Source organism: Halichoerus grypus, chromosome 1, assembly GCF_964656455.1.
Source record: "Halichoerus grypus chromosome 1, mHalGry1.hap1.1, whole genome shotgun sequence".
In the NCBI taxonomy this organism is placed as follows: domain Eukaryota; kingdom Metazoa; phylum Chordata; class Mammalia; order Carnivora; family Phocidae; genus Halichoerus; species Halichoerus grypus.
In genome coordinates this window covers 110,488,468-110,560,556 of record NC_135712.1, presented here as the reverse complement: position 1 = coordinate 110,560,556, position 72,089 = coordinate 110,488,468, and the positions used below count along the sequence as shown (strand labels likewise).

Genomic DNA, 72,089 nt, shown 5'->3' with positions numbered 1-72,089 from the left:
GGGATGGTGAGCAGCTGCTGCCTATTTGATCTGAGACAGGAACTAGAAGGGGTGAGCTGGAATTCCATGGACAGCTTTGGGGTGAATGTGTGCAAGAAACTTCTGTCTCCAGAATTAACCAGTGAAGGGTTCTGGAGGGAGGTGGTGGAATTCTCTGGAACAGAGATTTTCTGCAGTGTTCGTGCAATCCTCTGCCAGGTCAAAAGGGAAAAGTTCTCATCAAGTCTCAAATTTTCACTCCGTAATTCTTCTGTGAACTAAGATGATTCTCATCCTCAGGGACTTAAGCTGAGGGCAGCAGGAGCCACCGTGGTTACCAATCCGCCTGAGACCAGGGAAGAAGAGTTGAAATCAGGGTCATGGAACACAACTGCAGTGTGTATGTGTGTGACGCACAGGAGTGGAGCCAGGCCTGAGATGAGGCTGGAGTAAAGGTGAGTGTAATTTCCCCATTTTGACTTAGGTTTTAGGTACATCCATGATTCCAAATGATCACTCTGCTCAGGAAAAAAGACCTCCTTCCTGATCTGCAGCAATGCTCTCTTATAATTAATAAGCGAGCAGAGAGTCATCTGGCCCCTGTCAAAGGTGATGAAAAGTCATGGACTGTTGTGGATTCTTTCCATTGTCAAAGTTTTGACACCAGATTAAAGAAACATAAAACTAAATCTCTACTTCACACCATGCATGAAAATAAATTTCAGTTACATTATAGAGCAGATGTTTAAAAACACAGGTAAAGAACACTGAGAAAAATACTGTAATATTTGTGTAACTTTGGATGAGAAAGGTCTTTTTTAACATGGCACCAATGTCAAAAGTCCTAAGGAAATGACTGACACATCTATTCTCGTAAAAATGAAAAGCTACCAAGATAGACAGTGATTCTGGAAAAATATTTAAAAATAGATAATGGGACAATGTCTTTATGAAAAAAGAGGGCTTAAAACGAATTTAAAAACCAAATTTTTGTTTGAAAAAAATTAAAAAGTAAAAGGAATTGAACAGAAAAATCACACAATACAAATGACAAAACTATGAAAATTTGTCTTAACATTAGTACTAGTAAAAACCAGAAAATTATGATAACATTTTTCACACCTTGTGTTGGCAGATATTAAATCCTTTTCTTCCATCCTATGAATTGAATTCCCACTGAAGCCGACATGGGAGTGGTGAATCAGGGCAATTCCTGCACTTGTCACTGGTTACCATTGCCCACCGCCATTGCCCCTGGATGGGCATGCAGGGAGACCAGGAAGGAGCGGGTTTTGATGGCAAAAGTGAAGAAGTGTTTCTCTCAGCCAGTGGTTTAATGAAGCACCATCCCACAGAGCAGTTGGAATCCTCATATAATGTTGGTGGGAGTGTTTATTAATAGAAGCAATTTCAAAAACTGTTTGACAGTATCTATGAAAGCTAAACCTATGCATACCCTATGACTCAGCATTTCCACTTCTTGGTATGTACACCACAGAAGTGAGCGCTTAATCTGTACCAGATTCAGCACAAGTAATGTGCAAGAATGTTCATAATTTCAACAGCCCTTCATGATAGAAACACTCACACCATGAGTGAATGGAAGGCAACTTCCTCTACCTGATTAAGGACATCTACAAAAAATTCACAGCTGTATTCTTAAGGTGAAAAACTGAATGCTTTTCTCCTAAGACCAAGAAGAGGACAGAGATGTCCACTCACAACACTTCCATTCAGCGCTTTATTGACTGGACCGCTCTAGCCAGAGCAGTTAAGCAAGAAAATGAAATAAAAGGGATACAGGTTGGAAAGAAGTAGAATTATCTCTATTTGCAGATGACATGATCTTGTATGTGGAAAATCCTAGGGACTCTACTAAACTGTAAGAATTAATAAATGAGTTCAATAAGGTGCAGGATACAAAAATCAATATACAAAAAGTAATTATATTTCCATACAGCTACAATGAGCCAACAGAAAATGAGCAATTTTATTTACAATAACATCAAAAAGAATAAAATGCTTATGAATAAATTTAACAAAAATGCAAGATTATACTCTGAAAGCTGCAAAACACTATAGAAAGAAATGAAAGAAAACCTCATTAAACCTATCTAAAGACGTCATGTTTTCATGGATCAGAAGACTTAATATTGTTAAAATGGCAGTGTTCTCCAAATTGATCTACAGATTCAATGCAAAAAATTCAAAATACTAAGTGACTTCTTTTCAAATATTTAAAAATTCATATGGAATTGCAAGGGACCAACAATAGCCAAAGCAATCTTAAAAAAGAACAAAGTTGGACAACTCAAACTTCTAGATTTCAAACCTTACAACAAAGTGACAGTAATCAAGACAGCGGGGGCCTGGCGTAAATGAGACATGTTGGATCAATGGAACAGAACTGGAGTCCAGAAATAAACCCTCACGATTATAGTCAATTGGCGTTGGACAAGGTTGCCAAAAAGACTAAGTAGGAAAAGGATAATATTCAGTAAATGATGCCAGGGCATGTTGGTACCCACATACAAAAGAGTGAAGTCTCACCCCCTACCTCACAACATCAACAAAACTTAACTCAAAAATGGATCAAAGATCTAAATGTAAGAGCTGAAACTGTAAAACTCTTCAGATGAAACATAGGCATAAATCTTTCTGGCTGGTTTCTTAGACATGACCCCAAAAGCATAAGTAGCAAAGGGAAAAAATAAACAAGGTGGACACCATTAAAATGAAAAACTTTTGTGCTGCAAAGGACATTATCAAGAAAGTGAAAAGAAAAACCACAGAGTGGGACAAAATTTTGGCAAATCACCTATCTGATAAGAGACTTCTATGCAGAACATACAAGAAACTATTACAGCTCTGTGATAAAAAGGCAAACCACTAATTTTTTTAAATAGGCAAAGGCTCTGAATAGACACTTCTCCAAGGAAGATACAGTAATGACAAACCAGCACATGAAAGGATGCTCAATATTATTAGCCATCAGGGAAATGTCAGTTAAAACCACTGCTGTACTCAGTTACCTCTTTGTGCAGGCAAGGCCTTTATAGGTGATCCAACATTTCAAACATCTGGTTTCAGCTCGAAAACACTGGACACAGACTCTCGACTGTCACTTGCAGTGGGCCTGGGGCAGGGAGGGGGGGGCAGTCTCAGCCTCCACCCCTTGCAAGGCGTTGGGCAATCTCCTCCAGAGGGTCCCTTCCAGCCCCAGGGAACCCAGAGAGCTGTGCCTCTGGCCTCTTCCATCCTCCTTAACCCCTGGCTCTATTGCTTCGCTAGGCTTTTACAAAAGATCAGAAGAACGTTTGTTTGACTTCTGGTTGCTTCTGCGTTATCCTGCAAGAGTCCCTGAAGCCTCAAAGCCCTAAAGACCCAAAATTTAGAGAGAACAAACACAACTTTAAAATTCCGTAAGTTATCTTGCCATAGGTATTTCTCATTCTCCCTTAAATAACCTGATATGTATTATTCACTAGACTTCAAGGTTATATATAAGGGCAAAATGTGAAAGATTGCACTCTAAGTCATAATTACAATAACAATAAGCAAATGCATATTTTTTTCTCATGCTTTACTTTTGCTTTTTAAAATTATCCAATTATTATTATGGTCACATTGATCAAACTATAAACAATTTTTTAAAATACACAAATGACCCTATTCTGATTAAAACAAAAACAAACAAACAAAAAAAAACAAGGGGGTGCATGGGTGGCTCAGTCAGTTAAGCATCTGCTTTCGGCCCAGGTCTCCTGGGATGGAGCCCCACATCAGGTTCCCTGTTCCTCAGGGAGCCTGCTTCTCCCTCTGCCCCTCCCCCATCACTCATGCGCGCACGCTCTCTCTCTCTCTCTCAAATGAATAAATATAAGATCTTTTTTAAAAACCCAGTTAATAGTATCCATATTTCTTTCCCATTTTAGTATAGATAGATCAGTCCACGTGTTATTTTACATCCTGCTGTTCACACTTATGATTTCCATGTTACCATATAAATGTTGTTACATTGATTTACAGGGTCTGCGTGAAACTGATGAAATTCTACACAGATCCTTCAACCTCTTAATTCCGTTCCTCGGAATTCTACTTCACACAAGTGTTCAAAGCAAACGTAACAGTCTTTCCTTCCTTGTAAATTTTCCACCGCTCCCCACATTTAAGAAAACAGGATGCTTCCTCCTTTTCCCCCATCCCCTTAATCTCTTCTACTTGAAACCCCAACTGCCTCTGTCAAGCGCCTCTCTGTGCAGGACACGGCTGTTGCCTCATGGACAAAGGCATAAAATCAGAGCAAAGCAGTACCAGTTGCCTGCCATTGCTGGAGGAAGAGGTCATCTTTCCCGACTTTTACCCCAGCCCACAAGGACTTTTCATCCCTCCAACTTCTTTAGCGTTCCCAGCACTGGGCAGGAAGGGTTGCCCCCAAAGTGCTCTCAGCCCTCTGGTAATCATCCATGAGCCAAATCTGCTTAATCTTCCTTCCTAGAAACAGAAACCAGAAACCAGAAGCCAACCCTGGAATCTAAAGGAAAATCCTGAATGTGATTTCATCTCTCAAACTCCTGTTGTGGTTTTCAAAATATGCTCCACGAGGAATGTTTTAGAGTAGTAGGTAGATGGAGAATGGCTTGTAATCCGAAAGTATTTGTACCCTGTGCATATTCTATAAATCAACAACTGCCCCCCTGCTACCTATCGCCCATTCTTCTACAAATAAAGAACTCAATACATTAAGGTCCCAAGGTTGACTACAATCCAGTGTTTGTTTATGGCCCCTTGTATCTGCTCCGAAACCTCAGGAGAGAACATGGAGGAAATATTAAAGTAATTTCTTTTCTTTCTTTCTTCCTGACTCCCACCCCCAAGTTAGGCGCCATCAACTGAGCAAAAGATTGAAGAGAAAATGCTGGGTTTTTTATTATGAAGATAAAGAAATCATTGTGAAGGTAGGGTCTTCTCTGCAAAATTACTTTAAAATCCAGGGTTGTGTTTACAAAATGTATTCATGACACTCGTTAAAGAACAATAAGGCACACTTCATTCAGGACCATTTCTATAGGTGTAGGGACCACTGAAATGGGGTTTTGCAGTGGGAGAGAGAGATCAGGCTCAACTCCAAATACAGTAAGGAAAAGTGGGAATTTATAGCCATGGATGGGGCCGGGAGTCAGTGAATGGAAAATTACTAAGAGGAAACATCAGCGGTCAGGGGGACTCTGGCTAAGCTGACTTGACAGGATTCTTGCTGAAGGCCGGCAGGGGAATCAGACATCACCTAGGGGATGGTGGAAGCTGAGGAACCCAACCCCACATCAAGGACAGGGGACTCTGACCAAACTAACTCAGCAGGATTCTTGCTAAAATTGAACAATGAAAAGGCAAACAGAAGCCCAAAACTCAGGTCTTAGTTGAAAAGAGATGCCTTAGTCTGAGCTGCTACAACAAAAATACTGTTACAGGATGTTTTCTCTGTTGGTGCCTGAGGTTCTTGGTCAGGCATCTTAGAAGAATGAAGAGGTAGACCAGCAGAGTGGTCGGCAGCAAAGCAAGGTTTATTGAGCAACAGCAAAGTGATAGTACAAAGCCCCCGAGGGAGGGGACTGAGAGGCTTGCCCCCGGAGTTTCTAAATCTAGGGGGTTTTATGGGCTTGTTGACAGGCTGTTTTAATCTGATTAACCCTTCCTGTGCCTGTCATCCAATCAGGTTCTTGTCATCTATCTACTGCAGGGGAAAGGGTGGAGGACTCCTCCCAGGGCGATGTAAAATCCTTTTAAGGGTGGTTTCCTCTTAGGGCGGGGGCCCCTTGTCCCTGCCTACTTGCCTTCCAATTATCCTTCATCAATATCACAGACTAGGTTCTGGAGTCTGGAAAGTCCAAGATAAAAGTGCCAACATATTTGGTGTCTGATGAGAGCTCATTTTCTGGTTCATAGATGGCCATCTGGTTCATAGATGGCCTCACGTGGTGGAAGAGGTGAGGGGACTCTCTGGGGCCTCTTTTATAAGGGCACTAATCCCATTCACAAGAGCTCTACCCTCCTTTCCCTAATCACCTCCCAAAGGACCCATCTCCTAATATCATCACCCTGGGGGATGGAATTTCAACATATGAATTGCAGAGGACGCAACATTTAGCCCACAACAAGAGACTTGAGAGGAGACCGATTAAAGCTTGGTCAAAGAGAGACTGGCAGTTGTAAGACTATTTGGAAATAGCAGAGAAGATTCTTGGGATTCTTCTTGGCAAAACTAAGCCCTATTTAGAGCCCACTTTTGCAGGTACTCTGATTCCAGCCTTTCACTGCCTGTCAGCTATGTTACAACTCTGTACTTCTGGAGGAGTGATAACCAGGCCAAGTGTGTCTTGTCTATAGATGTGCAAATGTATTCTGTCGGTGGATGTTTGGGATTGACTTCCCTCCCATGGAAAAAGCCAGTTTTCCTGGTCATTTGTAAATTCGTTTCAGCATTTCTTTATTCCATATAAATTTGTGCTCCTTTGACTTCTCCTTTGAACTAGTTAACATCCTACCGACTCCTTTATTAACAATGAGTTGAATAAATCTTTAATACACGTTCATATTATATCAGCATGAAAGTTCTGATTTTAACCTTGTTTAAAAAATCACCCTGTAACAAGGTCAAGCCTCCCAATTCCAATGAAGAGGACTAGAAAAATCTACACTTCCATTCAAAGAATTGCTAAATAAAGTATAAAAATAATCCCCTCAAGAGAATAAATTCACAGCCAAAAGGGACCTGGTCCCACACGGGTTAAGGAGGTGGAGGTAAGTAAATTGAGGCCTTTAAAGGTCTACACCCTCAGTGAAAGAGGGGATCAGAATGAAATGTGTCCACCAAGTCAGGAAGATGTCAAGGAAGTTTGTCTCTGTTCTGGACTCAGAAAACGCAGTCCCAGCTAAAGATGAGTTTACTGTAAAAAATTGTTAAAGCATGAGAAATCATTCCACCATAAGTGACAGTCAGTGAACACAAGTACCAGAAGTTGAAATAACTAAAAAGACAAACTGAAGCAGAGGAAAATAATTATCTTTGAAATTATTTAAAATATTATTAAATAATCCAAAACTAAATAAAACAAGACCCTATTTTTAAAAAACAGGGAGATTGAGAAAATTTGAGAAAGAATTAAATAGACATTTTAGAAGTGAAAAAGAGTTATTGAAATTAAAATAATTCACACAACTGATAAGTGAAAAAAACCATTAAACAAAACTAAAGAGATAATTATCAGGCTAAAAGACAGATGTGGAAAAAATGATCCAAAATACTACAGAGAGATAAAGAGAGATAAAGATAAATACAGAGAGATAAAGAGAAGAGATTATGACCAAAAAATGAGGAGACATAGAAGACAGTGTGAGAAGGCTAAACATAGTTGGGATAGGAATTCTAGGAGGAAAGAATGAAGAGAGAGAAATGTGAAGAAATAGATGGCAGAAAAATGTCTAGCCTTGGTAAAAGACATGAATCCAGATTCAAGGATCATTATGATGTGGAAATCGGGAAAAATAAAAATAGACCCACTGTCGCAAACATCTTAGTGAAACTGAAAAACACCAAACACACAAAGAAAGTCTTTTGAGACTTAAGATCCCTGAGAGAAAATACCTGTAACTCACAAAGAAAGAGCAATAAACTGATAGCTGACTTTACAACAGCAATACTAGAATGGCCAGATGACAAAATACTGTCCCTCTGATTCCCACTGTGGACAATCAATACCCAACTCATTCAAGAGAGAAGAAAAAATTAAAAACATTTTCATATAAACAAAAAGAGAATTTATCACTCACCATTAGTTGCTGAAAGAATTACTGAGGGGTTGGGCACCTGGGTGGCTCAGATGGTTAAGCGTCTGCCTTCGGCTCAGGTCATGATCCCAGGGTCCTGGGATCAAGTCCTGCATCGGGCTCCCTGCTCAGCGGGGAGCCTGCTTCTCCCTCTGCCTCTCTCTCTCTCTGTCTCTTATGAATAAATAAAATCTTTAAAAAAAAAAAAAGAATTACTGAGGGATGTACTTCAGGAAGAAGGAAATGGAACTCAGAAGGAATGAGATGCAAGAAAGAACGGTGAACAAAGAAATTGATAAACATGGAGCAATGTAAAAACATGCTCATAAAAAAACAATAATGGCTAATTTGGGCAAAAAAAAAAGAACCCCCACTATACAACATTAGCATACAATATGGAAGAGGGAGATGATTGAAATCAAAGCATTTTAAGGTCTTCCTTCAAGAAGGAAGATTAATTAAAGATGAATTTTAGACTTCATAAAATATACCAGGTTAGGTTTTTAAAGGGTTCGCTTAGACAGTAGAAAAGGAATGTTTAATTCTGAGAAATGTGGAGTGGCGCAAAAGGGAAATAGGAACCCCTAATCAGATGCTCTCCCACACGAGGCACCCCATCCTCCCTAGGCTGGGGTTCCTCATGCACCAGGGAGAGACAGAGATCCAGACCTCCATTGCAACCATGCCCAAGAATAAAGGTGCAAAGAGGTGCAGCAGTAAGAATGAGAATGAACCTGAAATAAGATAACTAGTGTTTAAGGATAGTGGACCAGTAGGCCCACGTGACCTAAATGTTGGGAAATGGGCAAATGGAAGCAATACATTTTGACAGTCAGAAGAAATTGAGAAAGAAAGGTTAGGATAAGAACTTCAGACATGTTATTGGTGAGTTTACAAGGCTCCTAGACAGCAAAGTTACATATGTTACATTGTATTGCTAATAAAGTTGGAGAGATGAACTTCCAGGACAAGCTACAGTCAAAGGCAGGTTACATTTGTTCCTGGAGATGGTGTCAAGATCCGACAGGGATGATGATGAAGACACTGAGCATATGCAAATTGAACTCAACATTTTACATTCTGGTCTTTCTGAGAGTCAGAATTTGGATCATAGCCACAATCCATGAGGAAGCCTAAAACATTGCTGGCGTGAGTGAAGTTTGTTCAACAGATTGATTTTCCATGTTTGTTTTGAAGTATTCTGTGTCTTTAAAAATTGATACTAAATTAACTTCAATCAAATGTGAAACCCACTTGGTTCTTTTACTGTAATGGAATTTACTTGGGCCAAAAACCCACAACATCTGTCATTTAGAAAAAGAAGAAAACATATATTACCAGTTTCCCTGCTGTGGCCACTTCACCTCGAGTATATGGATGTTTTGAAGAAATTCTATGCCATGTAATGATCATGGATTATGTGTAAACCTCTAGTTTTGACTAGTCTGTGCGCTGATCAGAGTCCTTCTGAATATTTACTTTGATGTCTTCTTGAGACTTTGTTAAAATTTAAAGGAGGCAGAAATCTGCATTTGATATCACAATCCATGGCTCTTTCCTTCATAGTTTAGTACTTTGAGCTTTTTCTTTTTTCTAATAATTTTGATATCACAGACATTCTTTGCATAATCTTACGTTGCCATCGTAAAGAAATCAACAAAAGCTATTTCCAAAAACAGTTTTAAGAAATTGGGTTTGAATTTGTTAGTTTTGTAGTTGCAGAAATTGAACACTGGGTGGCACCCAATCATCAAAAGTGTAAATGTATTAGTTTTTGTTTTTTTTTTTTACTTGTTATGAGTGAAAAATTTCACAAAAGGAACTACCTTTTTAACCTTTTATTAAATATGAAGTTTTAAAACTCCTCCTTTAGAAATAATGTCAAAGTTATAAAATATTGCAAAAATAAAAATAGTACCCAAAACATACATACATCCTTTACCCTGATTTACCTATTGTTAGCATTTTATACCATTCACTTTGTTTCTTTTTAAAGTAACACTTTTAAAATTTTTTTAAATTAAAAAAAATTCATTATTATTTTAATTCCAGTATAGTTAACATACAGTGTTATATTAGTTTCAGGTGTACAATATAGTGATTCAACAATTCTATACATTACCCGATGCTCATCATGCTGAGTGTACTCTTTAAACTCCACCCCTGTTTCACCCACCACCACCCCCACCTCCCCTCTGGCAACCATCAGTTTGTTCTGTACAGTTAAGAGTGTGGTTCTTGGTTTGCCTCTCTTTTTTTCCCTTTGCTTGTTTGTTTTGTTTCTTAAATTCTACATATGAATGACATCATATGGTATTTGTCTTTCTCTGACTGACTTATTTTACTTAGCATTATACTTTCTAGCTCTATCCATGTTGTTGCAAATGGGGATATTTCATTCTTTTTTATGACTGAATAATATTTCATTGTATCTATATGCTACATCTTCTTTATCCATTCATCTATCATCCATTCATCTATCAATGGACACTTGGGCTGCTTCCATAATTTGGCTATTGTAGATAATGCTGCTAACAACATCGGGGTGCATGTATCCCTCTGAATTAGTATTTTTGTATTCTTTCGGGAAATATGTAGTAGTGCAAATGCTGGATCGTAAGGTAGTTAGTTCTATTTTTAACTTTTTGAGGAACCTCCATACTGTTTTCCACAGTGGCTGCACAAGTTTTGCATTCCCACCAACAGTGTAAGAAGATTCCTTTTTCCTCCATATCCTTGCCAACACTTGTTGTTTCTTGTGTCTTGATTTTAGCCCCCTTCTGACAGGTATGAGGTGATATCTCATTGTACTTTTGATTTGCATTTCCCTGATGATGGATGATGTCAAGCATCTTTTCATGTGTTGGTTGGCCGTGTCTTCTTTGGAGAAATGTCTTCTTTGGAGAAATGCCTGTTCATGGCTTCTGCCCATTTTTTAATTGGATCATTCATATTTTGGGTGTTGAATTTTATAAGTTCTTTATATATTTTGTGTACTAACCCTTTATTGGATATGTTATTTGCAAATATCTTCTCCCATTCAGTAGGTTGCCTTTAAGTTTTGTTGATTGTTTCCTTCATTGCTCAGAAGCTTTTTATTTTGATGTTTATTTTTGCTTTTATTTCCCTTGCCTCAGGAGACATATCTAGAAAAATGTTGCTATAGCCGATGTCAGAGAAATTACAAAATTAATCCATTTTGAGTTTATTTTTGTGTACGGTGTAAGAAAGTGGTCCACTTTTATTCTTCTGCATGTGGCTGTCCAGTTTCCCAACACCATTTGTTGAAGAGAGTTTTTCCCATCATATATTCTTTCCTCCTTTGTTGAAGATTAATTGACCATATAATTGTGGGTTTATTCCTGGGATTTATTTATTTTTTAAAGATTTTATTTATTTATTTGACACACAGAGAGAGCGCAAGCAGGGGGAGTGGGAGAGGGAGAAGCAGACTCCCCGCTGAGCCGGGAGCCCGATGCGGGGCTTGATCACAGGACCCTGGGATCATGACCTGAGCTGAAGGCAGACACTTAACTGACTGAGCCACCCAGTCACCCCTGTTAGGTGTATTTTAGTTTGGGAATATCTTTTTTGATGGTTGTTTTTCATTATGTAGTATCCATCCTAATAATGCTTCTTGACTTAGTCCATTATATTTTATTTTATGTGTAAATAGATATTCACCTTTCTTTTGGGTGTTGTTTCTGTGGTATCTTTTTCTATCCCTTTAAGTTCAATCTTTCTATGGCATTTATGTTTTGTGTCTAGTTTTAAATAGCATATACTTGGATTTTGATTATGTTTTAACTTTTGTTATCACCACCATCGTTGTCTTATTTTGCTTACTTTTAACTTCCACTCCTACCTTCTGTTGGATTGATTGGGACTTCAGATTTCTGGGGCTTTTTAAGGGTAAAATATACCTTAGCAGCATGATGTTTTCTTTATTATAATTTTTACCTGTGACTCTTTTATTTTTGAAATTGGAGACCATCTTACCATTAAGCTCTAGTTCCTTCTTCCTCCTCCAGCTTAAGGAAATTTGAGAAAAACTTACTTTGTAGAAGTTAATTTGAAATTATTTTCCTTTCCAAGTCATAATTTAAGTGTACATAAAGCACACAAACCTACATCTTACAGTGTATAAGGCTTTTGGAAAAAAATAACATTTTTACTTTAGTCTTTTATACTCTATAAATATTCTATAACTACCATCAAAACAGACTCTTTTGAGTATTCCTGTTACAGGAAATACACACCAAAATACTTATGGGTAAGATTTAGGACGTATGTAACATATCTGCAAATGGTTCAAGAAAATAACTACACATACATTAGATAGATTTATTAGGAAGAAAGGGAGAGACGGAATGATAAAGTGAATGGTATACAAGAAACAACAAATGTTGGCGAGAATGTGGAGAGAAAGGAACCCCCTTGTACTGTTGGTGGGAATGCAAAGCTTGTGCAGCCACTGTGGAAAACAGTATGGAGGTTCCTCAAAAAGTTAAAAATAGAACTAACTACCTTACGATCCAGCATTTGCACTACTACATATTTCCCGAAAGAATACAAAAATACTAATTCAAAGGGATACATGCACCCCGATGTTGTTAGCAGCATTATCTACAATAGCCAAATTATGGAAGCAGCCCAAGTGTCCATTGATAGATGAATGGATAAAGAAGATGTAGCATATAGATACAATGAAATATTATTCAGTCATAAAAAAGAATGAAATATCCCCATTTGCAACAACATGGATAGACCTAGAAAGTATAATGCTAAGCAAAATAAGTCAGTCAGAGAAAGACAAATACCATATGATGTCATTCATATGTAGAATTTAAGAAACAAAACAAACAAGCAAAGGGAAAAAAAGAGAGGCAAACCAAGAACCACACTCTTAACTGTACAGAACAAACTGATGGTTGCCAGAGGGGAGGTGGGGGGGGGGTGATGGGTGAAATAGGGGTGGAGATTAAAGAGTACTCTTATGATGAGCACTGAGTAATGTATAGAATTGTTGTACATCTGAAACTAATATAACACTGTATGTTAACTATACTGGAATTAAAATTAAAAACTGAATAAAAATATATATTTGCAAAAGGCATATACTATAAGGCAATTTATTCCAGTTCAATTTTTAATAGTAAGAGACTATAAAACAAATATCTATGAATAGGTTATTGGTTGAAGTTGAATAAATCATGGCACATCCTGAAGAATATCTCTATGTACTGATATGGCCTGATGTCTAGCATATATATTTTTAATTTTGTTTTCCTGGATATATTTTATTTTTTTAAGACTTTATTTATTTGAGAGAGAGAGAGTGAGTGAGAGAGAAAACACACAAACAGGGGCAGAGGGAGAAGGAGAAGCAGACTCCCCTGATGAGCAGGGAACCAATGTGGAACTCAATCCCAGGACCCTGGAATCATGACCTGAAGGCAGATGCTTAACTGACTGAGCCACCCAGGTGCCACATTCCTGGATATACTTTAAGAAAAAAGGAAAGTGAAGAAAAGTGTATGTCTACAATGCTACCATTTACCTAGGAAAGTGGATGTGATACATATCTAGATAGGTAGATGATAAATAGATAGAAAGATAGGTAGGTAGAATTAATGGAATAAAACAAAAACTCTTTTTTTTTTAATTTATTTTATTTTTTTTTATTTTTATTTTTTTTAAAGATTTTATTTATTTATTTGACAGAGAGAGAGATAGCGAGAGCAGGAACACAAGCAGGGGGAATGGGAGAGGGAGAAGCAGGCTTCTTGCCGAGCAGGGAGCCCGATGTGGGACTCGATCCCAGGACCCTGGGATCATGACCTGAGCCGAAGGCAGACGCTTAACGACTGAGCCACCCAGGCGCCCCAAAAACTCTTTTTAAAAAGTTGTTTTTTGTAAAAAGTTGTAAAAGATGGTTAAGCATCTGCCTGCGGCTCAGGTCATGATCCCAGGGTCCTGGGATCAAGTCCCACATTGGGCTCTGTGCTCAGCAGAGAGCCTGCTTCTCCCTCTCCCTCTGCCTGCCTGTCTGCCTACTTGTGATCTCTCTCTCTCTCTGTCAAATAAATAAATAAAATCTTAAAAAAAAAAAAAGGTTATTTATAATCAGCAATCCCCACTTCCAGACATATACCCAAGAGAAAAGAACACATTTATGTCGACACAGAAACTTGAATATGAATGTTCATAGCAGAATTATTCATAATAGCCAAGAAATGGAAACAACCCAAATGTCCATCAATTTTTGAATGAATAAACAAATTCTGTTATAGCCATACAATGGAATATTATTCAGCCATGAAAAGGGAACTCTGAATACATTATGCTAAGTGAAATAAGTAAGTCACAAAAGGCCACATACTGTATTACTCCATTGATATGAAAGGTCCAGAATAGACAAAATCACAAAGAAACAAAGTAGATTAGTTCTTGCCAGTGGCTGGGGGGAGATGGTGATTTGGGGTGACTGCTAAAAGGGGTTTCTTTTGGGGCAAATGAAGTATTCTGAAATTAGATAGTAACTGCTGCACAACTTTCAAAAATATACTAAAACCCACTGAATTTGTACTCTTTAAAAGGGTGAATGTTAAAATACATTAATTATATCTCAAAAAAATTTGTTTTGCTTTATCAGTAGGCAGAGGCAACAGAGTGGAAAGGGCAGGAATAGGAATGGATTTCTCTGAATATATCTTGTTCAATAGATTTAAGTTTAGAATTGTGTAAATATGTTACATAGTTGTACAATCATATTAAATTTAAAAATTAAAAAGCAACCCTTAAGGGTGTACTTCTGGCATGACAATATTAAGACCTCTGTGGTCCCTCTCCACAGTGAAATTGGTGGAAATCACTTTTGAAAATTCGTTCTCTAGAAATGGTTTTGAGGCCACCTAGCAAATGAAGAAACATTTATTCGAGAAAACCTACTAAAGCTTAGTAAGAACAGTAAGAATCTTGAACTATGACCTTCTCCCTCTCCTTCACAACTCAGAATGGAAACTCCACTCTAGATGGATACAGCCAAAAACACAGGGTTCCCTTCTTCCCCCCAGCCCCCACTCACAAGACAGAGACTCTATGTTGAGTTTGGGTCTGATTCCCCTTGCTCCAGCTCATTTCATAAAGCAGAATTTTCATGCACAGGCAAGCAAGCCAAGAATACCAGTGGCTATAAAGCAGAAATGAAAGAAGTAGAGAATAGAGAAATAATAGAGAAAATTAATAAACCAAAAAGTTGGTTCTTTGAAAAGCTCAACAAAGTTGACAAACCTTTAGCCAGATTGATCAAGAAAAGGAGAGAAAAGGCTCTGATAAAAGAGGGAACATTACAACTCACCTTCCAGAAATAAAAAGGATTATAAAGGAATATTATGAACACTTGTATGCTAATAAATTAGATAACTTAGATAAAATGAACAAATTCCCGAGAAGACAAAAACTGAGTCAAGAAGAAATAAGAATATTTGAATAGAAAATAGATTGAATTTGTCATTTTAAAACTATCCACAAAGAAAGGTCCAGACCAAGATGATTTCATTGGTGAATTCCCTTTTTCTCCCCCAGTTTTATTGAGATATAATTGACATAGAAGATTTCCTTTTGAGGTTATGAAAATCTGACCATGGTGATCATTGCACAGCTTTGAATATGTTAAAAATCATTTAAGTGCATACTTTAAATGGGTGAATTGTATAATATGTGAATTATATCTCAATAAAGCTGTTTAAAAAAAAAACACACAAATCCTGAAAAGCAAAGTCAAATGGAACAAATGACCCTAACTGGATATCAAGTTAGTGGCATAATCACACAGAGAAATTTCAGATGATTTAAAAGCTAATAATTTGACTTTATATCCCTCACGAAATATTGCCTAAGGACAAAAAGAACTTCAAAGACATTTTTTTTTTTTTTTTTAGAAAACTGCTTTCAGTAGTCATATTGTTAATAAAAGTGTTATATTTTGAAACTATTGCATATTTAGTGGGATAAAGCAACTAAGTAATCGCATTGTTGTTGTTAGGAACCAAGAAAAAAAAAACAATTTTTTTCTTAATTTTCAAATTAAGAAAAAAAAGAATAAAATATAAAATTCAAGAAATAAGTCAAAACATGTCATCTTAAATTTGAATTGGAAATACCAATATAAAATCATGATGTACTTTCCCTTAAAAATACCGATTTTTTAGTTTCATTCACTAAAAGTCTTAGTAACAGTGAGAACACAGTTGCAATAAGATTCCCTGGAGTTTAGATTGTAATCTCTAAATACCATATCATGGTAAAAAGAACGATCGCTGATGGTTCCAAGTCTAGGGAAGGAAATATCTCAGGTGAGTTTGGGGCATCTTGTTATGCCAGTCTCTTTTCTATGTGCTTTACCTGTATTTGCTCATTTAATTCATTTGTAATTGAAAAAATAGAATTAAAAAGATTGCCCAAGGTCACAAAGGAACAAAGGGAAAAAGAAAAAAAAAAAAGAAAAACAGATAAAAATCAGGCTTCAGAGCCGGCACTTGAAAAGTTGCTCAACCTTGCTAGTAATTAGAGAAATGCATATTAAAACAATTCTGAGCCAACTTTACCCTCTTATTAGAAAGGCAAAAGTTAATGTCTGTTGAAATAAAATTTTAGTGAGCTCTCAAGGAAATAAAAACTCTTACATATTGCTGATGCAAACTTAATTTTTCGGAATCTTTTTTGGGTAGTTAATTTACCATACCTAATACATTTGAAGATGCACATACCTCGTGCTCAGAAATTCCCCTTCTAGGGGCGCCTAGGTGGCTTGGTCAGTTGAGCATCTGACTCTTGATTTTGGCTCAGGTCATGATCTCAGGGTTGTGGGATAGAACCCTGCATTCAGCTCCACACTCAACGGGGAGTCTGCTTGGGATTCTTTCTCTCCCTCTGCCCCTCCCCCTTCTCTCTCTTTCTCTCTCTCTCTCAAATAAATAAATAACATCTTTTTTAAAAAAAGTTCCACTTCTAGACTAGAGAAATTCTCTATATATTTATACAAGGAAACAATGTATAAACCTTCACATTCATTGCAGCCCAGAGTACAACAGTGAACAAATAGAAACAGCCTCAGCATCTCTCAGGAGTCTGGATACATAAGTGTGGCTTATTCATAATAGGTATACTCTATGTGGCGATTAAAATGAATGAATCAGATCCACTGGAGAAACCTCAAAATTATGTTGAGTAAAAAGTAAAATTGCATATAAAATGTACAGTTTGACACTGCCTATGTGAATCTTTTTTTTTTAAATATTTTATTTATTTATTTGACAGAGACACGGCCAGAGAGGGAACACAAGCAGGGGGAGTGGGAGAGGGAGAAGTAGGCTTCTCGCTGAGCAGGGAGCCCGATGCGGGGCTCGATCCCAGGACCCTGGGATCGTGACCTGAGCCGAAGGCAGACGCTTAACGACTGAGCCACCCAGGCGCCCCTGCCTATGTAAATCTTAAAAGTTCACAAGAGTATGTATTGTTTATGAATTTATATATGTGTAGTAAAAGTACAAAAATGCATATGAATGGCCTACACTGACTTCATAAGGCAAAGAGGGGGTGTTTTTGTCATATCTTTAACATTTTATTTATACTTAAAAAAAGAGATTTAAAGCAAATATGGCAAAATTTTAACAACTGTGGCATTATTGATGGCATGTAGACATCTCATGTTATTTTGTGTATATTCGACATTTTTTATAATTATAATATTTAAAAATCCAAAGCACAATATTCTATATTAGGCACAGTTTGCTCATAAAAAAAAAGGAGTGAAAGCTAAATTGCAATGTGGTAGCTTGGACTGGATTCTAAAACAGAGAAAGGACATTAGTGGAAAAACTGGTGAAATCCAAATAGAGTCCTAATCTAGTTAATAGTATCACTCCAGTGTTAAAGTCTTAATTTTGACAAGTGTACCGTGGTTATGTAAGACGTTTATATTAGGGGAAGCTGAGTGAAGGTACAAAAGCACTCTCTGTACTATCTTTGCAACTTTTCTGTAAATCTAAGTTTATTTTTTTTAGTTTAAATTCAGTTAGCCAACATCTAGTACATCATTAGTTTCAGATGTAGTGTTCAATAATTCATCAGTTTCGTATAACACCTGGTGCTCATCACATCACATGCCGTCCTTAGTGCCCATCACCTGAGTTTATTTTTAAAACAAGTGAAGGTATCAAATCAAATGCCACATATTTTCTCTAAATGCTTTTTCTGTTTTCTTTTAACAGGGATTCGGGTGTTTTCTAAGGACAAATTTCATAAGCCTGTATATTTACCAAGTGCCCTTTTCAGGTCTGAGGTAGCATTACCTATAGCTGTGACCGCTGCCCTTTCCGAGCAATGGCAATTTTGATGTTAGGTGATAAAAGGGATGTCACAAGAGCCTCTAGAGCAGGGATAACTGTGTGGACAAGCAGTCTTTGAGACCAATGTATCCCCTGGTTTCTCTTTAGCTTTCTAAATGCAATACATCTTCTTATTGCAATCCTAATTAGCTGGATAGGATTCACTGTCCTGTAAGTTTTGAAAAGCCATTCAGAAGGCAGAACTTTGGGAAAGTAAAATTATAGTTCAAGATATATGAATAGCAAGTGACCCTAAGAAATATGTGAGCGACTTCCTGCCAAGTCAAATACAGAGGCTACTGTTACTTTCTGTTTTCAATGAGGAAAGCCCCTCACCCTACCAGAGATGTCTTGTTTTTGCAGTTCATAAAGTTAGTGGATCTTATTTATGTAGAGCATTTTAGCTTTTCAAAGTGCTTTTGCTCTCAAGATTTCATAACAGTTGCATGAAACAGGAGGGAAAGTGCTTTCTTTTCTGTAGACAAAGAGAACAAGGCCCAAGGAGATTAGGTATTTGTTTAGGAACCAGAACTCTGAGACCTCTTCAACACTTCTCAAAGCTTAATTTGTATATGAATTACCTAAGGATCCTGTAAAAATGAAAATTCTGATTCAGTGGGCCTTGGGTGAGGCCCAAGATTCTGTATTCCTAACAGGCTTCCAGGTTACTGTGGGTCCCCTGGCCACACTCTGAGTAATGGATAAGACCATTGACATAGGTTGAGTATTAAACTCTGTTGGACCACATTCCCTGGGTGTACTTGTCAGTGAAGGTGGGCTTTCATATAATGTTTAGCAAAGAGGGGGACCTGGCCTTGGAAAGCATTCTTTTTTTTTTTTTTTAAGGTTTTACTTTATTTTGTTTTATTTATTTATTTATTTGACAGAGAGAGAGAGAGAGAGCGAGCAAGCACAAGCAGGGGGAGCAGCAGAGAGGGAGAGGGAGAAGCAGGCTCCCTGCTGAGCAAGGAGCCCGATGCGGGACTTGATTCCAGGACCCTGGGATCATAACCTGAGCCAAAGTCAGACGCTTAACGGACTGAGCCACCCAGGGTCCCTAAAGGTTTTAAGTAATCTCTACACCCAATGTGGGGCTGGAACCCACGACCCTGTGATCAAGTCGCATGCTCTACTGACTGAGCCAGCCAGGCGCCCCTTGAAAAGCATTCTGATGCTGTTCTCAATCAAGCAGAAATGACTGTTAGACCTTCCTTCTTCATGTAATCCATCTGTAATTAACAGGAAGTTGTGCACAAGTAGAGGGCGGAGCTAGGCAGAAACACGCTTGGATATTGCCAGTGTTTATTTATGATTTGGGCTTTGTCAGATCTGTCTCAATCCCAGATGCCTTTGGACCTTGGCATCTACAGTTGTTCATTAATTGGTGCCTCAAGCGTCAGAACACAAACTCATAAACCTTGGTGATTAATCTTAGTCCCATGGCACTCCTGGGTGTCAGGAGTTAAGTGATTTTCCAGAGCTCCACATGGCTGCCTGGATGGCATTTTCCCAGGTGGGCCCTGAGAGTTTCCTTTGCCCAAAGTATGAGATCTGGTTTGGTAACCACATGACATGATAAATGCTAGTCAGTGTGGTGTAGCCTTGCTGTAGGGAATTTCTTTGTGAAGAGAACAAGTTGTCCCTTTCAGGGACTGGATCTGGTTTGGGAGGAACAGAGCAATCTGGGCTTGCGGTCTGGTTTGGACAAAGGTGTACCCCTGTGACATCCTTGTCCCTTCCTATGCTCTAGGATAGGGCCTGGGCCAGAGGGCAGCTAACAGCCCACAGGCACCTGCTCTAACAGTGTGGTTGCTGGACTCTTTCCTTATAACTGGACAGACTGGTGTGGTGAGGTGTCAGCTTTCTTTATAAAGCACTTTTTATAGTTTTCTCAATGACACTTATAATGAACGGTTCTCAAATATGCCTGAAGGACAAATACCACTGTTGATATATTTCAAAATATCAAGCCTATCCCGAGAGAGTTCATTTCAAGGGTAGACTTGGATTATGGTGCTGAGCGCAGCCATCAAGCAGAGGTTGCCAAGATTGGAAGTAGTTGGGATGGCTGTTCTATCAGGGATGGATTATTTTACAAGACATGTTCTTACTTTAAAGATTATTCTGATATGATAGGGCATTTGGTGCTCTCTTTATCACTCATCTAAAATGTTGAGCTCCCCTTATGTGTGTAAAGTTTCATGCTAGCCTCAGGGCCCTTGGATGGCTCAGTTGGTTAAGCGCCTGTCTTCGGCTTGGGTCATGATCTTGGGGTCCTGGGATCAAGCCCCATTATCAGGCTCCCTGCTCAATGGGGAGCCTGCTTCTCCCTCTCCTCCCGCCCTGCTTGTGCTAATACATAAATAAAATCTTTAAAAAAGTTTCATACTAGCCTCAAGGATGGTGAAAGTAGATGGAAAAAGAATGAAAAATATGGCATTTGTTCTTAAGTATTCCATATTCTAGCTGAGAAACTGAGAAACAAAACTAATAAACAGGGCAACATAATAAATGCTAACTGGTCCAGAGTCATCAATCCCAAAGAGTGTTGCTAATTCCCATGACATGGTAAGACTTCACAGAGGTGAAATTTAAGCTAGGCTTTGAAGAATTAGTATTGTAATGTAGGGAAAATGAGCAAAAACACTTAGAGCACAAAGTATTTGAAAAGTTAAAGTAAACTTTTTTGGGCTAACTTGGCTGCGGACAGAAGCAATGGGGGACAAACCTGAAAACGTAGGTTGGGCCATGCTGTGAAGTCCCCTGAAAAATCAAAGCTAAAGAAGTATTTCATCCCCATGGCAGCAGGAAGCCACTGAAGTTTAGTAAATATTGATTTTACCTTCACAGAACTCTTATGGGGTTTCATGAGATTAATATATAATCTAAAAAAAAAGGCGGTGGGGAGACATTCCAAAAGAATCAGAATTCCTTGGCACTCGACATATTAGAGCCAGTTTGGTCACCACAAGACTAGTTTTCTAATCCTTGTTCTGCTACTGGTTCATTGGCGATGGGAAAGATCACATCTCTAGGCCATAATTTCCTCAGATGTAAAATAAAGGGGCTAATCAAGATAATTTCTAAAGTTCCTTCTGGCTCTAAAATCAATTATTTTCATTCCCCTTGTTCAAACTTCTTCAAAACAATGAGAAAAGAAGAAAAACCTGTTACTGATGCTTTTAATGACACTGAAATCAGTTTTATTTAAATTTGCAGATTTGTTCTATCTGCATCCCAAAGTAGAAGTTCACACTGTGAAAAAAAGTCACACATGATTTATTCACTGAAATTTTGTAATAAAAAGAATCTATGGAGGGCACATGACTGCATTTTTTTTTTTTTGGCTACCAGACTATAAGATTTTTCAACATCACAGATGAAAAATTTTAAAACAAAATACAGTAAGATTATATAACAAAATACTTTTTAAAAATGTACTCTTGAATATGTTACAGTGGATAACATTACTGATTTGATCTATTTTTATGCTGTACAGGAAATATCAATAGTAAATTTGTCACTTAAATTCATTTTCAAACTTAATTGCAATGGGCCAGAGGGCAGACTGCTAAATATAAAGGACTTTTTTTTTTTAAATTGGCAACATGCAAAAATTTTGAAAATTACGAGTTTTTCTAAAAGCAGAAGTAATGAGTTCATGAAAACAGAAGTGTTCCGTGTGGACGTTCTGCAATCATTCCTATGGTTTCTCTAGGGTACAGCTGAGTCTGGAAATCTTGGTTCTAGTTTCTGCTCTACCTCAACTAGCTCTGTGAGAGTGGACACCATTTATCTGGTTTTACTTTCCTTTTGAAATAACTGACCACAATTATGGTCTTCATTTTATGGTCTTTTCCCCCACTACAGGACTGAAAGATACTTGAATGCTGGGACTCTGTATTCACAGCTGTAACTCCGTATCTGGCACATAACTCAATATTCACTGAATAAATGAATTTTTTATCTGTAAATTGGGGCAGTTGGACTAAACTGCCCATGTCCTTTCTATCTTTAGGATTCTGTGCTATACATGAATTTACGTTGAATTAACTAAGTCCAGACGGTTGAGTTTTCCCCTTCAGCTTGGCTTCTAGCCTTTTATTGCTCATTAGTACTGTTTTCAAATTAGGACATTTGTGTCCTAATTCAACTTGAAGATAAAGCAGTACAAGTAGCTAGAGTGGGATAAAGTTCTGACAGGAAATGATTCTCTAAGGGAGTGACATAGAATTTGCTGTTGAACCCAACTCCTGCTTCTTGAAGTTCTGGTTTGCACCTAAAACAGTATGTTAAAAAACTAAAAAGGTAGGTAACGACAAATCAAATGTCAAAACAATTTCTAGTGGAAAATTTGATGCTCTAAATTTTACAGATGCTTTATGAGCAATAAAATTTTGTTGATGATGAACCTCCCAAGAACACAATCCAGATCTCCATGATATTCCTTTGTGCCAGCAAAACCCCAGTAACCTCAGTGAGAAGAGCTGTGGCCCCACAGCTGAAGATACACACTTCTTTGATGTAAGTCAAAGCCCATTACAATACATCCTGTTACAATGAAAAGCTTTCCTTATTTTGGAAGCCCAATTATTTTGAGTAACATTATATACAACCCAACAGATACAATGAAATCATTGACAACTCCTTGAAATGTTAAAGATAAATGACAAAGAGTAATTGGATAATGTAGACAACCCCTCAATATTATCATACTGTGTTCAACATTGGATGACATAAAATTCAACTGGGAAAGGGAGATTTGAAAGAACTATTTTTCCCTGAATGAGACTTGGATAATGAGATGAGGGTAAATCCTAGGAAAGGAAGTATTTAATTCACTGTGCTTTTAATGTATTTCTTGCTACTTATTCCCAGTTATGAACTTTTAATCTGTGTCTCTGGGTACTATTTATTTTAACTCAAGTACAACATAATACTAGGCATTCTTTAAAATAATTTTCTATTAACTACAAAAAGTACACTCCGGTAAGATATCTGTAAAATCATTTCCTTTTAGAAGGCATCAAATATTCAGGGAACTTTATTTTTAAAGGATAAATCAAATAAGACATAGCTTTCATTGACCCAAACATGCATAATCCATCCTTAATATAAAATGTTCTCAATTAGGAAATTACACATGAAATACAAAGGGAATGCAACTTTACATATGTAAAATGATTGCTAGCTATAGCAATTTAACAGTCAAATTAATACATTGTACAATTAAAAAAAACCAAAACCCTAACATCTTAAAGCCAATTATCTAAAGTAAACCAAGGGAAATTCTAATATGGAATGGTTTGACTCAAAGCAAAGAATAAGGCACCTGCTATAAATTTAGAACAGTAACTTTCATTTTTAAAGTTACAATAAAATAGAATTAGTCAACCAAGACACTGGCTTCAAAGAAGGAAACAAGTACAGGGCTGATTTCCTGGGTGAGAAAGGCAGGTAACAACGCAGATAAAAACCTGCTGGTCCAAGGTCGGCTGATTCCTTTCCTATTCTTGAGTAGTTAAATTCCTAAACATTCTTAACTGCTCCTCTCCCTCATCCTCCCCCTACATTTAGGGGTATCAGAAGCTCTGAGGTTCACACTGTGTATTAGGTAGCAGACTTCCCTTCTGTTCCTTTTAAAACAGCTTATTTTAAAAGAGATATCCTGAGGCAATTAACAAAGCAAAGGAGCAGCTTTCTTTCCAATTCACTGATACAGAGACAACTCTCAGGCTTTTTTTTTTTTTTTAAATCAAGTTATGACTAAGTATTTAAATAGCCAAAACTTACAATTTTCAACAGTACCAGAAAACCCAAAACCTGCCTTCTCACCCTTACCATTAGTAAAAAGAAACTTTGATCAATCATAACCTATAAAATTATACAACAAAGGGAAGACTATAAAGACATCCTTATCAGTAAATCCATTTACTTCCAGAGGGCACTTTAGTCTGATGTATCTAGTACCCTAACAAAATTTTAATCATAAATCTAGAAAATTATTTCCAAACACTAAGTAACTTTTTAGTTGATGTGCCTTTTTTGGTATTAAAAGTGCTATTAATGTGCTAAGATGTCTTATGGCACATTGGACTCATCAGTATGTCCTGATGAGACACCCAGTTTTAGTAGTATTTTTCCCTAAAATGTTGTCTAGCACAGTAGACCCCTTTGATATATTAAAGTAATTCTGGTGAAATCAATGGTGACATAAACTTTCCCTGATTTTACTCCACCATGGTAGCTTTTAGTGAAAATGAAACTCATTAAGTTACAAAATGCTCAATCAAGTTGTTTTCTTATGGCATTTCAGGTTAGTATAATTACTCATGCAAAATCCAAGGTAGTGTAACAGAAATAATATTGTTAAAATAGATGTTGTAGCTATAAGCATCTCCCTTTATATTAAGCATTTAGAAGTTTTTAAAAAATTTAGGTGCTAAAGATTATGGGAAAACTAGGCTGTGTAGTTGTTCCATTATAAGCACTTTATTACAGGACAGTTACATGACCCTATATGGGAGTGTGCTTTCAATTCAAGATACAGTAATAAAGTGCCTAGCTATATAAAAACCAAACTCCAAATTTTAAATTAAGCTAATTGCATTTACACATTAGGGTTAACAAAATCTAGACCCTGTCTACATAGACTTAATCTAATTATCTATACTGGATACTGTTTTAATAACCACATTAAAAAAAATTTACTCTTTACTGACTGAATAAGTAGGGTCCACTACTGTAGCTTAACAATCGAATTTTATTGCTTTATTCATGTGGTGCTTTTGCAAGGCACTGTGGTATGGACTAGAAAACTTGGAATGACTCGTGAAGAAACCTTGGAATGACAAATGAAGGATGATATGGAAAGTCATTCTGAGGCAGGATGCTTTACTGAATTGTTTTTAACCAGGGTATCAAACATCAGGAATGAGTTCAAGTTAAAATTCACAGGAGAATGGAAACATCTTAAGGTCAGTCACTTCACATGCCCATCCTGATACTTTGAATAATCTGGAAAATTGCTGTAAAGAGAAAGAGCAAATGTTTTAGTATGCATGCTTTGAATAAAATAGGTCTGGCAACTGATACTTATTAAGGTAGTTCACAAGAATCCAAGCGCACCCTTAAACTTACCTGCAAATGCTATGTAACTTCACTGAAATAAAAAATGAAGACAAGCCTACTCTAACAATTCAATGTCTAAATTATATTTTTAAATTTCACTTTCTCTGAATTTTATTTCTAAACGTCCAAGAGATTTTGCAATACGCAATCATTTTAGAAAGAACTTAAAGCGCCAAACAGGTTTTTCTAGCATAGAATTATTTTGATTTATCCCCAAAATATTCAGTGTCCTTCTAAGGCCTGGCCTGTAATATAACCAGGTTTCCTCATTCTCACAAAGCTGAAATTTGATAATCTTTAGGTTATATAAATTGCTTGGCTCTTGGCCATTTATCAAGAAAGCTTCTAACTAGTACGTTTAGGAGGCAGGCAAAGTGAAATGTTTAAGAGAAACCTCAGTAACTTTAGAATGTCAGAATGTAAAAAACAGAAACATGTACTTCAATATCAACAACCTGCATATTAAGATAATAAATGAAGAGAGGAAAGGTATTCTGTAATATGCAGAGGCAACAATCTATTAATTTAACAGCAGGCTAATCTACTAACTTATTTTTCCTACCATATGTCAAACGTTTCTTTAATTAATCTAAAAACATTTATTTCATACATTAAGTTGCCTATCAGGTCCGTTTCCTTTATAAAGAATCAATTCTTTGCAAAAGCTTTACTCTATAAAATATACCCAATTTTGACATAAAGACATTAGATTCGGGGACACGTTAAAAAAAGTTCAACGTCCATACATACATCATGTTCCTAAGCTTTTTTTGCAAATGTATCGATAATGAGGCTGCAAAACATTCTGAATTCTCATTCCGTAAGGGTTTTTTGTTTTGGTCTAAATTTCTTCCAACTTGATCATTACTAAGGACCTGACCTCCTTTTCTGATCTCCTGTGAGCACAAATCAAGCTGTGAGAAGTTTCTGGAGCACCACCCTCTGTGCATATGTGGGACAAGCAATTCGGTTCAGATGAAAGTGACTTTTGTGGGGCTCCCGGCAGGTGAGTTGAGAACTACGCTGGTAGGATTCACCACTGATGGGACACCACGTCATCCCAAGCCCTACATCCAACGCCCTTACCCAATGGTAGCCCCAAAACACTTACCAGAACCACAAACAACAAAAATGAAGAGAGCCAATAACCAGGGTCCTACAGACGCCTTCTCTTCGGGAGCATTTCTCTGCAAAAATGAAAATTCCCTTTTCAAATGCAAAACCCCGCTCCGACCCCGGGCTCCTGCAGCCTACACCTTGGGCCAGGTGGCCGGGTCCTCTCACCTCACAGGTTTCCTCTCTGTTCCCGAACCGCCAAGCTCCAGCACCCACCTTCCCGAACCCCCTCCCCCCAACCTGCCCCCGCCAACTTAGCGTCCAGCTTGCGGCCTTGGTCCGCTAGCTTCGGGTCTCGGGGAGAACTCGACGCGGCCCTACGACCCAGGCCTGAGCCCGGGCTGCCGGACCGAGGGGCGCCTGCTCATTCCTTACCGAGGTCTTGGCGACGTTGCCGCGCTGGGTGATGTTCTTGCTGTGCTTCTCGTTGGCCATACGGATTCGCTGCTTGGCGACCATCTTCGCGGCGCCACCACCTGCCCCAGCCACCCCTTGGACGCGCTCGCTCGCCTCCCCTTGGGCCGCCGCGACGCTCTGCTCCTGGTGCCTGCGCCGCCGGAGCTTGGAGGCTCTCAGGCGGGGCGCTAGCTCCGGCCGCTGGGCCTGGGCTAGACGAGCGCTAGCCGGGCGCGGGCCGCCGACTGACGACGCCGGACTGGCCGGCCGAGAGGCGGGCGCGCGGGACGACAGCAGGCCGCCGGGATAGTCTTGCGCCGCCGCTCTGGCCGCCGCCGGGAGCGTGGAGTGAAAGAGGAAGGAAATGCAACGCAACAACCGGGCAGCGCTGTCCGTAGCCTCGAACTACTTCGGGTTCGGCTGCCAACGTCAGCACTGGACGGGCTCCGCCCCGCGGAAGTGCGGGCTCCGCCTGCTGAAGCAGACGGAGAGGGAGGACGAAGGCTGGCGCACGGGCTCTCGCCCAGCCCCCCGACGCTCTTTAAAGTGTTGCCCCGGAGCTGCGCGTGCGCGTTCGGGCTCCTTTTCCGCTGCAATCTCCAACCGGAAGTGAATTGGCCCCGAGGCTTTTGATACCGGAAACAGCTATGCGCGGTTTCCACGCCTGAGGAGACGTGTAGGGGCCGGGTTTGGCTCTCGTGAACTCTGACCCAAGCGCATGGGTTTCTTTTTCCGGGACAAGATGGCGCCGTCCACGCCGCTCCTGACAGGTGAGTTCTGAACGAGCAAGGGATTGTTTTTCAGAGCAGTTTCTTTTTGTGTCTTTGCTCTTGGGGATAACCCAAGAAGCACTGGTGTCTTATCCACCTTTCTTTGTGAGTTGTGGAAGAGCTAGAGGGCCTTTTGGGTTTCTTGGTGTAGCGTGGCAATCGGAAGTGAGGCCCCCGCCTCTGGGCTCCAGCATTCCCCTCCCTTTTGGCCCATCCATCATTCTTCCCTGTCGCTTTAGGTTCCACTGGAATTGAGGAAGGGAGATAGGATCAGAAAGTGCAAGTTGAATTTGTTACCCCGGGTGTACAACACTGGTTTTATACGAACCCTTATCTGGTGACAGACCTTGTTGACAGTGAGAAATCATTTATTTCTCTAATAAGGAACAAACATAAATAAGTCCCTAGAATGAGCACACATATTAAATACACCTGATTTTATATATATATATATATATATATAAATAAATAAATAAATATATATATATATATATAAATATATATATATATATAAATATATATATATATACCAAATTCTGTGCTCCTTGCTTTAATGAGATTCGTAGCGCCGAATAGAGAGAGTAGAGCTGTGGTAGTGTAGATTTAAAGTGATGAAAGTGTGCTCTGGGGTTGTAGCAGTGAGCATTATAGAAATGATCTAGCAACGTCTGATGTTGAAATGGTTATGAGCATTTTCGAATTTGAACATGAGGGGATTCCTGAGATTTTGAAGCGGAGGCAGAGTTTATAATTTTGGGAAAGATAATTAGTCTTGGACTGTGTCCGGGAAGACTGGACTACGGTAACGGCTGGGATTCTCATATCAGTATCAAATAAAGAGAGGGGAGTTGGGAGAGAAAAGAATAGAGGCCTTTTAATAGTCATGAATAGCTTATATAGAAGGGAAAAAGTCATTAACAAAAAGGTTGTCTTTTTTTTTTTTTAAGATTTTATTTATTTATTTGACAGAGAGAGAGACACAGCGAGAGAGGGAACACAAGCAGCGGGAGTGGGAGAGGGAGAAGCAGGCTTCCCGCTGAGCAGGGAGCCCGATGTCGGGCTTGATCCCAGGACGCTGGGATCATGACGGGAGCCGAAGGCAGACGCTTAACGACTGAGCCACCCAGGCGCCCCAAGGTTGTCTACTTTTGAGGAAGGGGGTTATGTCCCTGGAGACTTGAAAGGATCCTTAAAAAACTTTTGCACTTTTTCCCGTTCTGCATTTTAAAATCTTTATTGTTAAGCCCCACTTCCTCTCATATTAATCTGGCTACCACAGTTCCTTCATCAGATATTTATCAAATACTGACTATAACTTGTTAGATGATTATGCCAGGCACATTACAGTTTAAAAGGCATAATTACATAACTAAATGAATTTTTTTCTCTGGCTTCATAAAGATAACTAGTATGTTATTCACAATTTTGGAATACTAAATGCTTATTTGAACTCTAGTAAAAAATAGTACATTAAAATTATCTGATAAATTTTCTCACGTTAAAAAAAAAATCTTTACAGGGTCGTCTCAATGCTTACAGAGTAAATTCCATCCTGTTTAGCATAGCATGTGAAATCCTTCATAATCTGTAAAAAGCTCTTTGCATTTCCTTGCCCCCCCCCCCATTTTGTGCTCCGTCGGTATTGAACTGCTTATAAAACCCTCGAAAAATCTATTTCTTCAGTCTAGGACTATCCTGTTCCTCTTAATTTGGCTTACTTCTTTTCATCGTTTAAAATTCATTTCAGACATCATTGCTTTTTGAAGCTTTTCTTCACTCTTCCCAGATGATCAGTCAGTCCCAGGCTATTTTTGTACTTCATATATACTTGAATTTTTTTTTTTTTTTTCCTTTTTCACGTAGGGTAATTATCTGATTGCTTAGATGCTTTTCTGCCTTGCTAGACTGTGAACTCCTTGGTGGCGGGGGCAGAGTTTTACTCGTCCCTGTCTTCTCAGTACCAGTTACGGTGCATGGTAAACAATAGACACTCTAAATGTTTGATGGAGGAATAAATTAATGAAGGATAATCATTTATAGTCAAATTAACTAAGAATGATAATTTTCTTAACAATGCTTAAAATCCAGGACTTTGTAAGAGCTTCAGGGTTAGCTAATCATTCTATTTCTCATATTCTCATATTCATAGAGGCCCAGAGAGATTCACATTGCAAGTTGGCAGAATCAGGATTATTATCAGTCATTCAACCTCATTGTCCATTTTTCTTTTACTTGAACACATTGATTAATTTTTTAAACATTGTTAGTATAGATATTTCAGCCAATAATAGATTCCTTTACTTCCAAAATCTTTTTTTTAAAACTTAGACTCATGGAATTTTGGAGTTTAAAATAATTTGGACATTGCCCAGTAAATTGTGTTAGTCACAGCTTTTAATTGGAAATGACAAAAAGCCAAAGCACACCTGGGTGGCTCAATCCATTGAGCATCTGACTCGATTTCAGCTCAGGTCATGGTCTTGGGGTCAGGGTCGCAAGATTAAGCCTCTCGAGTTGGGCTCTGCACCCTGGGGGGGATCTGCTTGGGTTTCTTTCCGTCTCTCTCTCCCTCTGCCACTCCTCCTGCTTGCATGTGTGCCCTCTCTCTCTAAAATAAATAAATGTTTAAAACAAAATTCATTCTCAGGCTAACATTCTCCATGTTTACATTCAACCAGCTTAGCAGCCCCAAAGGAAAGCACATTTTTTGCCAGTCTCAATGCTAGCTGTCTTTGGCTTGGCTTGGCTTGGCTTGGCTGGATCTTGCTCATCTTTGAATCAGTCAAGTTTTAATCAAATCACCAGGACCAAATTATATTCTCACCCTTGGATAGTTTCCCTTGGAAAATTAGAGTCTTCTAAAAGGTGGGGCCTAGATTCCAGGCATGTAAAACAGTGGCCCTTACGTGAAACCCATATTTCTAATTAGCTTGCCTGGTTGAGGCCACTGAGATAATTTATTCAAAATGGAGTCATTGTCCTACATTGATAGGTACTGCACTGGATGTAAGGGTTGGAAAAAGTATCCCATTATAGTGATCACCATATCCCTGGCATAGAACCCTCGTTTGTTGAAGCCTAGTAGTTTTCTCATACTAACTCAGGCCTAGAGCAATAAATGGTATATGAGTATCCAGAAAGGCTACTGATTTTTAGAAAGATATTATTTAAGTACAATATTTAATATTCTTGTTTTTAAACAGTTTTTCTCTGTGAAACTCTGGCATTTATTTGTTGCTTTACTGAAAAGAGCTGTTCACATTCTAGGTTTTTCTTCCTAATAGAGCATGTTTCCAGATCCCCTTTAATTAAAGGGGAAAATCATTAAAAACAAGGGATCATATCAACTCTCAGTACACTATATTAAACTATCTACATTCTATTCAGTGTTTCACATTCAGTCATACTTCTAATTAAAATGAATTCCTCATTAGAAAGTCATATATAGAAAAATTGTTTTCGTTATTGAAAAGAACTTTTGAATCCATATTTATTTTTGTTTTTATTAACTTGTAATACAGTTTATGTTCTGTTATGAATCTGATTTTGTGTGTCTTCTAATACACTTTGTATATCCACTTATTCTTGTATAAGTTACTCAAACTGATTAAATCCAGTGAAGTATCTTAGTGATTCCAAAATGTCTTACAGCACTTTTTCATAGTTATGCTTCTGTGTAAGGAGATGTGAAGTAAAATATTTGCTTTAAATAGTGATTTATATGTATGAACAAGACTGTAGTGACTCAGTATGATTTTTATGATGAATTCAATTGATAATTCCCATAAAATAGACGTATCTGTTATAAAGAATATAACCAACAGTATCACCAGTTTTAAAGTAGCTCTGGTTTATACTTTTGTCTCATGGACTTCGTTTTTACCTTAGTATAAAAATCTTGATCTATTCAATTTTTTATTTTAATGAAACACTTTTGTTCAGTATTCCCAAGGAAATCTATTCTTGAGAAATGTTGAAAAATTTTTTTCCAGGGACGCTTGGGTGGCTCAGTTTATTAAGCATCTGCTTTCGGCTTGGGTCATAATCTCAGGGTCCTGGGATCAAGCCCCGTGTCGGGCTCCCTGCTCAGCGGGCAGTCTTCTTTTCCCTCTCGCTCTCCCTCTGTGTGTCTCTCTCAAATAAATAAAATCTTTAAATAAAAAAAAAAGAAGGAAAAAAAAAAAAAGAAACTTTTCCCCAAACTTTTGATTGGTTTAATTTCTTGCCATATTGTGAACAATCATTATCAAAAATGTTTTTTGGTTTTTTTTAAGATTTTATTTACTTATTTGTCAGAGAGAGCAAGGGAGCAAGAGTGAGCAGCACAAGCAGGGGGAGCATCAGGCAAAGGGAGAAACAGGCTCCCCGATGCGGGACTCAATCCCAGGATCCTGGGATCATGACCTGAGCCAAAGGCAGACGTTTAACTGACTGAGCCACCCAGGCATCCCAATGATGGTCTTTTAAAAAAGCCTTATAGGGGTGCCTGGGTGGCTCAGTCATTAAGTGTCTGCCTTCGGCTCAGGTCATGATCCCAGTGTCCTGGGATCGAGTCCTGGGATCGAGCCTCGCATTGGGCTCCCTGCTTGGCAGGAGGCCTGGCTTCTCCCTTTCCTACCTGCCCTGCTTGTGTTCCTGCTCTCGCTGTCTCTCTCTCTCTCTCTCAAATAAATAAAGTCTTTAAAAAGAAAAAGAAAAAAGGCTTATATTTTGATATAACTTAAGACTTATAAGAAGTTGCAAAAACAATAAAGGGAGTTTCCTATGTACCCTTCACTTAGCTTTCTCCAATGATAATATATAACCATAGTACATTATTAAAACTAGGAAATTGATACTTGTACTGTAGTATTTACTAAACTGTAATCCTTGTTTGGATTTCACCAGTTTGCGTGTGTATATGGTACTATGAAATTTTATCACATATGTAGATTCATGTAACCACCATTGTCAGAATATAGAACTGCTCCATCATCACAAAGAAGATGCTACCCTGGGGTGCCTGGGTGGCTCATCCAGTCAAGCGTCCAACTCTTGATTTCGGCTCAGGTCCTGATCTCAGGGTGGTGAGGTCAAGCCCTGTGTCAGGCTCTGCCCTGGGTGTGGAGCCTCCTTAAGATTCTCTCTCTGCACCCACCCCACCCCATCCCCCACTGTATGTGCACTCTCTCTCTCTCTCTCTCTCTCAAAAAAGAAGAAAAAGATGCTTCCCTTTTATAGTCAGACCCTCCTTCCTACTCTAACCATGGGCAGCCACTGATCTGTCCTCAATAATTTTGTCATTTCAAGAGTGTTATATAAATGGCATTAGAACATACAACTTTTGGATTTTTGTTTTAAAACTGTTCTTTATTTAGAATGTGAACATGTGCATGTTGAAAAGCAGTTGATCAATTTGACCCAAGATTTTGCTTCTCCAGAAACATACTAAAACCAGGAAGTGAAAACCACATGAGATTGAATGCTACTTGAGTGACACTCAAGAGTGACACTTCACACTGACTTTTCTGTCAAGTGTTGCCTTTTAAGATTTTGAGTTAACAATCTGTATGAAAGAGTGTGGGTTAAGTAGTTTTCATTCCTCACTCCTGTTCTGTTTTAGTCCATTCAGTCTCCAGTAACAAAAATATCATTGGGTGGGTGGCTTAAACAACATTTATTTCCCATACTTCCGGAGTCTTGGAAAGTCTACTTCAGGGTACTGGCAGATTGGTGTCTGGTGGGGGCCTGCTTCCTGTTCAAAGACAGCCGTTGTCTGCTGTGTCTTCATAGGGCAGAGGGGCAAGGGAGCTTCCTGGAATCTCTTTCATAAAGGTGCTAATCCCATTCCCAAGGGCTCTGCTTTCCTGATCTAATTACCTCCTATCTTCAAATACCATCACATTAGGGATTAAGTTTCAACATATGAATGAGGGGGGTGGTAAACAGTCTATAGCAGATCCTTTTGGAGTTTTCCACCTGTCTTAGTTTGGTATGTAGGTATGAAATAGAAATTTTAGAAAAGGACAACCTTGTACTGGTTGCCCTGAATAGTCTGAAAGTTCCCACTGCTGTGGTCAGAAGGCTACCTTCGTGGGTTCTGCAGTATAGCTGCCACTTTAGTCCAGTTGACCCTTGAACAACATGGGTTTGAAATACGCAGGTCCACTTACATGTTTTTTTTTTTTAATAAATACAGTACAACACTGTAAATGTGTTTTCCTTGTGATTTTCTTAATAACACTTTTCTGTAGCTAATTGTAAGAATATAATATAAAATACAATACAAAATATGTGTTAATTGACCATTTATGTTATTGATACAGCTTCTGGTCAGCTGTAGGCTATTAGTAGTTAAATGTTTGGGGAAGTCAGGTTATTCACGCATTTCCGGTTGCACAGGATTCAGCACCCCTAACCCCTGTGTTGTTCAAGAGTCAGCTGTATAATGTACAAAAACTTTGAATTTCACCTCAAGTAAACATTGTGGTTGGTGATAACAGCAAAATGAACAAATATAGAGGACCAGGGTCACTAGTTACAAGTTCATGAGAACACAAGAAGCTGAGATCAGGTCGATAAAGCTTGTTTTGTCTTGTTTTTTAAAGATTTTATTTATTTATTTGAGAGAGAATGAGAGAGAGCATGAGAAGGAGGAGGTTCAGAGGGAGAAGCAGACTCCCTGCTGAGCAGGGAGCCTGATGCTGACTGGATCCTGGGACTCCAGGATCATGACCTGAGCCGAAGCCAGTTGCTTAACCAACTGAGCCACCCAAGCGCCCAAGCTTGTTTTTTCTATTTTGCCAGTCACTTTAGGCATATGTTCTCAGGGCCAACAGTTAAGACAACAGAATGTGGCTTGATTACATCATCTTATGGCACATTTTCTAATTACACTGCAGCTTCATTGGGCCTTCACTGACAAAATGGCTGTTTTATTTTCCTAGGCCTGTATATAAATTCTGTAAGAGAGCCCTTAATGTGTTAAATTGCAATAGCAGCTTGTGGGAGGGACCTCATTAGGCTGACACAATTTTATGTAACGTAGTAATAAAGTGTAATCTGGTAACTAAAATCCCTACTTTGGTAAATTCACTTTTTATTAATCTCTCAAATAAATGTTTGTGAAAACCATTATTATAGTATTAAGAAATGAATGGCCTATTCTAAATGCTAATGTGTCGTACATGATATTACAGCAAATGATTTGGTGATGAGAAATAGCACTGTTTTGCCTGTGTAGTAAGAGAATTTTGATGCTACGCTTGATCTTAGCCAAAAAACTGAAAAACAGTTGAGAATTTTGATGCTAGAGAATTATAGTTCATAGTTTTAAAATCTTGTAGGAAAACATTTTTTGGCACAAAATGTTTTCTAATGTCATCAGAGATTCTTAAAATAGATAACTTCAGTGTTTCATTCAAGACATAGCAATAGACTGAGCTCCTTTGAAATTATTGCCTTGAGTGCAGTTATGGATTCATTTTTTTTAATCCCTAATGCCTAGGACATAGAGCTGTGCAGGGACCAGATCAAATAGAGCCTTGTAAGCCATGTAGTGTTAGTTTAGATCTTGATATATGCAGAACACTTTGCTAGGCTTCATTCTTTTCAAGGCCAAACGACCTGTAACAGTTTGACAGTTCAGTCTCGTGCTCTGCATGTGAGGAAACATGGTATTGACTTGTGTACTTGTGGATATCTAACAAGAAACTCATCATTTAGTTATGTGTTTATCTTCCGTCCCTCCACTAGAATGGAAGCTCCATGAGGGCATAGATTTTTGTCTTGTTCATCAGTGGTTCTTTTCCTTAATAACTTTCTAACTTTAAATTACTTACTTTGGGACTGTAAGTTATATTACTTTCAATATCTGAAAATTGAGCTAGTTAATTCTCAGATAGAAGATCAGTATTATGAGAACTGTCCCTTGAGAAGGGAAATGGAGCCAAGAGTGGCCCCTATTTGTCAGTTCTGCTGCTTTCTCAGTAAAGGGAAGAGTAGAAGATTTGTGAACAGTTGGCAGAAAAGGAAGCAGATCAAAATATAACCATGACCTTTAGTATAAGTTTTTCTTCTATTCAGCACTTAAACTTTTGTGGCTAGCAAGAATTTTAGCTGATAAAATAGTAACTCATCAACAAGTTCTGCCAGTTTTATCTCCTAAATATTGAACACTCATTCACCATTTCCCCTGCCCCCCATCAGTCCAAGTTTCCATACTCTCCTGTGGGACCACTGCAGAACTGTCTTGAATAGTCTTATCCACTCTTACTCTCTTCCAGTTTATTCTCTACACTGGACCAGATTGACCTTTTCAAAATGCAAATCTGGTTCTAGAAATTCACCTAAAAGCCTTTTGAAGTTTCCCCCCTTAGACCACAGACCAACGTTGCCTGACTTCGGCCACCTCCAGTTACTTCCATAAAGGCCTCTGATGCTCTCTCATCTTTCTTGCCATGGAATTTTTGCACTTGTTCCTGTTCTCTTTGCTTGTTAACTGTACCCGTCCTCCAGATCTCAGTACATAAATCCTGTACTCAATGGCACTTTCCCTAATCTTCCATTTTTAGATCAAAACTCCCTATTCACTGGATTGGCCCCATAGATCTTTACTTTGTAGCACTAAGCACACTTACAGAATTCCATGTATTTGACTAATTATGTGATTAATGAGGTCAGGGACAAGACTGATTTTCCTCCCTATTGTATCTCCAGTACTCAACGTAGAGTCTGGGAGGTAGTTTTTATTTTTTACTCAGTAAGCTTTTTTCAAATGAACGAATCAATTTCTTTGATTCAGCTTTAGAAACTTCTAATTCAGCCATTTAAAAATATATAATTAATCTGGGGTGCCTGAGTGGCTCAGTCATTAAGCGTCTGCCTTCGGCTCAGGTCATGATCCCAGGGTCCTGGGATGGAGCCCCACATCAGGCTCCCCGCTCAGTGAGGAGCCTGCTTCTCCCTCTTCCTCTGCCTGCTGCTCTCCCTGCTTGTGCTCGCTCTCTGTCAAATAAATAAATAATCTTTAAAAAAAATATAAATATATATAATTAATTCTATTGATGGTTTTGCTTAATCTTGAACTCTTTTCCCACTTTATTTTTTAGGGTATTACTGTTATTTGGAACTTAGTAAATGAATGTGTCTCATCCTGCTTGTTCTCTTAGTTTGAGAAATTGTAAATATATTACTAATGCCTTACATTTTTTAAGAACTTTGGATATATTCTGTATTTTCCTGTTATTTTTTTTGTATAAAGCACACAGCCACCCTGTTTTCTAATATTTCCTCTTCCTGGTTGCAGACTGCCAACTTTTTATTGTATCCTTATATGGCAGAAAGAGAGCTAGCTAGCTCTCTGGGGCTCTTCTTAGAAGGGCACTAATCCCATTCATAAGGTCTCTACCCTTATGATCAAATTACTTCCAAAAGGCCCCAATTCCAAATACCATCACATTGGGATTAGGGTTTCAACATGAGAATTGGGCGGGGGTGGGGGGGGACATAAACATTCATTCCATTGCATTATGTATTAATTTCCCAGCAGTTGCATGATTTCATGCAATAGGGTTAAGAAAAATGCACTCTTATTTATTTAATGAAAAATGTACTCATTTAATGCTAACAATCTGTAGTTCTATGAAATGTTTAATAATTTCATTGATACTTTGAAAGCTTTTTCTTTTTAAGATTTTATTTATTTGAGAGAGAGAGAAAGAGTGATAGTGCATGAGCAGGTGGGGGTAGGGGTAGGAGAAGCAGGCTCCCTGCTAAGCAGGGAGCCCGATGCAGCACTTGATCCCAGGACCCTGGGATCATGACCTGAGCTGAAGGCAGACGCTTAACGACTGAGCCACCCAAGCACCCCTGAAAGCTTTTTGTTTTTAAAATATTTGTGATTACTGAGTATTTATTAACAAACTAAAGGTGGTTCTTTCCACTTTGTTTCTTTAGTCCGAGGATCAGAAGGACTGTACATGGTAAATGGACCACCACATTTTACAGAAAGCACTTTGTTTTCAAGGTATGGTTTATATTGTTGACTGATGTAATAGGGAACTGTATAATACATCCTAAATTATTTTTGTTGTTATATTCTGAACAAGAAAGGATAGGCTGGTTTCTTGGGGTGTGTTACATAATATTAACAGAAGACGGAAAGAATGCATATTCTTTATCAAGAAAAATGATTGATCTTTAGATTTGAAAATAATAGCTTCAGCATGTTTAAAAGAAAAAGTGTAGACCTTAGTATATTTGAGTTCAAGCCTTAAGCTTCGAAGAATCTTATCTTGGGGGATGAAGAAAAACTTGCAAATGTGGTAGCCAAACCACTGCCTATAGTCTTCATGAAATCGGACAATGAAAAAGATAGAGGAAAGGAAGGAAATAGAAAATATATATATAACTAGATAGATACAGATATATTTTTTTCTAAAAACAAACAATGGGTAAACAGAAAATTATAATAAAAGTATTAAGTTGGTGGCATAACCGTATGATGACATGCAAAATTCTGAAATGCATTCAGTCATTTTATTGGTAACAATTATCAGTGAAAATTGATAATTGACATTTTAAATCTATTGTATGATAAAACAAATAATTATATTAACATCATTAGAAACCAAGATTTTTCAGCATTAAGAATGAAAGGATAGATGCATATATCGATATGAACTCATGATTTCTTTTCATAAAAACATTTGTATTTTCTAGTTCTGTCCACTGAAAAAGGTTGAGAAGCAGTGATAAGCTAGTAGCAGTGAATACCCCTGCCTCACAGATTGTGATCTTTAAACATCATTCTTTACTAACAGGAACTAGTTCCTTGCAGAAGTGACTGACTTCAGGTCTAGAAAGAAGATACAAGAATTGAGCTAGAGACGTCTTGGGCCAGAAAGCAAGGAAGCTATAAAAGACTAACAGGGCTTTGTTAAAGGGTCACAGGAGTCAACTTTAGGGGGGTTCTCACTAACTTAAGATGGGGCACTTTGAGAATTGGAAAGAATCATGACTGAAAGGATTAAGACATTCAAGGATATAAACACTCTACCCAAAATTCCTCTCTCTCCACATCTTATTGGTCAGCATTGGAGGTTGATGGGGTCCTCGCTCATTACTTTGAAAAGTGATAAATCAAGAGAAGGAGTCAAGCATTTATTTTGCCTTTCCCGTACAAACAGTCTTTCAGAGTAAACAAATTATTGATGAGGAAAACTTATTTATAGGAGAATTCCAGTTAATACAAAAGGAATGATGGGATTAGATAATCATTGTAATCTTAAATCATCTGTCAGTGGTTCTCAAACTTTAACATGCATCAGAACTCTCTGAAGAGCTTGTTAAAACACAGATTGCTGCTCCCTCCCCAGATTTTCTGATTCATTGGATCTGGGGTGGGGCCCAAGAATTGGAATTTTTAACAAGTTCCCCAGTAATGCCAAAGCTGTAAGTCTGGGGAGCCTGCTTTCAGAACTATTGATCTGGGCAAGTGATTATCAAAAGATGCTGAAACTGTTAGATGAACTATTGGTGGGGAACTTTATAATCAGGCTGACATCACCTGAATATATTGCCCAGTTTTTTACTAGACCCCAGTTCTCTAGAACAATGATACAGGAAGTATTAGCTCAAGAACAGCTATATTATATTGGCTTCACCTTGAGCCAGTGCAGAAATATAACATCTCAGTCCCTGATCCAGCTTACTGAATCAGAATCTGTGTTTTAACCAGATCCTCAGGTGATTTGTATGCATATTGATATTTGAAAAGCACTGCTCTAGTAAACAAGTCTGTGTCAAAGCTTTTGTGCTGCATGCACTTCACTGGGGCGTATAATCCCAAGGCAGCAGGAATGTGGGCGGGGGGTGGTGGAACGAAGAGAAGGGAATAAGTCAAGGAAGAAGTGAAAGCAAATATAATGTGAGTTGACCACAAATGCACAAAATATAGCCAGGCTGCTTGGTGATGCAAAATGTCTCTGGAGAGGCTATAAGGCACCATGGTGCCTCAGAACATTCAGTTGTGGAGAGGAAGCATAAGAAATGTTATCTGCAGCCAGAGCCTCTTTTGGTCTATTCAGGTTGAGTTTGAGTGTCCGAGCTCCTCTTCCTGCTGCTGCAATAGGCGTAGTGGAAGCCATGCTAAAATGCGGCCCTCACTCCTAGAGAGTCTGAGACAACCAGTGGTGTTAGGAGATGAGGTGGCCAGGTCTCTTCATTGAATAACTGAGGCCTGGAAGCAGGAAAGGTAAGGTGAATCTGAGGAGGCACACACATAATGAGTCCAGGACAGTCTCAGCATCACTAAGAGTAGAACGAGGAGACAGCACATATCTCCTGGTGGGTAGTAATGGGAACTCCGTGACACTTAACCTTCTATGCAGGTTGAAATAAAAAACATCCTGATTCTAGTCAAGCTTTTAGATGAGTGGTTCTCAAATTTGGCTGCATGCTAGAATGACATGGGGAGCTTTTAAAAACCTGGGTATCCAAGGATTGGGTATTAAATGAAATAAGTCGCAGCACAAATGTAGAATGGAGGACCTCTTGGTGATAGTTGTTTATGTGAGAAGAGGACAAAAAATGGGTCAGGACAAAAAATGGGTCAGTAACTACAAGCTGAGGCTAAACTACCATTATTATGTGATTGTAGAAACACGAGTGTCATCTTCAGATGAATTAATAATGTAAATATAGTATCCAGTTTAAGGGGGATGTACTGCTCAGTTCTCAGTGCTTGTTATTTAATAATTCAAATGGCTGTGGACTTCTACATGTGTCCACATACACATTTCTGTTTGTGTGTTCCTTAGCACTGGGAGATGTACTCCTAGTAGCCATCTCCAGTTGAGAGATAGAGTACTTAAGAGTTTTGTGGGTTTTTTTTTAAGATTTTATTTATTTATTTGACAGAGAGAGACACAGCGAGAGAGGGAACACAAGCAGGGGGAGTGGGAGAGGGAGAAGCAGGCTTCTCGCTGAGCAGGGAGCCCGATGCGGGGCTTGATCCCGGGACCCTGGGATCATGACCTGAGCCGAAGGCAGACGCTTAATGACTGAGCCACCCAGGCGCCCCAAAGTTTTGATCAATGGATAGAATATTGCCAAGAAGTCTGATTTCCTAGGTCTGTTTTTATAGAGAATCTGACGTCCACACTTATTTCGTGTGAAGATCCTCTTGTTGTTGTTACACTTCCTGTCTCTATACATCAGAAATTGATGGAAGATCTTTGTCCTTCAAATCCAGGGGCACTTCTTGGCGACTTGAGGATATTCTATCCAGTTACGTTGTTATGCAGGTGATCTGGAGAATTCTTCACAAAGTCTCCATATTGAAATCCTTCAGCCCTCTCAAGGTTAGGCCTGACAGTTAGTGACTTCCACGTTCACTTAAATTTTTGAGTTTTCATACAAACTAGTTATTCACCCAAAAGGGCTCCGTTTTCTTCTTAAGATTGATCTGTTGATCAGTTTCCACCTTACTTTACAGTGGTTGTTGGCACTGCATTGTAAGAGATAAGGCATTTGGTAGACTAAAGCATTTTGGAATTACTTCTTAAATTTATGTAAGTTCATAATCATTAAATTAGTAGTAAGTGTAAATTTTTAATCACAGTTTTTTGAAAAGTATTAATGCTTATTAAACTTTCTTTCTTGTCATTTTCAGGGAATCTGGGAAAAATTGCAAAGTCTATACCTTTAGTAAGGATGGCACCTTGTTTGCCTGGGGCAACGGAGAAAAGTTAGTGTTTCTTTATATAACATATTTTATGTGTGTATCATCAGTATAAAACATAAGTGGCATTATTTGAATTACATGTGTTTGGGTGTCGTTAATAAAGTCCATGTTTTAATGTCATGATGTACTTAGGTATTATCTCCGACGCAACTCCCATAGAACTCTAAAGTTATTAGTTTCTATTTATGTGCCATGACTTGACTTACCTTGTTTCTTAGGATTAAAAAGTAATATATGAAAAGGGGCAATTAATTTAATGCTGGAGAAGCTGAGAAGTTTTAAATAGTGCTCTAGTTACTGGTTAGGGTTTCTTAAGTTCTATACTAACACTTAGAGAGTAATTCTCTTTGCTTGTTTACCTTAGACTTAGATACGTATATCTTTGCTATTAAATTAGTAACAACTGTCTACAATTATTTCTATGAGTTTATTATATATAAAAGTATGTCATTTTAGTATTTTATAAATTATTCAAAGGTATATTAGTATAGTCTGTATTATATAAAATAATCAGATTACAAAATTGGTTTTGCAAAAGAAAAAGTTCTGATTAAATACTCATAATTTTGCTAAGAAAATCACTCTTAATTTTTCCATAGTCACTACAACATTTCAGTTCAAAGAACCAGGAAAATGCCTAAATATTTGTTGCTTGATTTAAAGTTATTTTTGTTGTTGTTAACCAGATGTAATACCTTAGGGTTTTTGTTTTTGTTTTTGTTTTAGATTTTTTAAAAAGATTTTATTTATTTATTTATTTGAGAGAGACAGCAAGAGAGGGAACACAAGCAGGGGGAGTGAGAGAGGGGTAAGCAGGCTTCCTGCTGAGCAGAGAGCCTGATGTGGGGCTCGATCCCAGAACCCTGGGATCATGACCTGAGCCGAAGGGAGATGCTTAACCGACTAAGCCACCCAGGTGTCCCTACCTTAGGTTTTTTAAAAAGGAGAAAATGTATGCATTTGTATGAAAAGTACATTTTAAATGTTGTTTCTTACATAGTGGTGATGGATTCTGAAGTCAGATTGGATTAAACACATGATTTTTAAAAATTAATGCCAAAAAGATTGTGTTGAATTAGATGATTCACTTTTATTTAATTATTTATTTATTTATTTATTTTTAAGATTTTATTTATTTATTTGACAGAGAGAGACACAGCGAGAGACGGAACACAAGCAGGGGGAGTGGAACAGGGAGAAGCAGGCTTCCCGCTGAGCAGGGAGTCCGATGCGGGGCTCGATCCCAGGACCCTGGGATCATGACCTGAGCCGAAGGCTGACACTTAACTGACTGAGCCACACAGGCGCCCCTCACTTTTTTTTTAGATGATTCACTTTTTATGACTATGAGTAGCTGGCAGAATTAGTTATTGTAATTAAAAATGTTAATCACTTCATTATTTTTTTGTTATTGAATCCAGCGAGTACACCACTACTCATAAATTATTAAGAATATAATCATATTGGGGGTGCCTGGGTGGGTCAGTCAGTTGAGCATTTGGCTCTTGATTTCGGCTCAAGTCATCTCACGGTCCTGGGATCAAGCCCTGTGTTGGGGTCTGCACGTGACGCAGAGTGTGCTTGTCCCTCTCCCTCTACTCCTCCCTCCCCCGTTCGCTCTCCCTCTCTCAAAGAATGAATGCAGTCTTTTAAAAAAAAAAAAAGAATATAATCATATTGGGCCTTATCCACAATGTTAACAGACAGTCTTAATCTCAGTCTCAAAGAATGTACTCTCAAATTTTCTTATTTTTGGTGTAACCTATTGTCGGTGTTTGAGTTTTATTTTTTAAAATCTATATTTTAGTTTATGAGTAATGAGTTAATAGAAATTTACTCTCAACTCTAATGGGACATACCATACTTCCTCTCATTGTCTATTACCTTTTTGAGGTATCCCTTATTCTACTAGCGTAGAGTTGGTTGAATAAGTCTGTTTTCACCTTCAACAATTATTTTATATATTTCATATCCCCATTGGCTTTCTATTGGTTTCAACTTTGAACCCTTTTAATATGTGCCCATTTGTTATGTCCATCTTTTTAATAGATATTTTCTATCCCTGGTTCTAGCATTTACTTCCTTAAAGTGCTGTGGCCACAACAACATATAATGTTCCTGGGGCCAAGAGAAACAGATGTAGTGTATTGATTGTGGTCTTTGCTCAGGTCATAGTTAATTAATCAGAAACCATAACTGATTTTTCCATAAATATCTGGGGTTTTTTAGTATAAATAAATACTCTTTATTAAACTAAGAATAGCTATTAAAAGCTATCAACAACAACAAAAAAAGTTTCATGTAATTCTAAAATTTGTAATTTATAGTAACTTGTAAAGAATCCTGTGTATTTGTATGTGTGTGTGTGTGTGTTTAAACAGTATGCAGTAATCTTTCTGTAATGGAAATCTTTTACCAATTTCTGCTTATCCTAAACCAGTGGCACAAACTTGAGTAGGCCAAAGTAACTCTAAGCAATTTCTAAAGTAAGATGGAGTATCTTTTTTTTTTTTTTTACCCCAAAGAGTACATAAGATAAGTCAAGCCAAACTGGTTTTAAAACTTGACTCTGGGGGCGCCTGGGTGGCTCAGTCGGTTAAACGTCTGCCTTCGGCTCAGGTCATGATCCTGGGGTCCTGGGATTGAGCCCCACACTAGGTTCCCTGCTCAGCGGGGAGCCTGCTTCTCCGTCTCTGGCTTCCCGCCCCCTGCTTGTGTTCCCTCTCTTGCTGTCTCTCTCTGTCAAATAAATAAATAAAATTAAAAAAAAAAAAACAAAACTTGACTCTGGTATTTATCAGTAGTATGATCTTGGAGAAATCATCAAATCATTTATTTTTCTAAGCCTCACTTTTACCATTTGTAAAATAGAGATGATAATACCTATCTTATAAGTCTCTTGTGAAGATTAAATGTGAAAACGTTTGTACATAAAGTGGTTAGATCAGAACATGGTTCACAGAAAGCATCCAAAAAATGGAACTGCTTTTATTATACAATTATTATAATTTTTATCATTATCATATCATAGTAAGTCTTATCTTTTGGAGATTGCTTCTGAGATTTTAATAGACAGCAAAAGTCTCCTTGATTTCACGGCTGCTACAACTTGCATTTAGTCAAATTAAAAAATACACTTTTGGTTTAGCACCTCTGTTTTCCCTTGGTTTGATATACCTCAGCTTATCTGTAGGTTAGTTCTGTGTCCACTTAAAGGCCTGTTGTTTTCTTTTCAGCTAAAAATGGAATCATCTATTATATACTTCTGTTAAGTCTGTATTTCCTAATACCAACCTTATATAGGGGCATTTTGGTAAAATGTACACTTAGTTTTTGTTGTTGTTAAGGTTTATTGGATATTTTCTAGAATTAACTGAAAATTGATTTTTATGAAAATGACCACTTTATAGCAATCTGTGTTTGAAAAGAGGCATGAATGTTTTGGATAGTGCTGGCTATTTTAAAACAGTATTTCATTGCTGAAGTAATTTCTTTTGAAACCAGAATAAATGTTATCAATGTCACTAACAAGGGATTGCTGCACTCCTTCGACCTCCCAAAGGCAGTTTGCCTTGAGTTTTCACCAAAAAACACTGTCCTGGCAACGTGGCAGCCTTATACTAGTAAGTATTTTCCAATTGTAAAAATATTGACAGGACCAATTCAATTCAGTGGGAAAAAAAGAGAAGGTTTATAACCTTATACGAAAGTAATTAATCATTAGATAGTAAATAGTGTTTGTGAGTATCTTTACTGAACAGTGAATCTTGTATTGCCCCAATATAATGTACTTTAAGTAATTTCAAATTAGTGAAAAGATCCATCATGGGATAGAGAAAAAGAAAAAGCTCAAGTGAATAATCACTGGATGGAGAAGATCTCAAAAATTAAGGATAATAATGACCCTTAAATGAAAAATGTTTTAAATAATCATTGTCAATCAAAGAGGAAGTATAATAGACACAACATGTAAGAAATGTGTATGATGTGACAAAGAGTAGGAAATGGTGTGCCATTTTTTAACATATTTAAAGACAAGATAGTATGTTATATGGCTGTGCTTCATGGATGAATAATAATTTAGAACTGGTATAGGGGCTTTTTAAACATGTTTTAATAATGTGGGCATTGTTGAGTTAAATATATAATAGTCCATTGTTGGGTTATAAACCCTCTAGGTTTATTCTTCCAAGAGGCATAGACTTGAATGAATCTTCACTTCCAAGTAAATAAAAGGGAAATTGAGAATCATGAGTAGTATATGTAACTTCGTGTGTTTGTGTGTTTGACTTACAGACATGAGATTTCATAATAAGAGAATTTAATCCATTTAACTGCAAACCATGTCAAACTTAGTAAACAAGTCTCTTAAGTATTCTTAAAATCTGTAGTAATTAACTCATTTCAGAAATGCTGAACTTTTGCTCAAATAGCTGTCATGTTGTCATGGCTTTAGGAATGGATGATTAAATCCATAATTAAAGCTAAAAGGGAAAGTTGATTTAAAGCAACTCTTTTACTTGATCTTTATAATCTTGTTCAAAGTTGTTCTAAGAATGAATTCTTTTTACTAGTGTTAGGAGACAATTACTGCAAAAAAATTTTGTTTTTATTTTAGCTTCTAAAGATGGCACAGCTGGAATACCCAACCTACAACTTTATGATGTGAAAACTGGTACATGTTTGAAGTCTTTCATCCAGAAAAAAATGCAAAATTGGTAAATAAATGTTTTAAAATACTGATTATTTACAAAATATTTTAAATATCTTCATTGTATAATATTTCTTCTCAGGTATTCGTATGGAAAATAACTTGTCAGGCCAAAATCTAGATCTTTAGGGATTTTGTATGTGGGAATGTAATAGAGGAAAAACTTGACCTTTCTTTTGTTTAGTATTTGAATGAAAAAGAATATCTTTCTAGTACAAATTCTATTAGGATCTGACTTGACATCAATTTATAAGTATTTTTCCTTAAATAGTAAGCAATTATCACAAACTTCAACATGTTAACATGTGAGGTTATACCTGTCTAAATTTTGTTCACATTCTTTCTTTTCAACATAGGTGTCCATCTTGGTCAGAAGATGAAACTCTCTGTGCCCGAAATGTTAACAACGAAGTTCACTTCTTTGAAAACAACAATTTTAGTATGAAAATATATATGAAATAAATTTATTATGTACTATAAATGTATATAGTTTTATTGCCTTATATGGTATCATAGGGTTCTCCTAAATACTATTAATATTTTAATAATTGCTGTTATATTCATTTGAATAACTTTTATAAGTCTAAGTGCTAACTAAAGAAATTCTATAACAAAGATTTTCTTTTAAAATAAGCTTTTATTATCTAATAATTGCTATTAAATTAAGACATTTGCATAAAGACATTGCATTAACTCTTTCTGAGTTTAGTTGCTATTGAAATTCTGTGATACAAATTTTTTAAATGTTTTATTATGTAGAATTTGAAACATAAAAGTAGACACCTAGTCCCAATAACCTTCAACCCGTTGCCAGTCCTACCTCATCCATACATCTCTCTACCTAACACCTCTCTTATTCTGCTAAAGCAGATCCTAGACATAGCATGATTTTTCCTATAAATATCTCAGTATGTATCTTTGAAGATTAGGGCTCTTTAATTTTTTAAAACTTAGCCACAATACCATTATCACAGATTATAAAATATCTGGTCAGTGTTCAAATTCTGATAATTGCAAATGTTATAATTTTTTTTTAAACGTGGGCTCCAAATAAGGTTCCTCACATTGCAAATTGATATATATATCTTTTAAGCTTCTTTTAAGCTATAGGTTCCCTTTCCATCTCTTCCACACTGTGTGGGAACAACACAGACCTACACTTGAATTCCTACCCGGTCACTTACTAGCTGGGTGACCTTGGTAAGTAATGGGACTGCACATCTAACTCTCACTGATTGATTTTTATCAGTGGGAGTGCCCCCCCTTGAGATTTATTATTAAAGAAACAAGGTTATTTTTCATATATCTTCTCATAGTTAAATTTTGCTACTGTATCCTGTCCTATAGTTTAACATGTTCATCTGTCCCCTAAATAGCTACTTGGATCTAGAACTGCTCAGCTTCAGATTCTTCTTTTTTGGGGAGATGAGGGCAAGTCTACCTCATAAGTGGTGCTCAATTCTTTCATCAAGAAGCACATAACATCTTATGGTCTTTAATTTCGTAGGATTAGCTGACATTAATGTTCATTGCCTAGATCCATTATTTCATGAGTGGTTGCAAATTGGTGATTTTCCAAGTCTCCCCACCTCCCCTATCACTTATAAGCTATATTACTTCTATAGAGAAATTCCCCCACCTACTACTTGGTTACCTAGTGGTACCATTTATATAGGAAAGAGCACTGTTCTCTTAAAATCAGTCAGTGGGAGTTAGATGTGCAGTCTCGTTACTTACCAAGGTCTCCCCGCTTGTAAGTGACTGGGTAGGAATTCAAGTGTAGGTCTGTGTTGTCCCCGCTCCACCTTGTCACCACCATGCTGCCTTACCTACGTGAGACTACAATGAGTAGTATCCATGTATAGTTACATTAATCTTTTATAATGCATTCAGAATTGATCATGTTCCTATTAGCTTCTCTCTTCCATCTAACACTATTTCCTTTTTTTTTTAGACACAATTGCAAATAAATTGCATTTGCAAAAAATTAATGATTTTGTGTTATCACCTGGACCCCAACCATACAAGGTAATTTCTATTTTTGTTCATGTGGAATGTTATTAGATTAAACCTTTTCCTGGTTCTTAGTGACTGTAAAAGCATGTCCATCTTAGTTTATATGCCTCAAAAAACAAAGTGATGATTTATATGTGTGTATTTCAGGTGGCTGTCTATGTTCCAGGAAGTAAGGGTGCACCTTCATTTGTTAGATTGTATCAGTACCCCAATTTTGATGGACCTCATGCAGCTTTGGCTAATAAAAGTTTCTTTAAAGCTGATAAGGTTACAATGCTATGGAATAAAAAAGGTATGATAATTATATTTTATCTCATTTATCAAGTATTGAGACATACTCCTGTATGTTTAGAAAAAAAGAGTATCAATGCTTATTTAATGAAAATGTGCTCTGTTACATTTTTTAATTTTTTTTTCTTATCACCATTAGGTTAATTTGTGTTTTAAATCTTAACTAAAGTTTTTACTGTTACAGCTACTGCTCTGTTAGTAATAGCTAGCACAGACGTCGACAAGACAGGAGCATCCTACTATGGAGAACAAACACTGCACTACATTGCAGCAAATGGAGAAAGTGCTGTTGTGCAATTGCGTGAGTATCCCAGTCATCCTCTTGTGATGAAACAATAGAGCACTATGCCATAAAGAGGATCTAATCCAAATTCTTGATCACGTGATAAAACTCAAATATTTTTAATAGCCTTTAAGGTGAAATTTCTCTTAGTTAATAAACTTAACGGTCATCCCCACACATAGATTATTTTGACAAAATCCAGTTAATTTAGTTCTGGGGAACTTGATAAGTGAAATAATTTCATTGTAGCAACTCTTTGGGGACTTACTTATTATGACAGTAAGTTGGTCTAGTGGGTTTAACATTGTCTTCAGATCTGAGGAATGTTACCATTTCATCTTTTGTTTTGATGATATAAATTGCTATAGAATAATACAGTTCTAAAATTCTGGCAACTTCTTGATTTTTCATTTTGAACTGAACATGTAAAAGTAAGATAAACTTCATTATAAAAAAACTATGTATTCCCTTTGAAGTCAGAAAGGAAACAAGGATGACTCCTCTTTCTACTATAATTTAACATTCTGAAAGACCTAGTCAGTGTAACTGATCAAAAGAATAAATATACAATTTTGAAAGGAGAAAACAGAATCATATCTGTGCATGTACATGAAGTCACAGTATAAACAGCCACTTAAAAAAACATAATGGAAGGAAAGATCCCATATAGACTAACATAAAGGCAAGAAATAAATAGGACTAATGGGAAGAAAACTTCAAAACTTCTAAGGGACAGAGTGTGACCTTTATTAAGAAGAGTTTTATAGGGGCGCCTGAGTGGCTCAGTTGATTAAGCGTCTGCCTTCAGGTCAGGTCATGATCCCAGGGTCCTGGGATCGAGTCCCACATCGGGCTCCCTGCTCAGCGGGGAGTCTGCTTCTCCCTCTGCTTGTACTCTCTCTCTATCAAATAAATAAGTAAAATCTTAAAAAAAAAAAAAAAAGACTTTAATAAAGATGTCATTTCTCTCCAAATTAACCTAAAAATTAAAATGCCGGTAGGTGTTTTTTTTTTGAACTAGATAAACTGGTTCTAAAGTTGATTTTTTTTTCCTTTTTTTCTAATCTTTTCTCTTTAATTTATTTGAGAGAGAGAGAGAGAATGAGCAAGCATGAGCAGGGGGAGGGGCAGAGGGAGAGGGACAAGCAGATGCCCCGCTGAGCGGGGAGTCCAACACAGGGCTCAATCCCAGGACCCTGACATCATGACGTGAGCTAAAGTCAGATGCTTAACTGACTGAGCCACTCAGGCACCCCAACCTTTTTTTCTAATCTTAAAAGTGAAAAAAAGATTTTCTAACAAGGCAGAATAATAAAGGAAAAGTGAATATATAAAATATAGATTTCTAGGGGCACCTGGGTGGCTCAGTCAGTTAAGCCTCTGCCTTCGGCTCAGGTCATGATCCCAGGGTCCTGGGATCAAGTCCCGCATTGGGCTCCCTGCTCAGTGAGGAGTCTGCTTCTCCCTTTCCTCCTGCTTGTGCGCACTAGCTCGCTCTCTCTCTTTCTCGAATAAATAAATAAATATTCTTTAAAAAAATATATAGATTTCTACATTGGTGGGAAGAAAAGCCCATAAATTAAGCAAGACAAACAAAAAATTGGGGAATAAATTTTTTAGATGGACAAGGGATGAATATGAGAAAGGTGAATTTTGTTAATCTATTAAGTAAATCAGTAAAAGACCAATAACTGGAGAGAAAAATAAGCATGGGACAGTAAAAGTCTGCAGAAACAGAAACAAGATTATGTATAAATATATTAAAAGGTGCTTAGTTTATAATAAAAGAAATAGGAAGACAAGTGAACAGTTTTTCTCTTAGTAGCTTGGCACAGATAAGGCGTGAGGGAGAGTGAGGGGAAAATACGTACTCTCAAGAACTGCTGATGGGGCGCCTAGGTGGCTCAGTCAGAGGAGCATGTGACTCTTGATCTTGGGTTGTGAGTTCAAACCCCACGTTGGGGGTAGAGATTGCTTTTAAAAAAAAAAAAAAGAATCTTAAAAAACACCTTTTGATAGTATAAAATGGTACAGCTTCTCTGAGGGGCATTATGGCCTTATCGAGTAAATGTACACACCTTTGAGCAGCCAGGTTCACTCCTACAGATGTGTCTGTGTACACTCACCGTTGAGAATATATAGGAGTACAGTACCAGTGGAAGAGTGAGGCAGATCTTAATGTGCTTATGTGGAAAAATCTCCAAGATAGGGTACTAAATGAAACAGCAAAGAACTTTAGTGTGAGTGTGTATGTGTGTTTAAGAGAGATGCTTAATTTAAACAAAAATATTCTGAAAGCATATACAAGGAATATCATAGAGGGTTGCCTTTTTGTAGAGGGTCTTAATTTGTGGCATATCATTTTATTCCTATGTGCCTACATTACCTCTTCTAATGAAAACTGGTTTATTAATAGGACTAATAATGTATGTTTCTATGAGCCTACATTGCCAAAATGTTTAAAAGAAATTAAGATAAAGCATTTATCTCCATAGTATATCATATAAAAATATTTTAATTGTAACATATCTTCTAATTTTTGGATTTTTTTTTATTTTACTGTTTGACATATTTATGAGTATTATACACTTATAACTTGGCTACTATTGTATTCATGTAATGATTTATTGCTAATTTGGGTTTTATATTCTTCTAGCAAAAAATGGTCCCATTTATGATGTCGTTTGGAATTCTAGTTCTACTGAGTTTTGTGCTGTTTATGGTTTTATGCCTGCCAAAGCGACGATTTTCAACTTGAAATGTGATCCTGTGTTTGACTTTGGAACTGGTCCTCGTAATGCAGCCTACTATAGCCCACATGGACATATATTAGTACTAGCTGGATTTGGAAATCTGAGGGGACAAATGGAAGTGTGGGATGTTAAAAACTACAAACTTATTTCTAAACCAGTGGCCTCTGATTCTACCTATTTTGCTTGGTGCCCTGACGGTGAGCATATTTTAACAGCCACGTGTGCTCCCAGGTTACGTGTTAATAATGGATACAAGATTTGGCATTATACTGGCTCTGTCTTACACAAGTATGATGTGCCATCAAATGGAGAATTATGGCAGGTTTCTTGGCAGCCATTTTTAGATGGAATATTTCCAGTAAAAACAATAACTTACCAAGCGGTTCCAAGTGATGTACCCAGTGAAGAACCTAAAGTTGCAACAGCTTATAGACCCCCAGCTTTAAGAAATAAGCCAATCACCAATTCCAAACTGGTAAGTAAAGTTTTACTACTTTGGTGGGAAAAGACTTCAGTGTATGGAGTTCTCTAGACCTTTTCTCATGCATGCTCTTGCGTTACTTAGCACCTGATTAGAATATAAACTCTAGAGTAGAAACCATGGAGGACCTACTGCTGAAGATGGTGAACACCTAACATTGTCAAGTTGACAAAGTAGTCAATTTAAAACAGTTTACATTTTACATCTGTGGGAAAGAGAACAGAGTATGACATACTGGCTTTATAGAGATCATGGACTCAAATTCAGATGCCTGTCAGGCTAGGCTGGTCATGCAAGGCTTTGGTGACTGGGAGAGAATGGTGAAAGGGAGAGACCATGCCCTCTTTAAAGGCCATAGCAACTGCACAGCAGCAGCCGATTGTTTCCATAGGAGATTTAGGCCCAGTTTGCCAAAATGTTTGATTTTCCAAGACAAAACAAGTCTGGATGCTTATGTAAAATTTCTCAATTTTTGATATACTGTTGGTCAAACAAAACATACTTGTTTTCCTTAGGCTGTCAGTTCCCATCGGTATCATAAAGTTAGGACCAGAGCATTGGTCAGATTCTCATCTGCTTTAAAATGTTAGCATTTCGGAGCTCAGGGGAAGCATTTATTAATGACCTGAGTCTCTGGGATGATGTTAAGGAATAAAGTTGCTCTGTAAGAATGAACAACAATATTATTGGTATTATAAAGGTGGCCATACAATAGGTGTAAACTGGAACCAAGTAAACAGGGATATATAGTCACTTAAATATTAGGCACTCAGGGAAGTAGATACTTTTTCAGAGGATAAATATTCCTATGCGTCCCTCATGCCACTCCTAACCTTCTCAAAAACAAAAACAAAAGAATAACCCTTCTTCCTCCACAAAATCTAGCAGCGGTCTGTAACTTCTTAACTTCACTGAAATGTTCTGTTTAAACATTTTTGTTGTATTATTTACTAAAAACATATAAAAGTTATGAACAAATTAAGCCCCATTTATGATACTTGGCATTTAGGTTAAAATTTGTCTTCTCGCTATATTAAAGTTTTCCTTACCTAAGATAAAAACAGAAGTAACCTCAACATATCCTGCTTTCTAAATATCTATATGGTAGCACAAGAGGAATAAATTCTGAATCAGTATATATTTTTATTCTCTGATTCATAAAACTAATTTGTCTTGATAGGGAGAGGAAGAGAAATATACTTTGAAAATAGTGATAAAACTTGGTAAGAAAGTCTTAAAGCCAACATTGTTTTAAGATTTAAGATTTCCACTAAATTTTTGTTTTTGTATGTGACATGGTGATTATGTGATCCTATCAAATCATTTTAGTTGAAGGACACATGCCCAGTGAGAAATTTTTGTTTGTGTCAAATTCCAGAAATGAGCTAAATGGCGAAAAAATACTATCAAGAAATTACCAGAAACAAAGACATTCTAGTAAATAACTTCACAAAGGAGGAGGGTTGATTAGTAAAAGGGGAAAAAAAAAAGATGGGATTTCCTCTCAAGAAAAAACTTAGTTTTTTATAAATAAAAATTCACATATGAATTACACTGAGGTATTTCTTGGCTTTCCAAAAAAACCCCTTCACTTTTATAATGTATTCATCAAAACAGTCCCATAATAATTGATATAAATGAAAAAACAAATTTTATAAATAGGGATAAAATTATGTACAGTGGGCACAGTACTAAAGCCAGAAAAGCTCATGATCCCTAGTAGCTGTGTGGATTTTTTGTGTGTGTCTGAAATGAAAGTCTGTCAGTGACTGCATCGTGTTCATAGTGTAGAAGACCTTATAATGTGTCCTTCTTTACTTCATTTTTAACTGCTTTGTCATTTTTTTGAGGTTCTTATGACTAGAAACTTCTCACCCAAAGCAAGGTACTGTAGGAGAGCCCACTATGGAAAGAATTTTGATGTATAAAACAAATGTTCAGCAAGTACTGCTGTGTCTTAACTAACGTTGTATGCAGTGTGGATAACAAAGAAGTGAAAGAGACTTGCCATCAAATTGTCTGTTCTACAAGTGTGGGTTCTCAAATATTCAGTTACTTCAGGTAGAGCATGTACACACACAGAACTTTGATGACCTGAAGTAGTTGATGCAGCTAAGATAGTCACAGTATGGTTTCTTATTTCTTCCTCTGTATCTTCAGTGTTTGAGCCCTGCCCATTTCCTCATAGCACTTATAAGTACCACGTGGATCTGAGATCTAGTACTTAAGAAGCTTCATGGATATCTGGTTCTTTTTTTTTTTTTAATTTTTTTATTGTTATGTTAATCCCCATACATTACATCATTAGTTTTAGATATAGTGTTCCATGATTCATTGTTTGTGCATAACACCCAGTGCTCCATGCAGAACGTGCCCTCCTCAATACCCATCACCAGGCTAACCCATCCTCCCAACCTCCTCCCCTCTAGAACCCTCAGTTTGTTTTTCAGAGTCCATTGTCTCTCATGGTTCTTCGGATATCTGGTTCTTTTGATGTACTGAGTATGATAGAGTCTAAGAGACAGTTAACACTGAGATAGCAGCAGTTTGGAGGGAAATCAGTAAGTAAACGTGAACCTGTTAAGAAGCTGTAGTTCCATCACACATGCTCCCTGTTGCCTCAGGCAACTGTGGAGATGACTTAAACCTGTGTATGTGTATTTTTTTTATTGAAATATAACTGATATGTAAAATTGCAAGATACTTAAAGTGTACATCATGGTGTTTTGATATAGGTTTACATTATGAGAGGATTCCTCCCATCTAGTTAGTTAATGAATCTATCACCTTGCTTTTTTTTTTTTTGTGTGGTGAAAATATTTGTGTTCTCAGCAAATTTCAATTATACGATAGTGTTATCCACCATAGTCACCATGTTTTATACCAGCTCCTCCTTGATCCTATCCTTAATTCACCCTTTCTGTTGTGGAATATAGTTGATGGGTGGTTATATAAATATCTCATGATGGAAATGATTATCTGTTTTTTTTATTATAGTCTGAAGTTTTTTGTGGTCCTCTTCATTATGTTAATCCTGGATTTACAAATATGCAGTTACCACTTCCTATTTGGTATTTTTTCTCCTGGTCTGTTTTAGTTTTTAATTTGCTTTTATTTTTAAGCTTCTAATCTCTGATTTTGCAAGTAAAGACCTAGAAGTAATTCTTTGTGCAAAGAAAGCAAATGAGGCAATTGGGTTTCTGTTGGCAGTAGTCAGATCCCAAAAGATCCCGGAAGAAGCTGTTGTTAGTATCTAATTTCATATGAAGCATGTGTCAGTAATAGTACTAAGAAAAGTTCCATTGTTTAACAAAGCTATACAGTATTTTGCCAGCACTTGTATAACTGAAAGACATCATATATCAACTAATAGGAAGATACTCATTAAATCCATCCTTGACAGTTGGAGTGTGTCTACTACTGATACAAGTTTTGAAATACTCTTTACCAGTGATCTTAAATTTAATAAAATGTTTATCCCACACCAACAAAATTGTATAATTTGTGATACATGTTTTTAAAAGCATGGATTCCATTTCACAATCGTTTGTTTCACATTTTCCACAGCATGAGGAGGAACCACCTCAGAATATGAAACCGCAAGCAGGAAATGATAAGCCATTATCAAAAACAGCCCTTAAAAATCAAAGGAAGCATGAGGCTAAGAAAGCTGCAAAACAGGTATTTGGGACACTAATCTTTTCGAAACAAAATAAGCAAAATTGGTTAAATTAGCTTAATTTAAGCCTCAAAGTTTAAAGATTGTAGTCCTAAAGATTTGACTATTATGGGTTTTTTGGATTTGTTTTTTTTTTTTAAGATTTATTTATTTGGGGGCACCTGGGTGGCTCAGATGGTTAAGCCCTCGGCTCAGGTGATGATCCCAGTGTCCTGGGATCTGGCTCAGTGGGGAGTCTGCTTCTCCAACTCCCTTTGCCTCTCCCCCTGCTCATGGTCTCTCTCTCTGTATCTTTCGGTCTCAAATAAATAAATAAAATCCTTAAAAAAAAATTGTTTAAAAAAAAGATTTATTTATTTGAAAGAGAATGCATGCACGTGCACACGAGTAGGGGCAAGGGCAGAGGGAGAGGGAGAGAGAGAATCCTCAAGCAGACTCCCATGCTGAGCACAGAGCCTGACAATGCGGACAACGTGGCGCTTAATCCCAGGACCCTGAGATCATGATCTGAGCCCAAATCAGGAGTCGGCCGGCCGCTTAACCAGCTGAACTGCCCAGGCACCCCAAGACTTGACTACTGTGTTATAAAATGTAGTTGGAGTTAGACTTAAATAGCCAGAATGCCTTTTCTTTTGTGTTTGCCTATGAATTTCTGAGTAGTTCTGTTTGTATAATGAGGAAGTGAGGAAAGTGGATCTGGCCTTAAAACCTTAAACCCTAATGGGATTGTGTAGTGTGTTACTTGTTATAGACCCTTCTGTTGAAGCCAGTGTGAAGTGGTATGGTTTGCTCTCTGAAAGCATATGTTTGTTAAGAGAGATCAGAAATTGCATGACCATAAAGCCATTTTGTTACTCAGTATTACATTACTATAGGAAATTGTTCAACTGGGAGTCTAAACACCAGAAGTACCCAAAACAATGGAATTGTTCTAAAATAATTTTTTATGTGATTTTATAGTTGAAAAACCATACCAGTGTAATAACTGATAAATTATGATTGTGTATGGCTTATGGTGATAGTGCAATCAGCTAGGCTAGGAGTATCTGGTTACTGAAGTCATCATGATCACATTTTTAAGATTCAGATAATGCAGACTTGCTGGTAATGGTTGAATTTTGACAATTCTAGGTTGTTTATGTGTTTTGGTAGGCAATTACTATTTTAAGGCATAGAATTGCATTATGCAACCATAGTCTGCTGAAATCTGAGCTTTAAAAAAAAATCAGTGTGCTCTTTTGTAGTTAATATATTTCATCTCCAGAAATATCTTTTTTTTTTTAAGATTTTATTTATCTATTTGACAGAAACACAGCGAGAGAGGGAACACAAGCAGGGGGAGAGGGAGAAGCAGGCTTCCCTCAGAGAAGGGAGCCCGATGCGGGACTTGATCCCAGGACCCTTGGGATCATGACCTGAGCGGACGGCAGACGCTTAACGACTGAGCCACCCAGGAGCCCCTCCAGAAATATCTTTAAATAGGTCAGGTTTAGATCATTCTAAGCATAAAGATCTATTCCATGTATTTGACTTGTATAAAAGCAGGAATTGTCCTTTCATCATGTGAGTAGAGATCTCTTACTGGCCCTGAATATTACAAGTTAGTAGTATCCTTTTAAGTACTGGTAGATAAGATTTCTTCTTTTTTTTTTCCTAGCTAATATTTTCAGGCATAATTGACAAAAATTGTTAAGTGTACAACGTGATAAGTTGTTATAGGTAAACATTGTGAAAAGATGCCCACAGTTGAGTTAATTAACACATCCATCACTTTACACATTTACTTTTTGAGAGGTGAGGACACTGAAGTTCTACTCTTTAGCAAACTTCAGTTATACAGTACAGTATTATCAGCTGTGGTCACCATGTTACATATTAGGTCCTCAGACTTTATTCATCTTATAACTGGCAGTTTGTACCCTTTTACCAGTCTGTCCCCATTCCCCCCACTCCATAGCCCCTGGCAACCACCATTCTACTCTTTGTTTCTAAGAGTTTGACTTTATTTTGAATAGATTCCACATATAAGTGATACCATCCAGTATTTTCTTTCACAGTCTGGCTTATTTCACTTAGCATAATCCCTCCAGGTTCATTCATGTTGTTGCAAATGGTAAGATTTCCCTTTTTGTTTTTTTCTCAAATATCTATTATTTATTTGAGAGAGAGAGAGAGAGAGTGCACTCGAGAGAATACGAGCAGGGGGAGTAGCAGAGGGAGAGGGAGAAGCAGGCTCCCCACTGAGCAAGGAGCCCAATGTGGGGCTCGATCCCAGGACCCAGGATCATGACCTGAGCTGAAGGCAGGTGCTTAACCAACTGAGCCACCCAGGCGCCCCTGAATAATAGTCCATTTTATATATATATTCCACATTTTCTTTATCCATTCATCCGTTGATGAACACTTTAGGTTATTTCCACCTTGGCTATTGTGAGTAATGCTGCAATGAACACAAGAATATAGGTATCTCTTTGAGATAATGATTTTGTTTCCTTCGGTATATCTCCAGAAGTGGGATTACTGGATCATATGGTAGCTCTATTTTTAGTTTTCTGAGGAACCTCCATACTGTTTTCCATAGTGGCAGTATAAGATTCCTTCTCATTGAGATTTAAGGGCCTTTGAAACCCACTCAACTTAAGAATCTTATTTTTATAAATGATGTTTCTTCCTCTTTATTAGAAGATTATTTATTTTAGAAGATTTTTTAAAAGTTTTTATTTGAATTCCAGTTAGTTAACATACAGTTATATGTTACTAACTGGTAATGAAACTAAGTAATATTAGTTTCAGGTGTACAGTACAGTGATTCAACACTTCCATACAACACCCAGTGCTCATCACAGCAAGTGCACACCTTAACCCCCATCACCTATTTAACCCATCCCCCCGCCCCCCACCTCCCCTCTGGTAACCATCAGTTTGTTCTCTATAGTTAAGAGTCTGTTTCTTGGTTTGCCTCTCTCTCTCTCTCTTTTTCCCTTTGCTTGTTTGTTTTGTTTCTTAAATTCCACATCTGAGTGAAATCATATGGTATTTGTCTCTCTCTGACTTATCTTGCTTAGCATAATACTCTCTGGCTCCTTCCATGTCATTGCAAATGGCAAGATTCATTCTTTTTTATGGCTAATAATTCCATTGTATGTATATACCACATCTTCTTTATCCATTCATCAGTCGATGGACACAATCTATTTCCATAATTTGGCTCTTGTAGATAATGGTGCTATAAGTATCGGGGTGTATGTATCCCTTTGTATTAGTATTTTTGCATTCTTGGGTAAATACCTAGTAGTGTGATTGCTGGATCGTAGGGAAGTTCTATTTTTAACTTTTTGAGGAACCTCCATACTGTTTTCCAGAGTGGCTACACTAGTTTACACTCCCACCAATAATGCAAGAGTGTTCCCCTTTATCCACATCCTCACCAACACCTGTTGTTTCTTGTGTTGATTTTAGCCATTCTGACAGGTGTGAGGTGATACCTCATTGTGGTTTTGATTTGTTTCCCTGATGATGAGTGATGTTGAGCATCTTTTCACGTGTCTGTTGACCATCTGTGTGTTTTTGGAAAAATGTCTATTGAGATGACTGGTTGGAGTTAGTTATGGTTGTGTGATAGAACAAAGGAAAATGGTCCATGACAAGATCCACTTTCTCAGCCCTCTGAGTTAAATAATCAAAGATGAAGGAGTCAGAGGTATATAATCTAAACAAGTACTTTTATAAACTGGTGATGACTTTATAAGCTTATGAACTTTACCAAAAGGAATTTAAACTAAGAATTTAATCTTACCATATATGCATCATTTTCAGAGAATGACCAGAATTTAAGTATAATAATACAGACATTTTAACTTACTCTTGGTTATTTAAAATATGGTAGAAAGTTAAATTTCATATTTCACTTAACTTTAATAGATTTTCAAATGTATTGACATTAACCTTCTTTCCTAGAAGAAAATTTTCTCAGCTGTTTGCAAACTAAATTTTTAAAATTCTTACTTGATATCAAAAGTGAATTTTGATAGGCAGAGTATCTCTCTTCTCCTTTTACCCACTCTTCTCCTTTAGTTTTCTATTATGAAAATACCGAACTACGTATTATTAGAACTTGTAGGCTTCTTTTTTTTTTTTAAAGTTGTTTCATACTAGTTTATTTAGGGATTCCATTTTCACTCCTCAATAGATTTCTCATATGCTTCTTCACTCATTAATTCATCCAGTTCTGAAGGATTACTGAGTGCTATCTTGATCAGCCAACCATCTTCATAACAAAATTTGTTGACAAGTCCTGGATTTTCTGCAAGAGCTTCATTAATTTCAGTTACTAATCCTGATAGAGGAGAATAGAGTTCACTAGCAGCTTTCACACTTCCAAAGCACCGAACTCATCTTGTTTGTTCAGTTTTGTCCCAACTTCACGCAGACTACAGTAAACAACATCTCCCAAAGCTTCCTGTGCAAAATTGCTGATTCCCACTGTTCAATACCATTTTCTGTTGTTATCCATTCATGTTTGTCTGTGAATTTACGCACGGAGAGCAGAGCAGAGCCCGTGTGCAGTGTCTGGACGGCGCCCGCCCTCAGCCCCAGAGCCGCGGCAGGCAGGGCGCGGTGGGTGCGGAGGCGACGCGCAGACTGCAAGCCGCAGCCCGCACGCTCCGCACCACTCGCAGCACCATGTTCACAGAGGTGCGGGGGTCGCAGTGCAAGCGGCTCGCAGTGCAAGCGGCTCGGGAACCCCAGCCGGCAGGGGCGGGGCAGGGGCGGGGCCACAACTTGTAGGCTTCTTAAGAGTAGAATCTAAACAGTTTCTTTCTGACTACTTTGTTAAGTGCTTTGCTCAGTAATGCGTTTTTACATAGAAGGTTAGAAATTAATATTTGTTGAATTGGAATGTACAAAAAGTACAACTAACATGACTTTAAAAAGAAAAAGTGACTCCAATTCTATACTCTCCAAAAACTCTCAGGCAGACATTCCTAGATATGAAGATACAGGAGTGATACTGTGTTTCGTGTCCCCCTGGGATGCTTTGGTATTCAGAGCATTTTACCCAGAACTCTGAGTAAGAGTTTTGGCCTTGGGGCTTTATGTATTCCGCTGGGAACTCTATAAGGAAGAAATAGAAGTCCTATCTTAGGGCCAATAAAGCCTTATATAACTTTTTTTCCCCCCTCTTGTCAAAATGTATGTCTTGTCATAATTACAAAAGGAGAGTAGTTCTTTGACTACTTCATTTATTTAGCATGTGCAGTAAAGCAGGTCTTATGCTGGGGGCACAAACAGAACAATGAACAAAGAAACCTCTGGTATAGTCTAATGGGGGATAGTACAATACACTGTTACAGTAGGAATACATACCACGTATTGTGCAACTAATCCAGTCTTTTGGGTTGGGAGAGAATTTTCCAAAAGGCCTAAAGGATAAATAGGGTCAGCCAGGTAACCTGAAGTTGTTCTAGCACACACAAAGGCCAGGAAACAAGTATATGGCACCTGAGGGGAAATTGAAGTGGTTCAGAATCAGAGGTCTGATCACACTGAGATCAACCTCCCTTTGAGTTTTCCTTGGCAGAGCTGCACTGATCTGATTATAAATAAATCTCTGTAGGACTTAATCCGGTAACATTATCCATTACATGTACTTGACCGTACATACTCATTAGAGTTTTGGAGGACATCGCGAAAGTGAAACTTCAGACACCTTAAATTAGAAGAGCCCTCTCACATTTCTAAACCATTCGTATAGTGGCACATCCCAAAATATCCGAAAATTTGGAATGCTTGTTGGCTGATACAGAAACCTCCTGGTTTTTTCTGCTAAAGTCATTTCATTTCTTTTCATTTGTCCTTTTATTACTAATATAGTAGTATTTTTTATTTTATTATTCTACTTTAACTCTAAATTTTAGATCTAGCAAAGTGTTCCCTATGACGATGACATAGTAAAAACCTTTTGGGTGTCTCCTTATACTGTGATTTTCTTTTTTTTTTTAAGTTGTATCTTTCTGTTATGGGACAATGTGGCTACTTCATGAGACCTTCAATTCAGATCATTTATATAAAATGTAGTATAAAAGATAAAATCGCATTTTGGTTTCTGCATTTTATATACCAAGGCTATGTTGGTTGAAATACTTTAGTGTTTTCATTTTAGAAAATTGAATTTTTGAAAATATTTCCTGCAGGAAGCAAGAAATGAGAAGAGTCCAGATTTGGCACCTACTCCTGCCCCACAGAGCACACCACGAAATACTATCTTGCAGTCAACCTCTGGAGACCCTGAAATAGACAAAAAAATCAAGAACCTAAAGAAGGTGAGACACTTAAATAAAAGCCAGATGTGCTTATTGAAAGAAATCCATGAGAAATGTATAAAGATGGCATCTAAGAAGTTTGTGTCAGTTCTGATTATCGCTTTCTCACTATGAAATACTATAATTTGGGAATGGCACTGATTTTAGTTCTATTCCCAGATGTCTAATGGCTGTTATTAGTCTTTATTATTGATTTTTGGAGTAATAAGAAATGTACCTTTGTACAGAAATATGCTGAGCACTTTTATACTCAGTATTTCATCAGACATTTGTGAGATAGGTAGGAACAGATATTTATCCCAGTTTTGAAGATGAAGAAACAGAGAGAAAAAGAAATTTATTAATTTGTCGTATTGCAACCAGTTTGTGATGATGGCCCTGGGGTAAAACCAGGTTTCTAGAGTCTTCCCAGGCTGCATGACAAAGTATCTCTTAAAGCCAAAGACATTGTCTGGGTACAATGAAGTGCTGGAATAAGTGGTAAAGTTGGTGATATATTTACATACTTATACATGTACATATATGCCATTACTTGAAAGCTTGAAAATTTTTTTGCCAGATCCCATGTTCTTAATGTACTTAATTTTACATCTAAGTTAAAAAACAAAAAATTTTACCTTGGCATTTTAATAGACTAGCCTTGACCCAAAGGTAAGATAACTGATTCTCCTTATTCATTTTTCCCATTCATGTGATTGAGTTGTTACTAAGAAAATTTGCATTCTGAAATACTGAAATTACTTATTCTTCCTTCTCTTGACTCATTATATTTGATGTTCGCAGAAACTGAAAGCAATCGAACAACTGAAAGAACAAGCAGCAGCTGGAAAACAGCTAGAAAAAAATCAGGTCATTTTTACATGTTTCATTTGTGCATGTAGTCACTACCACTCTTCCCCCTTTTTATTATAAACAATTTTTTAATCAAGTGGGAGAGCATATAAATTTAAAAACTTATTTTGAAAACATGCCATATATTTGGTAAAATGTTTTTACACTTAAACAGAAAGGATAGGGGAAGATAAGATGTAGATCATGGTAAATGAGAGAATCACTATTCCCGAGAGGCATACTGAAGCCATTGCTATTAAAAATAAAGGCAACTTATTAAAATAAACATAAGATTCTCTTCCTTCCTATATTTCAGGTTGCACTGCCCTGTTTGCTCCTTTCTCTCCTTCTGAGGGAAGCCCAATTGTAGAATGGGAAATTTCTTGGACCCTCAGTGTTGCAATAAGACAGCACCTGTCCTTTGCCCCCTTGATTCATACCAAGCAACAAATTAGAGCTTGTTTCTTTGTATTTTTAAATCTGTATTTTCCAGTAGATCTGTTAAAGTGTAAATACTCTTTTTATAAATTTTTTCTCCTTTGCTGTTTTGGCTGTAGATCCAATAATTATTTTATTTCATTTCCTATTTAATAACTTTGTTGTTTTAAACTTATTTCTAGTTGGAGAAAATTCAAAAAGAGAAAGCCCTTCTCCAGGAGCTGGAAGATTTGGAATTGGGTATTTAAAGATTCACAGAGAGCAAGTTGTTACCAGAAATCAGTGCAAACACATTTTCTGTTAAACCCATTGGTGGACATGAAATATCCATGTGCCCACATTTAATTTTCATCTATAATTTTAACCATTTATCCAAGATTCTGCATATGTGTGAAGTTACTTAATAATGTCTGTGAAATTGATTTTTACATCCTGCATCCTATACCATGTCAACACATGATAAAGGAAAGAAACACATGAACTTTTTAGTAAGTTTGACAGATTGAAAGACAGTGTCATTGGTTTTTTTATTAGGGGACAGTATTTACCATACATGTGAATAAAAACATTTAAATTTAATCATTGTTCGCTTTGTTGTAAGTTCCTAAGTTAACATGTCCTTTATTAATTAATCAGACAAGCTTGGGAAATTTTTCCTTTGAATATATAATATGGCTTTTTTTTTATCCTAAAGAATTATTGTCCAAATTTTAAAGAAAAGCCTTAAAAATCTGAATGTACTAAATATATTAAATTGATTATATTTTTTGTAGTATTTGAAATAGTTTTTCTGCTTAGTTCTAAAGTAAATATACTTTAAAAATAGAAAATAGTAAAACATTTTATTTTGATATTTCAAATAATCTAGTGATTTAAGGATGAAGTAAATATTTTCGAAACATGAACTATGATTATTTTGCTATAGTTGAGTCTCGATTATTTTGATTGTTTATTCATATGATGAAAAAAAGATGTAATGATAATGCAAGACACTCACCTATGAAAACTAATTTATATATAGTTTTAGAGTCTGTTACAATTTTTTTTTTTATCAGGTTTACATTTAACGTCACTTTAAAAGTTTGATTAATTTAAGTAATCTCTACACCCAGCTTGGGGCTTGAAATCACAACCCTGAGATCAAGAGTCACACACTCTCCTGACTGAGCCAACCAGGCACCCTAACATTTGAAACTGCTTTTATTTCATTTGCATTAATACAGGTTTTCATTTTCCAGAGGTAATCTTTAAACTGATAGGTAAAAGAATACAGAAACAGCTTGAGAGATAAAAATAGATAACTGAGGGGCGCCTGGGTGGCTCAGTCGTTAAGCGTCTGCCTTCAGCTCAGGTCATGATCCCAGGGTCCTGGGATCGAGCCCCGCATCGGGCTCCCTGCTCGGCGGGAAGCCTGCTTCTCCCTCTCCCACTCCCCCTGCTTGTGCTCTCTCTCTCGCTGTGTCTCTCTCTGTCAAATAAATAAATAAAATCTTTAAAAAAAAAAAAAATAGATAACTGAGTTTACTGACATCCCAGAGCTTCTACTAAGATTTGGTAATTCATTACAGTTGAGTGGTATTTTGACACAGAGGGATAGTCCAAGATGGCGGAGGAATAGGAGACCTTAGTTTCGTCTGGTCCCAGGAATTCAGCTACATAGCTATCAAATCATTCTGAATACCTGCGAACACAACCAAAGGCCTAAAGGAATAGCTGCAACTCTACAAATAGAAAAGTGACCACTTTCTACAAGGTAGAAGGTGCAGAGAAGTGAATCTGAGGCAATAAATGGGAAGATAAACTGTGAGAGGAGGGAGCCTCTGTCAGCAGCCCCGGAAAGTGATATAGCAGAGTGCAAAATCAGAACTTTTTAAAAGTCTGCTCCAGGGGCACCTGGGTGGCACAGTTGGTTAAGTGTCTGCCCTCGGCTCAGGTCATGATCCAGGGTCCTGGGATCAAGCCCCACATTGGGCTCTCTGCTCAGTTGGGAGTCTGCTTCTCCCTCTGCCCGTCGTGTCCGCCCCCCAACCCCCCGCTCGTGCTCTCTCTCTCTTTCTCTGTCAAATAAATAAAAAGTCTGCTCTGGAGAGGAACGTCCCTGCCTGAAAGGTGCTCAGGTGGTGGAGCAGGGCGGAATCCTAGGTGGGACATTGTGGTCTCAGGATCCTTGGGGTCACAGGAAGAGGGGGGTTGCCTGTGTGTGGCAAAGTTCCCAGGCATTGGAGCAGGGAAGCCGGCTGCAACCAGCAATCCCAGGAGTGGGTTCTCAGCTCAGGGTTGCCATAAACCAGGAACTTTGGCACAGTTGGGTGACCACTCTCCAAGCAGGGGCCCAGCAAGCCGCAGAACTGTGGCGAAACCATCGCTCTTCCTCCCCTGGGAGGAGCTGCGTGGGTACACACCAAAGGAGTCTACAGGGTTTGGAACATGGTCACGTGCCTGAGATAGAAACTCTTGGTCACAGGCTGGGTGAGCACACTGTGGATGGAGACCAGGGAGAAGTTTTTCTTCAGAATTTTGGGATCTAGTTTTCTAACAGACCAAAATACACACAGGATCCAGTCTATTCCTCTCTTCTGTTCACCTGTCTGATTATATTCCTTTTTTTTCCCCCCGGTTTCAGGTCCCTTCTGATTTGTTTAGTGTATATTTCTCTGGGGTCGTTGTTGTTTTGTTCTCTTGTTCATCTATTCTTCTCTGGACAGAATGACAAGATGGAAAACCTCACCTCAAAAAAGAGAACAAGAGACAGTATGGGACCTAATCAGTATGGATATAAGTAAGATGTCAGAAGTAGAGTTCAGAATAACAATTTTAAAGATACTAGCTGGGCTTGAAAAAAGCATAGAAGACACGAGAATCCTTTCTGGAGAAATGAACTAAAATCTAATCAGGTCGAAATAAAGGCTATTAATGAGATGCAATAAAAAATGGCGGCTCTAACTGCTAGGATAAATGAGGCAGAAGAGAGAATTAGTGATATAGAAGACCAAATGATGGAAAATAAAGCTGAGAAAAAGATAACTACTGGACCACAGAGGAGAATTCGAGAGATAAGTGATCCATAAAGTGAAACAGTATTAGAATAATTGAGATCCCAGAAGAAGAGGAAAGGGTGGGTGGGCAGAAGGTATACCAGAGTGAATTATAGCAGAGAATTAACCTAATCTGGGGAAGGAAGCAGGCATCCAAGTCCAGAGAATCCCTCTCAAAATCAATAAAAATAGATCACACCCTGACATATAATAGTGAAACTTGGAAATCTCAGAGACAGAAAATCCTGAAAGCAGCTCAGGACAAGGAGTCTGTAACCTACAAGGATAAAAACATTAGACTGGCAGCAGACTCATCCACAGAAACCTGGCAGGCCAGAAAGGACTGGCATGATATATTCAGGGTGCTGTATCAGAAAAATAATGCAGCCAAGAATACTTTATCCAACTAGGATGTCGTTCAAAATAGAAGGAGAGAGAAAGCTTCCAGCACAAACAGAAACTAAAAGAATTTGATCACCAAACCAGCCGTGTAAGAAATATTAAAAGGGATCCTTTAAGCGAAGAGAGAACCCAAAAGTAACATAGATCAGAAAGGAACAGAGACAGTATACAGAAATAGTCACTTTACAGGTAATAATATGGCACTAATTCATATCTTTCAATAGTTACTCTGCATGTAAATGGGCTAAATGCCCCTAATGAAAAGACACAGGGTATCAGATTGGATAAAAAAGCAAGACCCATCAATATGATGTCTGCAAGAGACTCAGACCCAAAGACACCTCCAGATTTAAAGTGAGGGGGTGGAAAACCATTTGTCATGCTAATGGACATCAAAAGAAAGCTGGGGTAGCCATCCTTATATCAGACAAATTAGATTTTAAACCAAAAACTGTAATAAAATATAAGAAAGGACAGACAGTATATCAAAATTAAAGGGTCTATCCAACAAGAAGATCTAACAATTGTAAATATGCCCCTAACATGGGAGCAGCCAATTATATAAACCAATTAGTAACAAAATTAAAGAAACACATTGATAATAATACAAAAATAATAGGGGACTTTAACACCCCACTCACTGCAATGGACAAATCATCTAAACAGAAGATCAACAAGGAAACAAGGGCTTTGAATGACACACTGGACAATATGGACTTCAAAATATATTCAGAGCATTCCAACCTAAAGCAACAAAATACACATTCTCGAGTGCACATGGAACATTCTCCAGAATAGATCACATCCTGGGTCATAAATCAGATCTCAACTGGTACCAAAAGATTGGGATCATTCCCTGCATATTTTCAGACCACAATGCTTTGAAAATTGAACTCATTCACAAGAGGAAATTTGGAAAAAAATCAAATATATGGAGGCTAAGGAACATCTTACTAAATGAATGGGTCAACCAGGAAATTAAAGATGAATTTAAAAAAATTCATGGAAACAAATGAAAATGAAAACATAACTCTTCAAAACCTTTGGGATGCAGCAAAGTCAGTCCTAAGAGGGAAGTATATAGCAATACAACCCTTTCTCAAGAAACAAGAAAGGTCTCAAATACACAATCTAACCTTACACCTAAAGGAGCTGGAGAAAGAACAGCAAATAAAGCCAAAACCCAGCAGGAAAAGAGCATTAATAAAGATTAGAGCAGAAATCAATGGAATAGAAACCAAAAGGACAGTAGAACAGATCAATGAAACTAGGAGTTGGTTGTTTGAAAGAATTAGTAAGATTGATAAACCCCTGGCCAGACTTAACAAAAAGAAAAGAGAAAGGACCCAAATAAATAAAATCAGGAATGACAGAGGAGAGATCACAATTATAAGAACATATGAGCAATTAATATGCCAACAAATTAGGCAATCTGGAAGAAATGGATGCATTCCTAGAGACATATAAGCTACCAAAACTGAACCAGGAAGAAATAGAAAACCTGAACAGACATATAACTAGCAAGGAAATTGATGCGGTAATCAAAAATCTCCCAAAAAACTAGAGTCCAGGGCCGGTTGGCTTCCCAGGGGAGTTCTACCAAACATTTAAAGAAGAATTAATACCTATTCTTGTGAAACTGTTTCAAAAAATAGAAATGGAAGGAAAACTTCCAAACTCTTTCTATGAGGCCAGCATTACCTTGATCCCAAAACCAGACAAAGACCTGACCAAAAAAGAATTACAGACCAACATCCCTGATGAACATGGATACAAAAATTCTCCCCAAGATACTAGCCAATAGGATCCAACAGTACATTAAAAGGATTATTCACCACAACCAAGTGGGATTTATTCCTGGGCTGCAAGGGTGGTTCAACATCTGCAAATCAATCAATGTGGTACACTACATTAATAAGGGACAAGAACCATATGATCCTCTCAATAGATGCAGAAAAAGCATTTGACAAAGTATGGCATCCTTTCTTGATTAAAACTCTTTCTCAGTATAGGGATAGAGGGAACATGCCTCAGTATCATAAAAACCATACACAAAAAGCCCACAGCGAATATCATTCTCAATGGGGAAAAACTGAGAGCTTTTCCTCAAGGTCAGGAACATGGCAGGGATGTCCACTATCGCCACTGTTGTTCAACATAGTACTAGAAGTCCTAGCCTCAGCAATCAGACAACAAAAAGAAATAAAAGGCATCCAAATTGGCAAAGAAGTCAAACTCTCACTCTTCTCAGATGACATGATACTCTATGTGGAAAACCCAAAAGACTCCACCCCAAAATTGCTAGAACTCACAGGAATTCAGTAAAGTGGCAGGATATAAAATCAATGCACAGAAATCAGTTGCGTTTATATACACCAACGACAAGACAGAAGAAAGAGAAATTAAGGAGTTGATCCCATTTACAATTGCACCCAAAACCATAAGATACCTAGGAATAAATCTAACCAAAGAGGCAAAGAATCTGTACTCAGAAAACTATAGAACACTCATGAAAGAATTTGAGGAAGACACAAAGAAATGGAAAAACGTCCCATGCTCGTGGATGTGCAGAACAAATAGTTTAAATATCTATGCTACCCGAAGCAATCTACACATTCAGATGCAATCCTTATCAAAATACTATCAACTTTTTTCACAGAGCTGGAACAAATAATCCTAAAATTGATATGGAACCAGAAAAGACCCCAAATAGCCAAAGGAATGTTGAAAAAGAAAACCAAAGCTGGTGGCATCACAATTCCGGACTTCAAGCTCTATGACAAAGCTGTAATCATCAAGACAGTATGGTACTGGCACAAAAACAGACATATAGATCAATGGAACAGAATAGAGAGCCCAGAAATGGACCCTCAACCTGTGGTCAACCAATCTTTGACAAAGCAGGAAAGAATATCCAATGGAAAAAAGACAGTCTCTTCTACAAATGCTGTTGGGAAAATTGGACAGCCACATGCAGAAGAATGAAACTGGACCATTTCCTTACACCATACATAAAAATAGACTCAAAATGGATGAAAGACCTAAATGTGAGATAGGAATCCATTAAATCCTAGAGAACACAGGCAGCAACTTCTGTGACCTTGGTTGCAGTAACTTCTTGCTGGACACATCCCCAAAGGCAAGGGAAACAAAGGCAAAAATGAACTATTGGGACTTCATCAGGATAAAAAGCTTTTTGCACAGCAAAGGAAACAGTCGACAAAACCGAAAGACAACCAATAGAATGGGAAAAGATATATGCAAATGTCTTATCAGATAAAGGGTTAATATCCAAAATCTATAAAGAACTTATCAAACCCAACACCCGAAGAATAATCCAATCAAGAAATGGGCAGAAGATATGAACAGACATTTCTCCAAAGAAGACATGCCACTGGCCAACAGACACATGAAAAAGTGCTCAACATTACTTGGCATCAGGGAAATACAAATCAAAACCGCAATGAGATACCACCTCACACCAGTCAGAATGGCTAAAATTAACAAGTCAGGAAAGGACAGATGTTGGTGAGGATGTGGAGAAAGGGGAACCCTCCTACACTGTTGGTGGGAATGCAAGCTGGTGCAGCCACTCTAGAAAACAGTATGGAGGTTTCTCAAAAAGTTGAAAATAGAGCTGCCTATGACCCAGAAATTGCACTACTAGGGATTTACCCCAAAGATATAAACGTAGTGATCCGAAGGGGCACCTACACCCCAGTGTTTGTGGCAGCAGTGTCCACAATAGCCGAACTATGGAAAGAGCCCAGATGTCCACCGACAGATGAATGGATAAAGAAGATGTGGTATATATATACACACAATGGAATACTACTGAGAAATTAAAAAAAAAAAATGAAATCTTGCCACTTGTAACTACATGGATGGAACTACAGGGTATTATGCTAAGCAAAATAAGTCAATCAGAGAAAGACAATTATCATATGATCTCACTCATATGTGGAATTTAAGAAACAAAACAGGGAATCATAGGGGAGGAGAGAAAAAAAGAAAAGGCAAAATCAGAGAGGGAGACAAACCATAAGAGACTCTTAATCATAGGAAACATACTGAGGATTGCTGGAGGGGAGGGAGTTGGGGATGGGGTAACTGGGTCATGGACATTAAGGAGGACATGTGATGTAAGGAGCCCTGGGTATTATATAGGACTGATGAGTCACTGACCTCTACCTCTGGAACTAATAATACATTATATGTTAACTAATTGAATTTAAATTAAAAAAAATAAATTTAAAAAAACAATTGTATTTTAAATGTTTTGTGTGTAGAGGGTCGGGGTGGGTGGGAGTGTGTGTGTGTGTGCTTGCACACATATAATTGCTTTCAATATTAATTCATCTCTGATAATAGAAACTTAAACAGATAGGTTACTTTTACAATGTATTACCTTAAAAATTGTTTTTCTGGGGCACCTGGATGACTCAGTTGGTTAAGCGTCTGCCTTCAGCTCAGGTCATGATCCCAGGGTCCTGGGATCGAGCCTGGCATCGGGCTCCCTGCTCAGCGGGGAGTCTGCTTCTCCCTCTGTCTTTCCCCCTGACTTGTGCTCTCTCACTCTTTCTCTCAAATAAATAAAATCTTTTTAAAAAATTGTTTTTTTAATAAAGTATTAAATAATGCGTCCTAAGATAGTGTAATGTTTTTTGGCCTGGCAGCCTAACAATTTTTTAAAAATTAATTACTCATTTATAGCAGAATTTACAGTAAACATTAATTATCTTCAAAATGTTTATCTCAAAGATAGTATCATTTACTTTTGTTTTAGTCAGATGCATTTAAATTGTTCCAGGCTAACTGTTCCTACCAAAATTCTTAGGCTCATATTTTCAGAATTGTCTTTATTTCTGTAATCATTTAATCCATTCAACTCTTAAAAAAAAATGTTTCATTTCTGAGCACATGTCAATATAAAAATCACTGATGTATTCTTTGACTACATATTTTGTTTGATTTTTATTTTAAACATTATCCTCTGAGAGTAAGGTGATAGAAGAAAGAGGGTAAGGTGATGAAGGTGTGCTTGAGGATGAAATTTTAAATACATTGCTGTATTCATTATAAAGGAAAATCTATAAATCCTGGATTTTCATAAAAATCTCCCTTGCTCAATTATCCCAAAAATGTTTTTGGTATTTACCATAAGCATCTCTGAAGGGCATGATAGTCTTGAGGAGAGGCACTTCAGTAGACACAAAGGCTCTCCTTTCATGAGTGAAGCAAGTTTCCCAGTGAGGGAAGAGAAAAAGACCAAAACCCAATTCTATCATTTGAAAAAAAGGAATTCTTTTCTTGGAAAAGAAATAAAGAGATCATTTGTGTCAAAAAATGCTGTGTATGTTGCCAAAAATATAAAATACTGAATATTTTCAAATTAACACTATAGTTTCTATGGGTACACTTTTTTTAAAGATTTTATTTATTTATTTAATTGACAGAGAGAGAGAGACACACAGCGAGAGAGGGAACAGAAGCAGGGGTAGTGGGAGAGG

General features: G+C 37.5%; 2 protein-coding genes and 1 pseudogene across 4 annotated transcripts; 1 reads left to right on the top strand and 2 right to left on the bottom strand.

Annotated features, from left to right (window-relative positions):
• Window positions 1-23,225: 23,225 nt before the first annotated feature.
• On the bottom strand, window positions 23,226-27,241 carry SERP1 (stress associated endoplasmic reticulum protein 1). Its single transcript, XM_036095575.2, has 3 exons — window positions 26,820-27,241; window positions 26,440-26,515; window positions 23,226-25,225 (listed from the first exon to the last, which is right to left on the bottom strand). The coding sequence occupies exons 1-3, from the start codon at window positions 26,901-26,903 to the stop codon at window positions 25,185-25,187; spliced, it is 201 nt and encodes a 66-aa protein (XP_035951468.1). The 5' UTR covers window positions 26,904-27,241; the 3' UTR covers window positions 23,226-25,184.
• A 225-nt stretch (window positions 27,242-27,466) lies between these two features.
• Window positions 27,467-63,721, top strand: EIF2A (eukaryotic translation initiation factor 2A). Of its 3 annotated transcripts, XM_036095574.2 has the most exons (14): window positions 27,568-27,610; window positions 37,547-37,616; window positions 41,265-41,339; window positions 44,841-44,959; window positions 45,955-46,054; window positions 46,404-46,486; window positions 48,002-48,075; window positions 48,211-48,355; window positions 48,539-48,655; window positions 51,294-51,865; window positions 55,439-55,552; window positions 61,745-61,873; window positions 62,657-62,722; window positions 63,325-63,721. In XM_036095574.2, the coding sequence occupies exons 1-14, from the start codon at window positions 27,583-27,585 to the stop codon at window positions 63,388-63,390; spliced, it is 1,758 nt and encodes a 585-aa protein (XP_035951467.2). In that variant the 5' UTR covers window positions 27,568-27,582; the 3' UTR covers window positions 63,391-63,721. The 3 variants fall into 3 exon arrangements, with proteins under 3 accessions (XP_077926530.1, XP_035951467.2, XP_077926532.1); XM_078070404.1 differs by lacking the exon at window positions 44,841-44,959 and having other exon boundaries at window positions 27,467-27,610; XM_078070406.1 differs by lacking the exons at window positions 27,568-27,610; window positions 37,547-37,616; window positions 44,841-44,959 and adding an exon at window positions 40,853-40,953.
• Window positions 59,679-60,266, bottom strand: LOC118537822 (glycine cleavage system H protein, mitochondrial pseudogene; annotated as a pseudogene).
• Window positions 63,722-72,089: the final 8,368 nt, after the last annotated feature.

Coding starts and splice junctions, on each gene's coding strand:
- EIF2A (XM_036095574.2), top strand. CDS start 27,583: ATGGCGCCGTCCACGCCGCTCCTGACAG. Junction 37,617..41,264: donor GAAAGCACTTTGTTTTCAAG/GTATGGTTTATA, acceptor TGTCATTTTCAG/GGAATCTGGGAAAAATTGCA. Junction 44,960..45,954: donor AACGTGGCAGCCTTATACTA/GTAAGTATTTTC, acceptor TTTTTATTTTAG/CTTCTAAAGATGGCACAGCT.
- SERP1 (XM_036095575.2), bottom strand. CDS start 26,903: ATGGTCGCCAAGCAGCGAATCCGTATGGCCAACGAGAAGCACAGCAAG. Junction 26,516..26,819: donor GCAACGTCGCCAAGACCTCG/GTAAGGAATGAG, acceptor TCATTTTTGCAG/AGAAATGCTCCCGAAGAGAA. Junction 25,226..26,439: donor TTTTGTTGTTTGTGGTTCTG/GTAAGTGTTTTG, acceptor TTCTCTTTACAG/CAATTTTCCAGATTATTCAA.